This window comes from Rana temporaria, chromosome 8, assembly GCF_905171775.1.
Source record: "Rana temporaria chromosome 8, aRanTem1.1, whole genome shotgun sequence".
Classification (NCBI taxonomy): domain Eukaryota; kingdom Metazoa; phylum Chordata; class Amphibia; order Anura; family Ranidae; genus Rana; species Rana temporaria.
This window is the reverse complement of record NC_053496.1, coordinates 125,743,656-125,811,746: the sequence shown is the minus strand read 5'-3', so window position 1 is coordinate 125,811,746 and position 68,091 is coordinate 125,743,656. Positions and strand designations below refer to the sequence as shown.

The 68,091-nt window shown below is 42.4% G+C and overlaps 1 protein-coding gene across 2 annotated transcripts; it reads right to left on the bottom strand.

The window, feature by feature from the left end:
* Positions 1 to 12,092: 12,092 nt before the first annotated feature.
* BMS1 (BMS1 ribosome biogenesis factor) lies at positions 12,093 to 59,945 on the bottom strand. 2 transcript variants are annotated; one of them, XM_040320674.1, is made up of 23 exons: positions 59,793 to 59,945; positions 57,863 to 58,064; positions 54,375 to 54,565; positions 53,988 to 54,067; positions 51,176 to 51,364; positions 49,009 to 49,151; positions 46,299 to 46,420; positions 45,801 to 45,997; positions 44,322 to 44,461; positions 42,065 to 42,750; positions 38,751 to 38,852; positions 37,729 to 37,880; positions 37,188 to 37,269; positions 36,609 to 36,685; positions 34,171 to 34,362; positions 32,740 to 32,928; positions 31,479 to 31,659; positions 29,723 to 29,781; positions 26,294 to 26,416; positions 25,165 to 25,312; positions 16,256 to 16,431; positions 16,007 to 16,168; positions 12,093 to 13,037 (listed from the first exon to the last, which is right to left on the bottom strand). In XM_040320674.1, the coding sequence occupies exons 2-23, from the start codon at positions 58,036 to 58,038 to the stop codon at positions 12,810 to 12,812; spliced, it is 3,795 nt and encodes a 1,264-aa protein (XP_040176608.1). In that variant the 5' UTR covers positions 58,039 to 58,064; positions 59,793 to 59,945; the 3' UTR covers positions 12,093 to 12,809. The 2 variants fall into 2 exon arrangements, with proteins under 2 accessions (XP_040176608.1, XP_040176606.1); XM_040320672.1 differs by having other exon boundaries at positions 59,829 to 59,945.
* Positions 59,946 to 68,091: the final 8,146 nt, after the last annotated feature.

The following is a 68,091-nucleotide window of genomic DNA, read 5'->3' as shown; positions in this document are numbered from 1 at the left end:
TACCTAAAATATGTAGAAGATTACGTATCGGCCTAAACTGAGGGAAAAAAAAAGTTTTTTTTTTTATATATTTTTTGGGGATATTTATTATAGCAAAAAGTAAAAAATATTGCATTTTTTTCAAAATTGTCGCTCTATTTTTGTTTATAGTGCAAAAATAAAAACCGCAGAGGTGATCAAATATCACCAAAAGAAAGCTCTATTTGTGGGGAAAAATAGGACGCCAATTTTGTTTGGGAGCCACGTCGCACGACCGCGCAATTGTCAGTTAAAGCAACGCAGTGCCGAATCGCAAAAAGGGGCCTGGTCCTTTACCTGCATAATGGTCTGGGGCTTAGGTGTTAAAGTGCACTGGAATAGAATATTAATAATAATAATAATAGTTGACAGTGTATAGAAAATTACAAACTCTCAAGTGTACAGGAAACTTGCACATAGATTTTGTATCTGTAGCAGATGCTAATGACTAAGTAAGCATGCTACTTACCAGCTTGCCCCCACTCAATGACAGAAATTATCAGGTCACACACCCTTCTCCATGTAACAGCTCACCCATGTGAAGAGAGGTTCCTCTTCCTCAAAACCAATGGTACAAACATAGTGGGCACTAAGTTGGTGCAAACCTCCCAACAAACTTCAGCTGCTTCTATTGCCCGTTAAAAAATCTCATTGAAACTGAGACAACACAAACAAAGTGTTTTATAGATGGTATTATACCCTGGCCAGATTGGCGAGTTTTATACCATCCTATTCCCCTTTGTGCTTCCGTGGATGCTCTCAGGAGGGTACAATGGCACATGTCTGGTGGACCTGCCCCAGGATATGTAGATTGTGGGTTAGAGTTTATGCGTTGCTCCGCAACCTCTTCAATACCAATTTAAAGAGGGACCCTTTTGTGGAAACCGATCACGGAGCTTCTCCGCCCTGAACGCCAGCTGGCGGCACGTTTTTACTGCAACTAAACTGACCATAGTAAGGGCCTGAAAGACCCCGGTCCTCAGCTTTGCAGCAGTTAAAAACTGCATTAATGATATTATGGTTAATGAGAAACTTACTGCCGTGTTATTGGACACTAGGGTTGTCCCGATACCACTTTTGAGACCGAGTACCGATACTTTTTTTCAAGTACTCGCCGATACCGAATACAATACTTTTTTTTTTAATGTCATGTGACAGTGGCAGTATATTTATTACACAATTGTTTTTTTTTTCTTTTTTTTTTTTTAAGGGGGGGAGGGGGTAGTGTATTGTCAGTGTTTTTTTTTATTATTATTTACATTTTATTTATTGCAATTTTTTTTTAATCAGCCCTGTTGGGGGGGGGCTTTGGTGAGATATCAGGGGTCTTAACAGACCTCTGACATCTCCCCTTTAAGACAGAGAAAGGGTCAAAGGACACAGATTCCCCAGTCCCTTTCTCTGCAGCATCAGCTAAAATGAATCGAGAGAAGCTTCTCTCCATTCATAAACACAGTTTACGATGCTCAGTTATGTGAATGGACAGAGTCAGTGATCACTGACTGTCCATTCGGAAAAGGTAGGAGCCGGGGTTTAGCGTCTCCTACCTCCGCTCTCCATTCTGACCAATGGGGGGGGGGGAGAAGACAGCACGGGGGGGGAGGAGGAGAAGACAGCACCGGGGGGGGGTAGACAGCATACAGGGCGAGACAGCACGGGGAGGGGGGAGAAGACAGCACGGGGAGGGGGGAGAAGACAGCACAGGGAGGGGGAGAAGACAGCACAGGGAGGGGGGAGAAGACAGCACGGAGAAGACTTGTATTTCCCCCCACCACCCAATACCTGACTGCCCAGGTATCAGGTAAAGCATCTCCCCCCGAGTACAAGTACTCAGGAAATGCTCGGTACCGATACTAGTATCGGTATCAGGACATCCCTATTGGACACCCACGATAAATTCCTCCGGGTATGGCAACCATAGGTGGCTCACAATCACCCTTCACGTTTTGATCCAATGCTACTTTCTCTTTAATGAGCCCGTGTTCCCCCCCACCCTGTGGACCCTTTCTTCTATCCCATTATTTCTTATTTATTTTTTTATCTCATTTTTATTTTTTCTCTCTTTCTCTTCAATATCATTTGTTCATGCTACTCTTCTAGCTGGTTCTCTTTCTTCTCATCCTCCCTTTCCTTTGTTCTTTGTGGCTCGGGCCCACAGGCTTGGTCCGGTTGGTCTTGGACACATGATGCGCTGTTTAATTTTACAATTTGGTTAATGTTATCCTCTGTTATGTGCCTTTTTAATTTTATTTTCCTTTTTATAATGTTGCACATTGAATAGCCATTTCGCTTTTAAGTTCTACATATACTCCGGTGTGTTAGCCGGTATGTTATCTAAACCAGCATAAGGTCGATTTAGCAGGATCCTTGAGATTGGGACATCCTATTGCTGGTCTTCTATGATGGCCCTTGGATTCCTAGGAGCTGGATCAATCTCAGGACTATGGACTAACTTTTGACGCCTCCAGTTCTATACATGATAGCTCATGGTGTGTCCACCACTGCTTTTTTTTTTTGTATTCTTTTTCTGTTGATGTGTTCTCAATAAAACTCTTGGTACAAGAAACTGAGACAACACTTCGCAGAATGAGTTTATAATTTGTGCATTTTCCTACAATATACTCAAGTAAATGCCTGAGCAGCCCAAGAACAAAAAATCTAAACCCAAGAATAAACATTTAACATTCCACATATTATCAGTCCTTAGAGGTGGTGGCTGCATTCATTTTCTTTACTTCAGGCTTCTTCCTTCATTTTAAGCTGGTGATCCTGCTAGTGGCAATAGTTCCTGTCCCACACACTCTTAAGCCCTGTACACACGATTGGTTTGTTTGATGAAACCAGACCGGTGGACAGTTTCATCAGACAAACCGATCGTGTGTGGGCCCCCATCGGCGAAGCATTGAAATTCATTTTTCTTAGCACGTCGCAGTGTTAAACGTCACCGCGTTTTGGCACGGTCCGATTTTTGACTGATGGTGTGTAGGGCAAGACTGATGAAAGTCAGCTTCATCGGATATCCGTCGAAAAAATCCATCGGATTAGATTCCATCAGATATCCGATCGTGTGTACAGGGCTTTACTGTACTGTAGTGCTTTAAAGGGAATCTACATCGTCAACTTGGGACAGGACTACAGAACACATCCTCCTCTCCATTACCTGGGGAAGGTTCTCTAGTTCACAGTGGCAACCTCTGAGGTTAAACACAACCAATAAGTCATCAGTGTGTGACATAGAACATTGCTGGATTTCTGGGAGACAAGGTATTTTTTGAACAGATATAACAGTGCAAAAAGTTCATTGTTTACATACAACACTTATGTCTATGCAGGTTGTTCAGATACTCAAGCTGCATTAAGCTAGGTTTTTCCTGTTTTGCAGGAACAGTGCAAGTTACAATGAAGCCATATAAATAAATGTCGGCACATTAGGGCTGCAACTAACGATTATTTTCATAATCGATTCGTTGGCCGATTATTGTTTCGATTAATCGACTAATCGGATAATAGCCTAAAAAAAAAAAAACTTGCATTTTAAAATTTTTGGGGGCCAATTTGTTGTTGGGCAGATTACAAAACACAAATTGCCACAAAAACACATTACATGCTTTTCTGCAGCTTCTCGAATGAAGTATATTGAACCAAAAAAAACAAAATAGCACCGTTTTGCGTTAAAAAGTCCTAGTGTCATCCTCCTCATATGTGTAGCGATCTACGTGGTGGCCCAGAGACATAAGCCTGAGCGGCGATTTGAAGCGGTTATTAGGTCCGGGAGCAGATCTTTAACCTAGAGACCCGCCGCCATTTTGGGGCCCAGTAAACATTATACCCCTCGATCTAAAGTACTGTGACAGCGGGCTAAACGAACACAGCTTCCGATCGTTATGTGGATTGAAAGCTAAAATTGTTGCTCGTTCATCACTGTGAACCGAGGCCTCCTCTCTATGCTGTGGCGTCATCGCCATTTTTGAGGCCTACGAGGCCTAAGACACCACTGAGCTCGAGTACGGATCATAGTATCCACTACACGGAGTCCAGTACGGGCGTCCGCTCGGGGATTACATGCAGTATTTACTCCTTTTGTCGGAGTCCCGCCGGCGGTTATAACTACAGGCTCGGGAGTTACACAAGTGGCTAGCTAGCCAGCGGAGGGACTATTAATAAAAATATATATATATATATATACACACCGAATATACAGGTGAGAGACGTCCATTATATTAATCCCTGGGCCCTCTGAAAGCTATGATAACTTTCCTCATACGCAGCTGTTTTTTTTTTCTCATTGCTTTGATATGAGATTAGAAGGCACAATCAAAAGCACTTCTGTGATGGAGGCTTAGAGGGGAAAGGCTCACCTCACCACTGGCCACTGTACTTTATCATCTCTAGTATGAAGGGAGATTGACCTGATGAACAAAAGTGACTGTCTTCTGAATGTTGTGGCTCTGTTTAAGATCCATTGTGATACAGGCACATGTCTGGTAAATATTGTAAGAAAAAGGGAAAACAAAATTATAAACCTGCAGTTTTGACACAGAAACTTTCTAAAATGTCAGCAGTCCCTCAATCGTATGCACACGTTGCAGCAGAAGCGCCTATGTTAGACAAACAATCTAAATCCCCTGACATGCAACAGGCTTCACCTCAGGAATCACTAGCTAATGCTTGCCCTGCTTCTTCTTCCCACTCACTGATGGAAAGGATAAAACCTGTGGAAATTAACCATATGTCACCTGTACTGGTTTCCTTATGTGATGCACTTCATAAAGCACCAAATAGCGAACAGGCTCTTGATGTTACATTTAATGTTTCTGAACTTTTTGCTAGAATATCTGAAATGCTGGACAGAGGCTTGGCACAAAATGCGGAAAGGATTACTGGAGAAATTAGAGCTGACTTTCAAAATCTGGGTAAAAGGATTGAGACTATTGAACGCAATTTGGATGTTAATATTTCTAGAACGGATCAAAACGCTGATCACTTACAATACATGCAGGAACAGATTGACATAGCACAGGATAGGATCGATGAACTTGAGAACAGATCTAGAAGGGCTAATTTCAGGATAAGAGGTCTGCCAGAATCTATCCTTGATATAAACTCTGCCGTGCAGGACATTATCAAAATTCTTTTGCCATCTGTCTCAGCACATAAGTTGGAATTGGACCGTGCACATAGGTCCCTAGGACCGATAAGAAAAGACGGCTTACCAAGAGATGTAATAGTAAAACCACATTATTACTCTACAAAGGAGGAAATAATAAAAAGCTCTCGCCAACTTGAACAACTACAATATCAAGGTATCACTGTTCAAATCTTTTCCGACATTTCCCCTCACACAATACAAAAGAGAAGAGCAATGAAGCCTTTATTGTCGGCCCTCATGGGGAAAGATATAAGATATAAATGGGCATTTCCTTTTGCGCTTAAATTTTCTTACAAAGACAACCACTACGCGGTTCGTAATTTTCAAGAAGGAGAACGATTACTGACGAGTCTGAACATAATATCTATGGAACCTGATATGGACACCACTCCTGCCCAACAGGGCTCTACCAAAAGACAAACTCCTATAAGCCCGACTTCTTCTGCTTGGAACAGGGTCAAACACAGGAAGGTTAAAGATAATATTACCTGAATGGATATTGTATTTCTTTATGAATGAGAAGCAATTTTTACAAATTTTTTTTTTTTTTATTATTATTATTATTTTTTTTTTATCTCTTATCTGGGGAGAGTTGAATTTTTTCAAAACCAATACTCAAATGTATTTCCATTGGTATAAGGAATGGAATACCCCCTTTTTTTTATCTCCTCTTTTTGACACTTAGTGGTGTCTCTGTACATATCCATATCTATACATCCGAATATGTGATATATGCATATGTATTTTTGGAGGACGGGGAACAAAAAAATGTAAAAAAAAATTTCCCCCCTATAATTTTTTTTTTTTTATATTTTATTTCTCTTCTCACACATATTGCGAAAAGAGCACTTACTATCATTCCGTTTGATGTTTGAAGTATTCCTGAGCTGAACCTTATATAATTGATTGTATTACCTTATGTTAATTTTTTGACAATGATAGTGGGTCAGTGGTGGGTCAATAGGCCTTAACTCACTCCTTAGATTGACGTTTGGTCGTCCTGGGATGTGAGTTCATAGCCCTCTCCATGGGCTATTCTAAAGTTGTTTTTTCGAATGAGGGAAGGAGGACTTCACCTTTCCCTCATTCAGAGCCTTTTTTTGGCTCTCTTTTATTTGTTTCTGATGAGTTTGTATTTCTCTTCTTTTTCTATGATTTTCTCTATCTTATCTGCTTTTCTTACCTTTTTAGCCTACCTGCCAAGATATGAATATATTGAGATGAGTTCACTACTGCAGTTATACGACCCATTCGCTGTAAGTTTTTCTTGTAACATTGAATTTAGAACCTCCAGTCTCAAGAAGGGCATATTGCTTAGATTCATTAATTTCATGAATCATGGCTGGAATAGCTAGTTCTCCCTCTCCCCTTCGTGTTATTTCTCATAACGCGCAGGGGTTGAATTCTCCGATCAAAAGGAGAAAAGCATTTCATTACTATAAGTCCATTCGTGTAGATGTAGTGTTACTACAGGAGACTCATTTTCCAAAGCGGTACACCCCCTCGTTTTTACATGAAAATTTTCCAAAGTTTTACTTATCCAAAGCTGAAAATAAAACAAAGGGAGTAGCTATTTTGTTCTCCAAACACTGCAATTTTGACCTGTCTAAGGAGTATGTTGATCCTGACGGCAGGTTTGTTTTGGTCAAGGGCACCTTGGAAGGGATGACATATACTTTTATTTCCTATTATGCCCCTAACAGGGGAAAGAAGTCATTTTTTTTACCATATGATTGAGACTCTCCACCCTCTCATGGAGGGGATCATAATTATGGGTGGTGACACCAATTTGGTCTTTGATTCTGGACTGGATAAGTCCAAACCATTAAAGGCTAAATCGATCGGACCAACTAAGGCCAGTACACAAGTTGCACGTCTGATTCACCAATCTGGATTGTCGGATATCTGGAGGGAATTGAATCCGACAGCAAAGGATTATACACACTACTCTAGTCCTCATCAATCATTTTCACTATTGATCATATATTACTATCTATTTATCATATCCCTAATGCTCTAAACTCGTCTATTGTAGATGTTCCATGGTCGGATCATTCCATAGTTATGTTGGCATTACAGAGACTGAACTCTTCTCAGAAGGTTTCTCATTGGACCCTTAACCAATCACTTTTAAATGACCCCAATATAGTTATGGAAGTTGAACAGGCCATTAAAGATTATTTTATTGATAATGATACAGACGGGATCTCTTCAGAAACCTTATGGGCTGCTCATAAGGCAACGATAAGAGGTAAACTAATACAGATAGCAGCCAGGCAAAAGAGAATAAAAAAAATGGATAGGAAGACTTGAAAAGGAATTTACTGATTTGAGTTTGCAGCATAAAACTGACCCTATTGGGTTTCCTAAATCCAATTTGGATGCTGCTAGAACTGCCCTGAACCTAGCGCTGACAGTTAAAGCGGATGAAGCTATTAAATGGTCAGGGACAAAATTTTATCGAATGAGGGATAGAATTGGTCCGATGCTAGCTAATAATCTTTCACTCAGATTTAGATCAAGGATCATTCCCAAGATTAAACTAGGTGATGGTTCTATTACTCTAAATCCCCAACGGGTAATGGAAGCTTTTCAAAAATGTTATTCAAAGCTTTATCATTATGACAGCTGTGGTTCTAATAGTGTCAGAATTCCTTGAAAGCTTAGATTTACCAAGACTGTCGGATTTACATAAAACAGAAATGGAGGCTCCCATTCTAGTTGAGGAGATTATAGAGGTTATTAAGGGATTGAAGACTAATAAGGCCCCCGGCCCTGACGGCTTTTCATCTCCATACTACAAGAAGTTTTCGGTCCTTTTGGCACCCTTTCTCGCAAGGTTTTTTTAATGGTTTGTCGGGAGGTAATTCAATAGGCAATGAACTTAATATGGCCTACATATCTGTGATCCCTAAGCCTGACAAAGATCCCAGCCTAGTTGAAAATTATAGACCGATATCTTTAATTAACAATGACCTAAAAATTTTGACTAAAATAATGGCTAATAGACTTTCGTCCTTCATAGGCCAATATATACATAATGATCAGGTAGGTTTTATTCCCAATAGACAAGCTCCAGACCAGATCAGGAGGGCAGTGGACTTAATTTCAATATTACAATCTGGTTGGATAGGAAACAATAGACAGGAAGGCATGCTATTATCAATAGACCTCCAGAAGGACTTTGATTCAGTGTCCTGGCCATTTATGTTTACAGTCTTAAGGCGATGGGGATTTGGTCCTAGAATTTTAGGTCTTTTGACTGCTCTTTACTCTTCGCCTGAGGCCAAGATCCGTCTACAGGGAATATATTCAGAGACTATTAAAATTAAAAGGGGTACTCGCCAGGGATGCCCTCTGTCTCCCCTGTTGTTCTCTGTCGTTATAGAGTCCTTAGCAATAGCAATCAGGAACGACCCGAATATCAGGGGGGTTGAATGTACCCAGAAGGAACACAAATGCGCATTATTTGCGGATGATCTTTTATTATTCATTACCTCCCCAATTTCTTCTTTACCTGCTATATATTCTCTGTTGGATGAATTCTCTATAGCAGGGATATGCAATTAGCGGACCTCCAGCTGTTGCAGAACTACAAGTCCCATGAGGCATAGCAAGACTCTGACAGCCACAAGCATGACACCCAGAGGCAGAGGCATGATGGGAATTGTAGTTTTGCAAGATCTGGAGGTCCGCTAATTGCATATCCCTGCTCTATAGTCTCAGGCCTTAGAGTCAATATTACTAAATCCAGGGCCCTTAATGTGTCACTCCCTGAATCTATTGTTTCCCTCATTCAAAAAAATTATACTTTTTGCTGGAATACATCCGTCCATTAAATATTTAGGTATTTTCCTGACCTCAAAATTCGAGGATCTTTATCAGGCCAATTACCCTCCCATGTATAAAAAACTTGAATCTGATCTAAATGAGTGGAGCTCACATAACATAGGCTGGATGGGAAGGATAAATTCCATTAAAATGACTCTTTTACCTACGATTTTATACCCATTCCGTTCGCTCCCAATACCAATAAAGTCAAACCACTTGAAAACCTTTCAGAGTAAGCTTACCAAATTTGTTTGGAATAAGAAGCACCCACGTATTTCTTCACGCTCTCTTTTTAATCTACCTGAACAGGGTGGTTTTGGTCTTCCGAATTTATTGTGGTATTTCAAGGCTGCTAGATTGGCTCAACTTTTGGACGTTTACATCCAGTGATCGTCCTGGTTGGATAAGTTTGGAAGAGCAGGCTACTCCCTCTTACTCGTTGGAAGATTTATTATGGATTACTCCCAAAAGTAGACCTCCTATTATGTCACCGACTGTCTCAAGCCATGGTACTGTGGGATTCACTTTGAAAAAAATCTTTCTTTGGTCTCCAAAGGTCACCCATTGGCTAATATATTCAGAGACCCTACTTTTGCCTCGGAAGTAAAAGGGGAATCCTTTCAATGGTGGCGCGACAAGGGGGTGTACCGCATTGGACGTTTCTTCTCACATTCAGGTCCTCTTTCCGAAAAATATTTTACGGATAATCTGGACCTCCCATCCTCTGAAAAACTGAGATTTTCTCGAATCTTTAGTTTTACTAAGAAGCTTTGGTTAGATAAGACCGTGTCGGGCTATATGACGGATTATGAGGTTAAATGTGACCAAGCCTTGGGAAGGAGGGGAGGAATTTCTATAATATATAAATCGCTTGCTGCGAATGAACAAAAATTACCTCATATGATTGCTTGGGAAAGGGATCTTCAGGTTGAATGGGATTTGAAAGAATGGTACTCTAATTTTGATAGATCCGTGAAAGGGATTACCAATGTTTCACTTATAGAAGCTAATCTGAAGGTCTTTACTAGATGGTACTTGGTACCCTTGAAGCTAGCCACTATTTACCCCTCTCTGTCGCCTCTGTTTTAGAGGATGTCAGGGAGTTGGTTCTATGATTCATATATGGTGGGAATGCCCAAAAATACGCAGATACTGGAATAGGGTATTTCATATTATAAGACGTATAACTGGTTGTAATATACACCAATCTCAAGCGATTGCTTTGCTGAATGGACTAGTACCGCATGCTCATAAGTCTACAAGAAGATTGATATTATTTATCATAGTAGGAGCAAGGATTTCGATAGCTGCTGCTTGGAAAAAAACGACGGTTTCGATATCATATATGAAAAGGAAAGTGACTTGGATAATGGAGAATGAAAAACTGTTGGGCTTGTTGTTAGATTCAGGTAACCAGTTTCATGAGATTTGGGAACCGTGGATGAAGTACTTGGGTATATTAAATTCAACGTGAATGTAATATGGTGATTCACCGTATTCTGTTGTATACACTTGGCAGGTAGGCGATCTACTCTTCTTCCTCTCTGATCTTTAGTCCTCATCTATTCATCCTTTCTTTCTTCCTGTTCACCTCTTGGTTCGATTTCTTTAAATTCTCTTTTAGATAACATATGGTACTATCTATATGTGAATATGTTGTTAATGACTTGGTACTCTTCTTTATCATATACATTTTTTTTTTATCCATTTGGATGCACTCTATGATCAATTTGGATAAACTGGAATTTCTGGATATAATATCTTTTGACTCATGGATCCTGTGGAGAGTATATTGGAGGTGGATTCAGTTCCTCAGACAATTTCTAGATATGGTTGTTTGACGATATTTTCTGGTGTAAAAATATTTTTTTAAATAATCCGGAAATATCAGTTTGACAAAGTTTATGGTTGTTTATTCAATCTTTATCTTTTCATGTTATCCCTTCCAATTCTCAATATGAAAATATTTTGGCAATGGGGGATGAAATGAATTAATGGGAAACTATACATTGGTTGAAACGACTCGACTCTAATGTGTTTGAAGGATTAGGGGTGGGAGGTATATAATTTAATTATTCTTAAGAGGTCAAATGGTATTACTTATGATTTGACAAATACTATAGACTGCCATGACTTTGAATTATATTGGATGATAGTTTGGAGTATATAGTATAAGTATAATTATTAGACCTCCGATGGATAGATTTACAAAAACAGGGGTTTGTTCCTTTAATTTTGTTTTTTTACCTCTGACTATAGAGTAATCCCTTCATTGGAACCTAAGTATTGTTAGAATGTAATGTACTATTAATATATGAATTTCTATATCACAATGTATTGATATTTATCTAATGTATAACATCTGATGTACCATCTACTTTTCATAATAAAATTAAACTTGATTGAAAAAAAAAGTCCTTGCCCTTTTCAAAATACGCAGCAGCTGAAAAAAAATCATAGTAGTGTGTTTCTGCAAAAAGCACCAAAAAACAGAGGTGTGAACGCGGCCTGAGATGTTTAGTAACATAATGGGGTTAAAAAAAAACAAAAATAAGTACAAAAAGAGCAAACAATCCCTACTGTAAGGGGTTAATTTTTTTACTGTGGGACAGCGAAAGTAATATTTACAGCAGCGATTTGCTTTTTTGTTCTATAAATGGCTAATTTTAGTTTTTTTTAACCCCATTATGTTACTGGCCGATTAATCGATTATGAAAATTGTAATCGATTCATTTCATAATCGATTAGTTGTCGATTAATCGATTAGTTGTTTCGGCCCTACGGCACATTATAGGGCTTTTCATGGAACTTTAACAAAAATTACTTTTTTTACCTTTGTAGTATTTGAAGATTTTCTTTACAGAAGGCCAGAGAAAACAAGATATACATGTAGAGCCAAAATGTAAACACATTACAGACACCTTACCGAATGCTTATTGCTAGTGAACGGGCCTGAGAATTGCATTTCCTGTGATGGATGAACAAAAAAATATTGGCTCATGTGTTCTTTATAAATTAGGGCATGCATTTTAAAATATGTACACTGGCAAAAAAAGGCAATTTTCCCTGAAGGAGTGATGATTCAACAAGTAAATCTGGTTTGGGGTATTGTATTTTATATTGATTTACCAAGGCAAAAAGACAGCAAATTCTACAGTCCATATATATGTGTGTACATGACATTCAGTAATTCAAAATAAAATTATTCACAAGTCTTTAAAATCGCCTTAAAAAAGGCTTCAAGAAAAAACAGCTCTAAAAAGCTGCAACTGTCACCAACAAAACCAATATCTGTACAGAGTCTGAACTGTAATTGTTCTTCTATATGAAAACCTCAATGCACATCCGAAACACAAAGATAAAAATGTATTATATTACAGCTTACTGGATGTGGTGTCATCAGTGTCATTGAATTTCTGACAAGAACAACATGTATTTTCTGTCCACCCCATCAATGGACTAGTAAGCTGCAATATTACATTTTTGTTTTTGAGTTTAGATATGCTTTAGCATTGTGTTATATACATGCTTTTACTCTCATCAGAGTATTAAAAATATCTGCAGTAAAAAGTTCATATATTAACAGGCTTATTAGGGGGCAAGAAAATCCTTTAAGAGCAGTACTAAAGAACCCCATGGGGCTAGAGTAAATTGAAATCTGATTGGTTGTTACTGGTTACTCCCATGTTGCACTTCAGCACTGCTCTATTGAATAAATAAACCCATTAGACTTTTTAACAGTAAAAAACAAAACCCCAGGAGTGGGCAGACATATTTAAAGGAGTCTGTACATCTGACAAGATCAGGATTATCAGCTGACATCTTGACTGCCTTTGAGACTTGACTTCTGTTTTTTCTTCTCTCGCTGTCCAATTGTACGGAAAAGCTTTTTCCGGGCTTCCTTCTGCCTCTTCACTTTGTCTTCCTCCTCCTTTTGCTTGCTGCGCATAAACTCCTTCCTCTGTACTCTGTGCTTTGTCTTGGCCTTCTGTTTCCTGTAGTTCTTTACAGTGCCCAAAGCAGCAAGGAGAGCACTTATCTATAAAGGACAAAATTCAAGCAGGTTAATAAAGTATTTTACTGTTCAAGAAATTGAAAGTGTAATTGCCAAGCAGCCACAATCTAAAGATTAATGTACCAAAAAGGTGCAAACACAAGTCTATCAGATCACACTGTATATGGCAGCTCTCGTCTAAACTAACAATCTAGAACCAAATCTACATGGCAAACCAATCATGTCGATCACATGCAGCCTAAAAAAGGAGAGCAGATAAAAGCCTTACATCCTAAGGCCTTATGTACACTGCTGCTGGTAAATGGACATTTAGGATCAGTTGGGCATTTTTTTTAGCTGCCCTTGAACTCTCCTCTATGTTATCTTATCTGTCCATTTAAAAAGGGGACGTTTTTATTCTTTTCTAGGCAGTGGAGTTTAGAGGCTTTTTTTCATTTACACGCGGTTCATTTACAGGCATTTTTGGCCATTTAAAAAAAAATTATATTTTATATTTATTTTAGAAACGCTTCTAAATGCAAATGCGGCAAAGCAGACGTTTTAAATGCGGGTTACTATCCGTCAGGTTAAATAGTTCAGGAAAGGTTGTAAAAACGTTTCGTGTACATTAAGCCTTAAAAATGATTTAGATAGCGAAATAAGAGTGGTTTGTCAAGCTTACTGACTCAATTCGGTGTGGGCATCAATGCATCATGATCCTCTGGTTATGAAAGGCCTGAGTACTTGTACTATAATATGGAAGCAGCACCTTTTCTCGATTACTGATTTTTTTTAAAAAGGGTACATTGATTTGATCTGCAGTGTCACCTACTGGTGAAATCTGATAATGCACCATGATTATTCAGAAATTATAGTGGCCTGAAGCCAAAGTGCTTACATGACTAAACCCTAGAGCTGCCCAATTCTGGATAAAATGAGAATCATGATTTTTTTCTTTGCTTAGATTTAGGCCCCTTTCACATGTGCGGACCCCGTATGTCCGCATTTTCATCCATCCGTTGCAGATGAAAACGGGACATACATTGGTCCCTATGTGATTGCGGGTGTCAGCGGATGGGCATCCGCTGACATCCGTAATCACCCGCCTCCGCAAAGATCCGTTTTTTTGGACGGAAGAAAATCCTATTTTTCTTCTGTCTGGCGGATCGGATGAACACAGACACACGGTCTGTGTTCATCTGATCCCCCCATAGGGGACTGCCCTGTCAGCCGACGGCTCAGCGGGGATTTTACGGAGGATCCCCGCTGAGCTTTATGGACACACGGAGGCGGATCATTACTGATCCGCCCCATGTGAAAGGGCCCTAAAGATCTCGATTCTCGTGACGTAACATCTTTCACATTATACCAAAAAATTGGGCCAACTTTATGGTATATTGTACATTTTATTTTTATTCACTGAAGTGTACTATTCCCCAAAAAATTGCATTTGAAAGACACCTGCGCAAATACTGTGTGACATAAAACATTGCAACGACTGCCATTTTATTCTCTAGGGTCTCTGCTATAAAATATATATATTATATATACACATACACACACACACACACACACACACACACACACACACTTTGTGGCGGAAGGGACATGTGCCCTGGGTGGTACAATATGGTGGAGTAAGGGTGGCTTAGGTGACGTGCCGGTGTCCTACCGAGAATTGTCCCCAACGGATTTTGCCCGCTGTCCTGCCTAGTGGACCTACGAAAATTGCCGAACCTCAACACACCTCAATCGCCTGGACACGGCACATGCGCATTGAGCACAATATTGTGCCGCACTCTGCCGATGCTCGCTCCACTCTGCAAGGGGGGCGGGTGTATTACAATTATATCGTGTAAGGGGCGGATGCCAAAGTCGCCCATTAACAGTGCAAAAAACTTGCCCTTCTTTTCATACACCCGCCCCCCTTGCAGAAGATATAATAGTAATACACACGCCACCCCCCCCCCCCACCCCCCGTGGCCTGTGTATTATATCGTTTGATGGGGGGGTGGGTGTATGAAGAGTAGGGCGAGTTTTGCACTGTGTATTCGCCCCTTACACAATATAATTATAATACACCCGCCCCCCTTGCAGAGTGGAGTGAGCATCAGCAGCGTGCGGCAATGACTGTCACTATGCTCTGTTCATTGCGCAGGCACAGTCTACAGCTCTTCATGCTCGGTAATTTTTGGAGCTAGAGCCCTGCGCCTGTGCAGTCCAGGGCATGCATAATCCGCCAGGGGGACACATCTCGGCAGAACACCGGCAGTGTGCTCGACAGTGATGTGTCACTATACACACCAGCCGGCGCCGATTTACCTGGAAAATTGTCTAAGGTGTGCAGAGTGCGTTTCTGCACCCAGCACAAGCCCTTCACCTCCCTTCTCTGTCAGCGCCAGTGGCATATCATTCATGTGTGCAGGGTGTTTACTGCACATGGGCCCTACTGTGACCCACACTGCACACACCGAAGACTGTCCCTTGACAGTCAGGGATGTTTGGTCCTGCAGGGGGACAGTATAGCTTTTCAGCCGACAGCCGCTCCACCTACTCTCTCTCTCCCACAGCTGTCAGCTAAAATGCCATACAGGGAGATCGGTGCTTGCAACTGTCTCCGGATACACGGATCATCCCCCCCCCAATGTCAGCCGTGTCCTCCTCCAGCCTCCGTTTTTTCTGGACCCATGTTCTCCTCCAACTTGCTCTGTTCTTCTCCGACGCTGACACCACCCCACACCATACTGACACAATCCACAGTCCCAACCCCCTCCCCCCCAAAAAGCATTGTGGGGGGGAATTAAAACAAAAAACATACAAATTACACCACCCACTGCTCTGACACTGTTCACTGCCCTAGAATTCCCCTCCCACCCCCACGATTAATTGTGCAGCTCTACTAAACCCTAGTCCACTAAGTAAACAGACTCCAGCAGAGAGCACGGCTATATTTTTTTTCCACATAGCACTACACATGTATCAGAATTCATTATGAAAAGTTATGGTGCTCCTACCTTCCGTTCATGAGGTTCTCGAATTACAGCTGGCCGCAGTTTGTCTCTCGTTGTCTTGCCCTTCTTCTCCATCATTTTGGGCTTATTTTTAAATGGCAGAGCTTTCTGCAGAGCTTTGGGAATGTGGAGGGGATTAAAGTGTCTTTCTTGTCTCACTATAGGCTGAAACAGAAGAAGGAACATTTTTTTTCATATACCAATGTTTGATGGTATTATGTCTACTTTCCTTTAAATTAAGTTTGTACATACCTTGTACAGAGAATCTTTCCGTTTCTTTTGTTTGATGCCAAGCTCATACCTCATCTGTCCAACGGTTTTCATTCCTGTCCAGGTCTCTTTCTGCCCCACAGGCTTCAGCAAAGAGGTGACCGGATTATAAAAGGTGGGCACAGTGACTGGGTACCAGGTGCGGAGAAATACAATATCTAACAGGAGAGGGAGAGCAAGAAAAGAATGGGTGAAAAGAAATTCACATACTGTATACTAGTAGGCACTGTACACATCCAAAGGCGGCCAACTTGTTATTTATAATGCCCATCTGGGTTCCCAATGTTTCCTATAAGAAAGCCGATATGGAAGCTACCACTGCCGATCTCAACTTTTGAAAATGCCAACTGCCTGTTATGCAACTACAGTGGCTTACAGAATCACGGTCACTTTGGCCAGGCAGCCTTGACCTGGACTCCCATAGCAAACATGCTGCCTTAAATATATAATGTACCTTTTAATACTGGGATGTGGATTTGATTTAAATCATGGAACTTTCTGATGTTAAATCTACCTTATCGCAGATTGCACAAGCACTTGAAATTTGCTGGGACTGTCAAGCTCGCACTAGAAAAGGGATACAGACTGATTAAATCTGTTAAGCACCCTTTTTACAAGACAAACAGGTCAGACACAGCATGATATGATCTGTTTTTAGATGATTCAGGAACATTACTAAACAGTCATATATATGAATTTCTAGGCTCAACTGGAGGGTATTTGTTCTTACCTCCTGCTCTTAGCACAGACATCCCTGATCGGACCTCCTGGAGGGGTTTAGGGATTATTTGGAACCATAATCATTAAGGGGTGAGAATGTGTCCACCAGATGACCTATATTTGTTGTTTATTATGTTGTGAATAGGGACTCCTCTCAGGGTCCCCATATTTAAATGTGTTTATTAATTGTAAAAAAGAGATTTTTAATACAGCTTACCTGTAAAATCTTTTTCTTGGAGTACATCACGGGACACAGAGCGGCATTCATTACTATATGGGTTATATGGAGTACCTTCAGGTGATGGACACTGGCAATCTCAAACAGGAAATGCCCCTCCCTATATAACCCCCTCCCATAGGAGGAGTACCTCAGTTTTGTAGCAAGCAGTATGCCTCCCAAAATGGTCCCCAAAAGAGGGGTGGGAGCTCTGTGTCCCGTGATGTACTCCAAGAAAAAGATTTTACAGGTAAGCTGTATTAAAAATCTCTTTTTCTTTATCGTTACATCACGGGACACAGAGCGGCATTCATTACTATATGGGATGTCCCAAAGCAATGCTTACAATGAGGGGAGGGAGAACATCTCCAAGACAAAAGGATTTAATTTAGAGATATACTCAAATCATAATAAATCCAACTTAGTTGAGAAAAATAATCTTAAATTTTAAATTTAACTCAAAAAAAGAGGAGCCCCCGGAATCCGAGGGTCTCAAACTGCAGCCTGCAGCACTGCCTGCCCAAAGGCTGTATCAGTATTCCTTCTTACGTCCAACTGGTAGAATTTTGTAAACGTGTGGACAGAAGACCAGGTTGCCGCCTTGCAAACTTGAGCCATAGAGATCTGGTGGTGCGCTGCCCAGGAGGCGCCCATGGCCCTAGTAGAATGAGCCTTTAATGATACTGGAGGAGGCAACCCTTTCAAGCCGTAGGCCTGAGTGATTAATTGCTTAATCCACCTAGAGATGGTGGACTTTGCAGCTGCCTGCCCCTTCTTGGGCCCATCCGGTAAAATGAACAGCACATCCGTTTTCCGGATCTTCTTTGTAGCTTTAAGATAGGCCTTCATGGCCCTGACAATATCCAAGGTATGCAGCAACCCTTCCTTTCTGGAAGTAGGTTTAGGGAAGAAGGATGGTAATACCAAATCCTGGTTTAGATGAAAACTGGATATAACCTTCGGTAGGAAGGAAGGATGAGGGCGGAGAACGACCTTGTCCTTATGAAAAATAAGATATGGTTCCTTACAGGATAAGGCCGCCAGTTCCGAAACTCTTCTTGCGGAAACTATGGCGACCAAAAATACTAACTTCCTTGTCAGTAAAACCAAAAGGAATTTCAGCCAACGGCTCAAACGGTTGTTTCTGTAAACTTAACAGAACAAGATTTAAATCCCACGGGCAAAGCGGGGATCTAACTGGAGGTTTAATACGTAAGACCCCTTGAAGGAAGGTCGTGGCCAGCGGCCGCTGAAACCACACTGACAGAGCAGAAATCTGTCCTTTGATTGTGCTTAATGCCAATCCTTTATCCACTCCTAGCTGGAGAAAACTTAAAACTCTATCGATGGTGAACTTGCGAGGAAGCCATAGCTTGGACTCACACCAGCCTACATAGGCCTTCCAGACCCTGTGATAAATCACCCTAGAGACCGGTTTCCTGGCTCTGATTAGGGTAGAGATTACTTTCTGAGACAGACCTCTACCCCTGAGAATCAGGGATTCAGCTTCCAGGCCGTCAAATTTAGATGCCGTAAGGCAGGGTGGAGGATCGGACCTTGCGATAGCAGGTCTGGCCGTAGAGGAAGAGTCCAAGGGTCTCCCACTACCATCCTTAAAATTAGTGAGTACCATGCCCTTCTGGGCCATGCTGGAGCTACCAGGATAACTGGTATGTGCTCCACCCTGATCCTGCGCAGCAGGCGGGGTAGTAACTGGAGCGGGGGAAACGCATAAAGAAGTTTGAACTGATGCCAAGGGCAAACCAGCGCATCGGTTCCGCAGGCCATCGGATCCCTTGAGCGGGACATGAACCTGTCTAGCTTCTTGTTGAGTCTCGATGCCATGATATCCACGTCCGGCACTCCCCATCTTTGGCAGAGTGCTTGAAAGATTTGTGGATGCAGAGACCATTCCCCCGGCCATAGAGTCTGGCGGCTTAAGAAGTCCGCCTGAAAGTTGTCCACTCCTGGAATGAATATTGCCGATATGCAGGGCACATGAGCCTCTGCCCATAGGAGAATCAAGCTCACCTCTCTCTGAGCGGCTTGACTCCTGGTTCCCCCTTGGTGATTTATGTATGCCACGGCCGTGGCATTGTCCGATTGAATTCTCACCGGGAACCCCTGCAATTTTGACGTCCAAGCCCTGAGGGCTAGTCGAGCATCTCTGAGCTCCAAGATGTTGATGGGCAACTGCTTCTCTGGCTTTGCCCAAGTACCTTGGCGAGTGCAACCATCCAAAATTGCTCCCCAGCCCGTCAGGCTGGCGTCTGTGGTCACTATCTTCCAAGCCACTGGGCTGAAAGACTTCCCCTTCAGTAGATTCTGAGGGTCTAACCACCAACACAGACTTTGTCGGACTCTTGATGAGAGCGGCAACGGGATATCCAAGGCCTGTGGCCTTCTGCTCCATGCTGACAGGATGGCTGCCTGCAGGATGCGAGTGTGGCTCTGGGCGTATGGTACCGCCTCGAATGTGGCCACCATCTTGCCTAGTAACCTCATACATAGGCGAATAGTCGGTTCCTTCTTGTTTAGAACCAGTAGGATTAATTCCTTGATGGCTTTGACCTTCCTCAGAGGTAGAAACACTCTGTTGTTCTGTGTCTAATCTCATGCCGAGATATTCCAACTGCCTTGTGGGCAGGAAAGCTGACTTTTCTCGATTTAGGACCCAGCCGAACTTCGAGGTATTGGACCGTGAGGGCCACTGCTCGCTCCAAGCCGGGAGACGAGTGATCTATGACTAGGAGGTCGTCCAGGTATGCTAGGATCGTGACCCCTTGGATCCTTAGCTTGGCTAGGATTGGAGCTAGGACCTTCGTGAACACCCGGGGGGCCGTAGCCAACCCGAAGGGAAGCGCCACGAATTGGAAATGACGCAAAGCCACCATGAAGCGTAGATATCTTTGATGTGGCTGATAAATTGGAACATGAAGGTAGGCATCCTTTATGTCTATGGACGCCATGAAGTCGTCCTTTTGGAGTGTGGCAGCTGCTGACCGCACGGATTCCATCCGAAATGAGCGGACTTTTAGGTATGCATTTACCATCTTTAGGTCCAAAATTGGCCTGACATCTCCATTGGACTTTGGGATGATGAATAGGTTGGAGTAGAAACCCAGCCCCTGTTCCAGGACTGGTACCTCTACTATTACTTCCTGGGAAAGTAGATGATTTAATGCCGACATTAATGCGGCTCCCTTCTCCGGATCGTTTGGAATCCTCGACTCCTGGAAATGAGGAGGAGGAAACTTTAGGAAATCTAATTTGTAGCCCGTGGCCACGGAAGACCGTACCCACTCGTCGGGAATGCTGGCTTCCCAAACCTCTGAAAAGAGTCGCAGCCTTCCCCCCACCTTCGTGGGTGGGGGCGCCCCTTCATAAGGTCGGCTTGGGGGCTGGTTTGCGAAACCACTGCTTTCTGCCTCTAGCAGCCTGTCCTTGCGACTTGCTGTTGAAGCCGAAGTTTGCTTTCGCAGGAGGCCGTCGATACTGTTTGGCATTAGAGGGCCCCTGCCCAGGGGAGTACTGTCGTTTAAACGCAGGCCCCTGAAACTTCTTTTTAGTTGGCAAGAGAGTACTTTTGCCGTTTGAAATGGTCTGAATGTATTTATCTAGGTCTTCTCCGAAGAGTCGACCTCCATGGAAGGGGAACCCTACCAGGAGCTTCTTGCATGGGGGCTCGGCCTCCCAGCTCTTTAACCATAAGAGTCTTCTCATATGGATAAGGGATAACGATAAACGTGACGCTTGCTGGATAGAATCCCTAATTGCGTCTACCGTAAAACATATGGCCCTAGGGACATCCGAAAATTCTTCGGCCTGCTGGGCAGGAATAAGTTTAAGCATCTGCTTAATTTGATCCGATAATGCTTGAGCAACCCCAATCGCAGCCACAGCTGGCTGTACTACTGCCCCTGCAGTAGTGAAGGAGTTCTTAAGTAGTGCTTCCAAGCGTTTATCAACTGGATCCTTGAACACCTGTATGTTTTCTACAGGGCATGTTAACGATTTGTTAACACATGAAATGGCTGCGTCCACCGCAGGAGTAGCCCATCTCTTGGAAAATTTATCCTCCATAGGATATAGGGCAGAGAATCTTTTAGGTGGTAAGAAGATCTTATCTGGCTTGTTCCAATCTTGGAACAAAACTCCCTCTAGTAGAGGATGGATCGGAAACACTGCATTGCTTTGAGGCGCCCTCAGTGAGCCCAAAGCTGAAACCGTCGATACCTGGAGATCTGGTACTGGCAAGTTGAATGCACTATGGACCAAGTCCGTTAAGGCTTGAATCCACCAGCTCTCCCCTTGGGAGACTGCTCCAGATTCCTCTGTATCCGGATCTTCGATCCCTGAACCCACTTGGTCCTTGTCCAAGAGGTCGTCCAATTCCCCTGAGGAAAGGACCTCCTCTTCTGAGGGTCCGCGCTCGGGCGACGGAGATCTAATCCGTTTACTGCCCCGCATAGCTGTGGCTATCATTTTTCCCATTCTTTTCTCCATCTCTTTTAAAGAGGTGAGTAATACCTCATCCGTGACTATCTTAGGGTTGGACTGACCCGCGCCAGCTCCAGCCCCAGATCCCGATGGCCCCAAGGCTCCTTCTGGGGAAAGCAGCGGCATAACTTTGTCCGAGACCTCAGACTCTCTGGGGGAATCCCCACCTCTTGTACCCTCTGACCCGGATGCCATGGTACAATACCGAGGTACACCTGCTAGCTTATTGGTACTTGGAACTATAAATAGTTAATTGCCCAAACACCTGTTTGGGGGATAAAAAATGCTTCCTCTCCCCTAGATGACTTTTTTTTTTTTTTTTTTTCAATCTTCTTTTTTTTTTTTTTTCGTTTTTTGTTTCAAATCCAGGAAAGAAAAAGCATTCTGTCCCCCTGAGTAGTATTGCAAAGAAAAACTATGAGATGGAAAAGAAACAGCCTATTTCTAGGCTTGAAAACAGTCTTCTGAAGACTGCAATATCCTTTCTGGCCACTGTGTGTCCTCGGCGCCCCGTGCTGCCGCTCTGGTCTTTTCCTCCTCAGTTCCAATGTTAGAATGAGCTGTTGGAACGAAAAAGGAAGGGCCGCCCCTTCCTTAAAGGGTCACTAAAGGAAAAATTTTTTTTAGCTGAAATGACTGTTTACAGGGCATAGAGACATAATAGTTAACTGATTCCTTTTAAAAATGATTAAAAATAGATAAAAAAACAATCATATAATGTGCCTGCAGTGTAGTTTCGTTTTTGCTGTTGTTTGCTGGTTCTCTGATGTACAGAGAGCCACTAGAGGGCAGTCAGCCAATAGAGAGCAGTGATACTTTGTCTAAAACTCCTCAGCACCAATCCAGTTTCGTTTTACACACACCTCCTTGATTAGTGACCACCGTGAGAAATCTCCCAGTACTGTGGTTATCAGGAAAAAGGCAACCAGGGAGTGTCCAGAACAGAGAGGATTTACAGCAACATCAAAGCAAAAACGAACAATGAGCACATGAAACCAGGACTGCAGTAAGGTAAAGGAAGCTATTTAGCTAAAAAAAAAAATTCCTTTAGTGACCCTTTAAGCCACTGACCCGCCCTTCCCCCCCTCAGCTAAACGGCGCGAATTGCGCCTATAACACGGGGACGCGCGCGCCGACAGGGGGGGGGGGGGTTGGGGGGAAGGGAGCCTCTCTGCTCCTCCTGGAACCACGAGGAGGTCAGCGTTTTGCCTGCTTTGCAGGCTCTGAGGAGGAAGACTGATGGAGCATCGCCTGGAGGCTTGCAGGTAAGCACAGCTCTCTGACACACACATACACATTATATCACACAGGCCCCACTCAATGCTTTTCCAACACTACAAGGGAGGTCACTTCTTATGGGGAATAATACACATAGAGCCATCCTATCATTAAGATATGTGACTAGTTTGCCAGATGCAGCGCATAACTTTAGGCATGTCCCCTGTGACCCCCCAGAAAAAACCTGCTAAGAACCAAGTTCCGCAAGTTTTCCCCTCACTTACCTGCTCCATGCCGCAGGACTTTGCCAAGCAAGAGGCCCAATCTTCCCCCATCTCCGTGGGGATGTCTAGACCTTCAGGCCCTGGGTTCCTATGAAGGATCCACTGTCCTGGGCCCATATAGCACCCTGGCAACAGAAACATTAGGCCCCCAAAGGTTTCTAAGTTCTGGGCCCAGGGTCCAGCTCTCTAAAAAGAAAAGCATTATGGGCTATACCCCAAGGGTTTGGGGCCCGGTTACTGACCACTTTAGCGCTGAGGCCTTTGGACAGAACCGGTTAGCTCACCTAATCCCAAGGATGCGGAGGCAAGCTAAACCATGACCAACACCTAAGACACTGGCGTAAAAACTGAGGTACTCCTCCTATGGGAGGGGGTTATATAGGGAGGGGCATTTCCTGTTTGAGATTGCCAGTGTCCATCACCTGAAGGTACTTCATATAACCCATATAGTAATGAATGCCGCTCTGTGTCCCGTGATGTAACGATAAAGAAACGTATGTTTTTTGAATTTTTGATTTTAGTGATATTGTATGTAAACGTACTACAGAAGCTCCAGATGAAGCCATGATTGTGGTGAAATCTGTAGAGGCAACCATTCTTCTGTATTGTAAACACTGGGCTGTTCTTGCCCGAATATTTTATAGTCATTTTATATTGTCTATACAATAAAAACAATTTTTTTGATAAAAAAAATTCTGTACCTCAAAACTCCATCTTTCTGCCCTCTGTGTATTGTTTGTTCTATATAATTAGGAGGTGGTGCATTTAGAATATCACCAAGCTCCAATTTTAACATATAATGCTGCCTCAGTATCAATGGTTTTCCCAGAATACACTTAACAGGCTCTTCCTTTTGAGTGCCAAATCCACCTGTCTTCAGTTAGGCTCTTCCACACTGACATTTCTCTGCTGGAACTAGCTATCCTCACGTCTTTACCACATAACTTACACACAGTGGTCAGACATTCTTTTACAGCCCTGTATGGGCCATCAGTAGGGGAAACTGCAGGTGATTTTAAATACAAACTTGTGGGACCAACAGATAATAAAAGTTATACAGTGAAATGTATTTGTTAAAGCGGAGGTCCACCCTAAAAATAAACTTCTTTTCAATGGTTTCCTTGTAATCTTAAATAAAACTTTTTCTTTATATATTTTTTTCTTGCCTGTAATATGGTGTTACTACACAGATTTGCTAATCTGCCTAGTTCGTGGACCGCGGTGGGTCTTCTGCCCTTCCTAAATCGAGTTGCCTCCTGGAAAATTAGTGTCATAATTTACCAGGATTCTGTGCGCTAAACTCAGCCGAAAAGTCTACAAGCGTCGTTCTACTGCGCATGCGCGAGATCAAGAGGTGCATACTGGTTACCCAGCATGCACTTCTCTGTGAAAAAAAGAGGAAGACACAGGAACTGGGCTTCACATGCCTACAGATATGATGGAAACGGCCACAGGATCGCCGAGAGGATATCGGGTAAGTATTAGCACTACTTTCAATAACGATTGGGGATTTAGTGCAATCAATTTTATATTGCAAAAAAAATAAATTATGTCCGGAACCCCCGCTTTAAAGGTTTGCTAAACCTTTTTACTTCACCGGAGACCACACATAGTATCACTGAGAAGCATACAAAAATCACCAAGGAACATAAAATATGCAACAGAGAAACCCAATGAAGAACTACAGTCAATATCAGGTACTTTAACCAATGCCTGGATGCATGAATCACTGCAGAGTATTTGACACACCTTATTTATTAGGACCTTTACAGCAACATATTGCATCGGTCGCCTCACATTTCAAATCACTTTTCTTCAGAGAAATAAAACCAGTCATCAGCAAATCAAAAGATACACCATAATACAGAAATGAGAATGTCAGACTCTCCTCAGGCCAGCCTGTAAGGATGACATGCAGAAATTTGCACCTCTCGGAAGCACCAATCACTCACCACTCATTAACAGCTTGTCCTCAAACGTTGCTCTAAAAGCCCCCTCAGGGGTCCGCAAGGCTTTTTTGATCTGCCCTCGAATACCACTCACCGTGCGGACTGACGCACCTTCAAATTTAGCAACTTCAAGAACAGAAGAGAACATCCCCTAAGATAAAAAATAGGAGTAAAATATTGGGAAAAATTACAGCAAACAAAAAAAGGACATTCAAAATGTGTTTTTCTATAAACTGAACATTAGGGCACATCAGTCAAATACAAATAAGGGAGACCATAAAGATCCCCTTTATGCTGCTCATACATGTTGCATTCGAATTGTACAATCTCCTTCAGATCGACCAACAACTATATTGTGTAAGGGGCTACTTGAATGGATAGAACTTAAAGCGGAGGTTCACCCGCGCATGACACTTTTTACCCCTTAGCTTCATGCTCGTTTTGTCTAGGGGAATCGGCTAGTTGTTTTAAAATATGACCCGTACTTACCGTTTACGAGATGCATCTTCTCCGCCGCTTCCGGGTATGGGCTGCGGGACTGGGCGTTCCTATTTTGATTGACAGTCTTCCGAGAGGCTTCCGACGGTCGCATCCATCGCGTCACGATTTTCCGAAAGAAGCCGAACGTCGGCGCGCAGGCGCAGTATAGAGCCGCACCGACGTTTCGGCTTCTTTCGGCTACTTGTGACGTGATGGATGCGACCGTCGGAAGCCTCTCGGAAGACTGTCAATCAAGAAGGAACGGCCGCTCCCGAAGACCCATACCCGGAAGCGACGGAGAAGATGCATCTCGAAAACGGTAAGTACGGATCATATTTTAAAACAAATAGCCGATTCCCCTAGACCGAACGAGCAGGAATCTAAGGGGATTGTTTGAAAAAACAGTTTTATGGGTGAACTCCCGCTTTAAATGAATTGTCCAGGCAGGGACTTGCACTACACAGATTGTGACAATTCTCAACAAGGTTGTTTAATCAGATTGTAACGTGTGGCCAGCAACAGGATACTTATGTGCACGCTTACAATCCAAGGTCCCCAACTCACAATCATACATGCACATACTAAACAGGAGCCAATTAACCTACTAACATGTTTTAGAGAGAGCAAGAAAGTATTAGAGTTGAGTTGGTACCTTAATAAAAGAAGTATTTTTATAGATCTTGCAGGGATATCCTATCAACTTGAGTTTCTTCACCACCGTGATAGATTTGTCCAGATCTAGGACAACACCTGTAGCAGCTATACGGAATTCTGCCTAGAAGAAAAGAAACAATCCTATTAGAAATGTACATTACGGACCAACAGAGTATTACTTAATGTCCCCATCTGATGTTTTGGTGAGGTCTGCTCTAACATTTGAGAGAGGTAACTGGGGAAGGTTTAGAAAGCAGCATGCAAATATGCAACCTGTCACAATCAGATGCCCTGAATGATTTGTTTTCTGTGCCACCGAGCTTTAAGAACAAAGTCAGTCAGCAAGAAGAGTGTGGTGTCAAAGACTGTGCTATGAACACTGTAGCTGCTACACACATGTTCTACATTTTTAAACAGCTCCATGTGTACAACTGTTGGAGACATGGGACACAACAAACACTTCTGAGGGGGATTGTTCTTTATTTAAATGTGGTCAGCTTAATATGGGGGAAAAATGTTTTGGAGATTTTAGCACGCAAATCTTAAAATGTGAGCAGTAAATGACAGCGTTATTACTTGTCCATTACCAGGACAGATATTCCAAACATTCCACATACAGTGCTCAGCATAAATGAGTACACCCCAACAGATCGGTCAGAAAACTTTTACTTTCCTTTCAGAATTTACATTTTCTATTGGTCACTATACTACGAACTACTCCCACAAATGCGGGCCATTGATTGCTACCAAGATTTGTTAATTTGCACACACAGAAAAGTTTTTTTTTTTTTTAACAAATTCATTTAAGACCATGTTGCAAAAATGAATACACCCCTTTCACACTCGGGCGGGGTCGGCGGTTAAGAGCCGATATTTTTAGTGGCACTTTACGGTCAATTTCGCAGCACTATTCGGCCGCTAGCGGGGGCAGTTTTAACCCCCACTAGCGGCCAAGAAAGGGTTAAAAACCACCGCAAAGCACCTCTGCAGAGGCGGTGTAGCCACGGTGCCCCATTCATTTCAATGGGCAGGAGCGGTGGAGAAGCAGTATACACACACACCACTCCAAAGATGCGGCTAGCAGAACTTTTTTTTACCGTCCTGCTAGCGCACCGCTCCAGTGTGAAAGCCCTCGGGAGAGATAGCAGCGGCTGTTTCAAGTCGCTTTTCAGGTACCATTTTTTGCGTTATAGCGCCTGCAAAGTAACCCTGCGTGAAAGGGGTCTTAGAAAAAAAGCGAAATTTTAGACAACAAAATCCTAATTAACAAAAATTCAACTACAGGCAAGTCTAAATATTCATTAAACAGGTGTCCAGCAGGCAGTGGACTATAAAAGGGTGTTACTTAAAAAAAAAAAAACCTCCCATTTCATGGTGTCAGCAATGGCACCACATGGAAGAGAAATATCACAAGGCCTGAAAAAGAAAAGACTTTTACACGAGAAAGGTGAAGGCTACAAGAAGATCAGCAATGCTTTACTCATTTGTCAGAATACTGTAGCAAAAGTGATACAAAAATTTAAGAAAGATGGAACTGCAGCCATCTCACAAACGTCCAGGCCGTCCACAGAGGTTAACACCTCGACAGGAGTATCTTCTGATAAGGGTTGAAAAAAATCTCCATGCAAGTTGACTAAAGGATTAGAAAGCCAAAGTGGGGCGATTGTTTCCCACGACACAATACTGCAGAGCAATGACATGGGTGTTGTCCACAAAGGAAGCCTCTCCTAAAGCCCGTGCACAAAAAAAGCCAGGCTAGAATTTGCCGGGGCCCATGCTGAAAAAGAAGAAGACTACTGGGACTCTGTACTCTGGAATGATGAGACCAAGATAAAAAAAGTTTTGTGGCACTGATGGCTTCAAAACTGAACGGTGTCGCAAAGGTGAGGCGCATAAAGAAAAATTCACAGTGCCTACAGTCAAACATGGTGGTGGCAGTGCCCTTCTGTGGAGCTGCATGAGTGCTTCTGGTGTTGGGGAGCTGATTTCATTGATGGTATTATGAATTCACAGATGTGCTGCTCTATATGGAAAGGAGAAGATGCTACCATCACTCCATACCATTGGTCGTCATGCACTCTTCCAACATGACAATGATCCAAAACACACATCTAAAGCCCCTGTTACATTTTTGATGAAGAACATGAAGAAAAGTGATTCAGTGGCCAAATAGGTCTGCTGATCTAAACCCAACCAAACACCTATGGGGAATTCTGAAGAGACAAGTTGAGCATCACTCTCCATCCAGGCTCTAAGAGAGGCTGTTCTTTAAGAATGTAAAAACCTATGTCGCCAACTTGTTCATTCCATGCCTAGAAGACTTGGTGCGGTCCTTACAAATCATACAAAACACTAGATGGAGTCGTTTTTGTTGTAGGGTGTATTCATTTTTACATCAACTAATTTGGAGTAAAACTGACGATTTTGTAATCCAAGTGGTATTATTAACCTTCGGCCCTACTTTCATGTAATGAGCTAAAAAAAATGTTCTATAAAACTCAGTTTTGACAACATTTTGGAAATTGTTCTTGTGTTCATTGAGATATTGATTAAAATCGTACTTTTCAAGGGGGTGTACTCATTTTGCATTAAAAAGATAAAAGAAAAAAGAACCCTAATGCCACATACACACTGTCGGAATTTCCTCCAAGAAAAGTTCGATGTGAACTTGTAGCTTGCGAGTGTAGGCTCCAGACTACATCTGACTTTTTCTGTCAGAATTTGACAGAAAAAATTTGAGAGCTGGTTCTTAATTTTTGCGTCAAGAAAAGTTATTGTCGGAAATTCTGATCGTCTGTATGCAATTCTGACGCACAAAATTCCACGCATTCCCCGGAATCAAGCAGAAGAGCCGCACTGCCTATTGATTTTCACTCGAACGTGTTGTACGTCACCGCGGTCTTGACAGTCGGAATTTTGTGTGACTGTGTGTATGCAACACAAGTATGAGCCAATATTCTGTCGGAAAAAAATCCACAGGTTTCTTGTCGGAATTTCCGATCGTGTGTACGCAGCATTAGAACCACTTTAAGGCTGCATTCACAACTGAAAGTTTCAAAATTTGCGCGATCTAAACCATGCTTTTGTTGTGGTCACAAATGTAAAAGGCAGAAAAACGTCTGTAATCTGCCCCAAAAGAAGCTCATGTTCTTTTTTGAGCTTCAGGCGTTTTGCTTCAGGTGACAAAACGCTCAGATGTGAACAGGTGCCATTGAAAAGAATGGGGTTTTGCTTGTTGGGCGTTTTATGAGCTAAAACACTTAGGTGTGAATGCAGCCTTAAAGCGGGAAAATGAAAATTGAAATTAACCAGTAAGCTGCAATACTACCATTTTTATTTTTCTTGAGCTTATATACGCTGTAATAAAAAAAAAAAAAAAAAAAAAAAAAAAAAACACAAAATGTTTGTGTGTAGGGTATATACTCACTGTTGTGGTACTAACAGACTGAACAGCCAGAAAGCCGGTTCCCTGGGGGGTGATGGGCCCTGAACACAAACAGTAATACAAATTAGTTGTGTGGATCTTATGGATACAAATATTAACAACATATTATTGCAAATTTAACATTTGAAGTTTGAGTCCATGCATATATAAAACCTGTCAAGTAAAGCAGTTATTTAAAAAATATAAAACATTTCAACACAGCTTGTGTAAGAACCTGAATTCATCTCAATATCAGCCTCCAGTCATCTGCTGTACATCACTGGGAGGGACAGTACTATAATCCAATCAGACTTTGCTAAATGCACATACAGACAGGAAAATGGAGAGCTGCCAATTTACAGTTCAATCATTAGGTTGGGGTATTTTGACCTAGAGTTACTGACGCAGCCATCATAAAAGTGGCTAAACAGGAATCCAAAAAGAGAACACCCGTCTCATATTTGTATTTCAATTCTGTATTTAGCAGTAAAATATGTCTGTATGTGCAGTAAAAGCATGCTTTTTAGGGGGTTAATCCTCCACATTGTGAAAAAAAGCGGTTTGATCCCATCTTCAATTCCATCTCCTGATAAGACAGAGCCTTTTGAGTCACTCTGCACATGCTCAGTTTGGTGTGTATTGCTTGAGAGTTTTTATTTTTGGGAGGGTGCATATGATCAGCACAGGGCCAATCAGCACTCTCTAGACAGAAAGTCAGGCGTCATGGAGCCTCAAAGGACAATCAGAGAATGAAAACTCATCCTTCAAGCTTTAACCAGTGCTCGGCTGTACACTGATAGAAGTCACAAGACTGCTATATACTGCTGTTAACAAAAGGTATTTATCAGTTTATATTTACTAAAATAATTGCATTTCCATGTTCTGTGTACTGTGTGAGTCCAGATATAGTGAATACAGGGTCCTGGATTTAGTAACACTTTAGGCTTTAAAGTAGTTGTAAACCCTTGTGGTCTATCACCTTAATGCATTCCATGCATTAAAGGTGAAAAACCTACTGTGCTGCAACAGCCCCCCTTTTGTTAACTGAACCCGATCGTCCAGCGATGGGGACGAACACAGCATCTCCAGCCGCTGTATCGGGTCCTTATTGGCTAGACAGATAGCAGAAGGAGCTATTGGCTCCTGCTGCTGTCGATCAAAGGTGTCAATGGACACAGCAGGACGCCCAGATGAGTTTTCCCATGGAATGCAGCTCTTTGTGGGGGCATTCGAGAAGCGAAGGAGCCCAGAGGCACCCCAGAAAAGGAGGATTGGGGCCGCTCTTGCAAAACCCTTGTGATCAGAATTCACCAAGCGTTGGATTGTTCACCCACTAATAGGGAACGTGAGCTGGGTTTAGACCGTCGTGAGACAGGTTAGTTTTACCCTACTGATGATGTGTTGTCGCAATAGTAATCCTGCGATTTGTGACTTCAACAAAAAAAAAACACCCTTCACTGACTTTAAGCGCAATGGGAGAGCAGATTACAACTACACACACGTCTCACTCACAGCACTGTGTGCTTTTCGTGTCTCTACTCACTCGCATCCAGCTAAAGAGGGGATGTGCGTGTCTGCTATTGAGGACACTTTTAGCACAACAGGGGCACAAAGATCCTTCGTAGAGTGCATACTAATCCACCTGCTGGCTGGTAAGAATATGTAATATTACGTGATAAAAAAATAAAATAAAAAAAAAGAAGATTCATACATCTTTAAATCTTCACTTTTACCCGATATGACTGAATCGAGTACTTACCCCATATAGTGGCGCCACAGTGCATGTGTTCTGGCGAGTACTTGAGAAGCCGGTGGCGTCCATTGTGATCTTCAATGTAATAAAGGGGGACAGTTTGAAATCGCCTCCAGCCCAGGGAAAAGATGAGGGGATCTTTCGTCTTTAGAATTCTTTTGTGCCATCGGTGCTTCTTCAGCCTCATCTACAGAAAATGAATAGCAGCAGCACTGTAAATGTATTCATCTTACAGACAAGCTTTATATTCACTATTCTGACTTTCACACTTGCAGATTCCTATCACTATGCAGAGACATGGAGGTAGGATAATTTTTTTTTTATAAATCTCTTTATTAATTTTCTGAATTTTTTCCAAACAAAAATAAAATCATACATATACATTACATTCATATTCCAATTACATTCTATTCATATTCCAATTACATTCCTCTGCTCTCTTCAGAGCATCCATACAATACATTCCTCTCTCTCTCTTCCCCAATGGTGCGATTACCTCCCAGTATACCCCCTTTATCCTGACGCTGTCAGAGTTCTCTATCCAGTTTCCCCATACTCTCTTATTTCTCCCCCTGTCCTCTATTCCAGTATGTCTCTCTATACAAATGTCAGATTGCTGTTTACTAGGTTTTTCCACTGTGCTACTGAGGGAGCCTCTGGCTTTTTCCAGTTTAACACTATTGTTTTCCTCGCATAAAATAATAACAAACCGACCTGTGTTCTCCTTTCCCTCGAGACAATATTCCCCCCCACCAGTCCTAGCAAACAGACCTACGCCTCTTGTTCCAAAGTTATTGTCACTGTAGTAATCATTCTCAGAACCTCTCTCCAGAATACCACTAGGAGGTAGGATAATTGACTCCTGTCTAAATTGGACCTAGTATGTATGTATATGTATGCATGCGAGTTAGGGACCTTAGATTGTAAGCTCCTTGAGAGCCTGGCCTAATGTGAATATACAATATGTAAAGTGCGGTGTACAAATAATGACACTTTCAAAATATCTGTAAGAAAATAAGAATAAAATAACAGAGAAAGTATGTATGCGAGTGCCTCTAGAACAGGTTTATGGTTTGAAGGGTTCAAGTTATTGGGGGGGGGGGGGGGGGGGGGAGACCTTTTTTTCAACCTAACTCGATTGTGAAATTTTGTGCAAATATTTACACACACACACACACACACACACACACACACACACACACACACACACACACACACACACACACACACACACACACGGAGTAACAGTGAACCGAAATAACTTTACCTGGATATATCCAACATTTCCTTCACTGTTTCCCAGTCCCCCTAAAATCATTGGATAATGAGGATCAAAGTTCACCACAAATTCACAGGGCATATTTTCCACTTCTATGCGGAGGTACATGCCAGGCCGAAAACCTTCATACTGCACGCGGATGTCATCATCCTGGTCTTCAAACTCTGCGCGGTTAAGCTGGGGAGTGCATATAGAAGCATGAGAGGAAAGAAGCAGAAGGCAAATTGTAGAAGCAGCAGTCAAACATACAACGAACGTTTAGGAAGAAAAAAATTAGTACTACCAAAATGAATGAAGAAACCGATGTCTCATCTCCTCAATTACATTAAAACATACAGCAAAACCTTGGTTTGCGAGCATAAATGTGTTCCAGAAACATGCTTGTAATCCAAAGCACTTGTATATCAAAGCATTTTTTTTACAAGGTATAAAAGAAAAAAAAAAAAGAAGAGAGGCATTTCTAAGTGTAGCAATAAGTTGCTAAATGTTGTACCTTCATTAAATGTAATCATACTGCTACACTTAGAGGCTCCTCTCCTTTTTTTATATACTCAATTGTGAAATGACGCTACTCTTATAGCAAGACATCGCTTGTATATCAAGGCAAAATGTATCAAAACATTTTGCTTGTCTCGCAAAACGCTCTCAAACCAAGGTTTTACTGTAATGCAAAAATACACATCGTAATCCCTTCTTGACAGGGAAAAACACAATCTTAAATGCCTGCACATATCATCGCAACTACCCAGATAATTTATACTTTGTTTTCTTTTCAGGACAAATTGTGTTTTCATTTGCTGGTAAATGGTAATGGATCTCTTTTTTTTTTATTATAAAAAAAAAAACTGACACAAAATAGTAAAAAATGTAAATTAAAATTTAGCCGTCATATACTTTCCATTATTATAACTTACCGCTAAACAAACCAAAATAAAATTTCCTTCTCCCGACGATCGCAGCGATACCACATATGTGTATGTTATTTGACGTCTGTACACGTAGTAGGGCCCAGAAACCATAGCGTGCATTTTGACTTTTTTCCTTCCTACGTAAAGCACCAACACTGATAGTATATTAAAAATGCTTTAATATACTATACTCTAAGCCCAATACTGACCTAGATCAAACCTATTCAGGAGGAGAAAACACAGGGGTGGCCTGTACAGTGACTGATCAGAGGCGATCAGGTGATCGGGAACTGGGCCTCCCAGTTCGATCGTTAGTAAGAGACTTCTCTACTGGTTGCTTGCCGTGCAGCGCTTTTTTTAGCAAAAACACATACATGCAACTCCACAGATAAAGACCCACTTCCCTGAGGCCAAATATATGCAAACAATGTTGAAAAGGACACAAAATGAAAAATTAAATAAAATATATAAAGGAGGTGATTTAAATGGAACTGTGTATAATTCTGCTGACCTCTGCCTGCTTCTGCATCTCGCCCTTCAGGTCATCAAAGTATGTAGCTTCAGCATCCCCATCATCATACTCCATATCAAAGCGCTCCTTTAGCTTACGTTTCTTCACCAGACGCTTATTCTTCTGATCCTCCTCTACAGGAGCAGCCTTGTCCCCTGCTTCTTCATCACCCTCTTCAGCCTCACCTTCACTCTGCGTAATACACAAATACAGAAAATGTATAGACAGCACTAAAGCAGGGAGATGAATTGGTGCGTCTGCAGTGAATACAGCTCTCCTTCTTGCCTTTGACCATTTTAACCACTTCATTACTGGGCACTTAAACCCCCTTCGTGCCCAGACCAATTTTCAGCGCCGACGCATTTTGAATGACAATTGCGCGGTCATACAACACTGTACCCAAATTATATTTTTATCATTTTTTTCCCCACAAAGAGCTTTCTTTTGGTGGTATTTGATCATCTCTGCGATTTTTTTTTTGCGCTATAAACATAAAAAGAGAACATTTTGAAAAAAAAAAAAAAAAAAAAACACAATATTTGTAACTTTGTTATAATAATATCCCAATTTAAAAAAAAAAAAAAATTCCCTCGGTTTAGGCCGATACATATTCTACATATTTTTGTTTAAAAAAAAATAAAAAATAAAAATCGCAATAAGCGTATATTGATTGGTTTGCGCAAAAGTTATAGTGCCTACAAAATAGGGCATAGATTTATGATTTTTTTTTTTTTTGACTAGTAATTGCGGCGATCTGCGTTTTTTTTTTGTCAGGCCTGCGATATTGCGGACGTATCGGACACTTTTGACACAATTTTGGGACCATTCACATTTATACAGCGATCAGTGCTACAAAAATGCACTAATTACTGTATAAATGTGACTGGCAGCGAAGGGGTTAACACTAGGGGGTGAGGAAGGGGTTAAATGTGTATCCTGGGTGTGTTCTAACTGTGTGGGGGGAGGGGAATGACTGGGGGAGGTGACCGATGCTGTGTCCCTATGTACAAGGGACACAGATCGGTCTCCTCTCTCCCTGACAGGACGTGGAGCTCTGTGTTTACACACAGAGCTCCACGTCTCTGCTGTCACAGACGATCGCGTGTACCCGGCGGACATCGCGGCCGCCAGGGACAAGCATCGGCTCCCGAGCGATGCGACGGGCACGTTGCTTCCCCGCTGCGCGCCCCCAGTGGCGCACATGGGGAATGACAACAACAGGACGTCCACCCGGAACTTGAGAGCCGCGTTGTGGACGTCTTTCGTCCATAGCGCGGATCCCAAGTGGTTAAAACAATTGTGTGCTTTGCCCTTGCAAGGCAAAACAATAGGTTTGCTTTAAAATCTCCACTTCCCAGCAGCATGTTTTCCTTTATTATGCCCTCTTGTTGAAGACTTCAGCAGAAAATACATGGTACTTCTGGTTATAAAAAAAAAATAGTATCACTAATTTTCCTTCCTCAAGTGGCACCTCTGGTGAATAATAATCAAACTACTTCAGGTGTATCTCAGCTCACATGCTCATCTACTATGGTTGGGTGAAGATCCAGTTCATCCTGCTGGCAGATAAATCCCAGGAATACAAAGGATTCTCCGTAGGCTTGGACCATGGAAAACTTTCTTGGCTTAATAAAAAGGGCTCTACAAGTGCTTTCTTAGGCATGTCTAAAATGTGTTCGTGTGTTAAATGGCACAGATAATGGATCTAACAAAAACGTTTTCCATAGGTGTCGGCAAATTCTTGATATCCTGGAAAGGACTAGTGCTTGGTGACTATCGCAGCAATGTCACACGGGGGCCTGTGTAAGTTTCTATTAGAGTGACTTGCCGTTTACACAGAAATGTCTTTTCCTAGCAACTGAACATAACAGTAAGGAAGCAAACTAAAAGTACGTATATGCTATTCAGGAGGGGGCATTAAAAGAAACGTTTACCTTTGGGAACATGTTACACTCGTTTTTAGGGTGGACCATATTCCTGAAGCCCCTCCCCAATCCCCCCTTGTAATGGTGACAGCAAGGTGGGGGATCTTCTCCTCGCAACCACGGACAATTAAAAAAAAAAAAAAAAAAAAAAAAAAAAAAAGAACACGCCTGTGCGGGGCTCCACTCACACCGTCGCGTCATTCAAAGAGTTCTGTGAATGAATGAACTATAAGTATCAACAGTCTTTTGCGGCTGATGGCTTGCAGTTCTCGCAGCGGAGCTGGATGCCTCTAAAAAGAGGGTATCAGGACTCATTCCAACGGTCTGTAAATTTTAGGTTGAGCTATTGACCTCTCTATCTTTCCATTTACCTAGCTAGCTAGCTAACACACACACACACACACACTACATTCTCTTCTAAACATTTTGCTTGGTATTATAAATGTGTATTGATATTAGGAGTATTAAAATTGGATATGTTGTAGGAGAGAGACATTATATTCCATTTCTTACATCTTCATCCTGAGGCTCTGGTTTGCCCTTCTGTACCTTCCCCGTCTCCAAATCTTCAAAATCACCATAGAGTTCTTCTGTGAACAGAAAACAGATACCGTATATATTATTACACCAAAAACCCTCTATTCTTTTTTTGAAGACATTACTACTACTACTGACTTACTTAGCAAATAAAGGCAAGTGTGTTGCCTTCTCAGATGTCAGATTATATGGGAGTCCATTTGGTACGGTCAAAAACACACTACGGATGTGCGAATAACTTTGGCCAATGAGACACAGTAGCAAGCCAAAATTACTGTCTTGCTGAGCATATGATATCGATCATCCTGGTCTTTCAGCAGTGACCATGGCTATGATGATGTTGTCATATTCCTGGAAAGTATTGGGGATTTTTTTGTTCTACTTTATTGCAATGCTGGCAACTGGCACCAACAAAACAAACGGGCTCAAAATCTTTTGGAGAAGATCTCTCTGCAGTAAGAGCAGCACTGATCAGAAAAAACTAGAAGCCTTAAAATTAATTACCCTTGCTTCCATTTTATGTAATAATGTATAGTATATGTGGGCAGCACTTACCATCTTCCTCCAGCAATTTTTCTGCATCTTTATCCGCCTCCCATTTGCCAGTTACAAAACAGTCCCGGATGCAGTCCATGACCTAAAAGGACACAGGAAAATAAATTCTGAACAACAAGAACTATCAATTTCTATTGTGCTTCAAGTAAACCTGTTACATCGTAAATATGCCTAATTATTATTATATAGAACTATGCCAGTGTAACATTCAGATAAAAAAAAAATGTTGCACTCAGAAGGATCCTGGGGACCAATAGTAGACAGGAACTTTTCTTTTACCCTAGCTTTTACCCTCCCCCCACATGACCCCATCTTTGGGTTGTGGGGGTTATCCAAATTAGTTAAAGATTCCTTAGCCCATTTGTACCAGTTTGGTGTTTCAAGGTTACGACCCCATATTTCCTGCTATCTTTGATGCCAGAGGATACAAGGGCCAATGCAAATACGGTAGGGAAGAGGACAGGGAGGGTGGGCCATCTTACAGTTTTAAAAACTCTAATGCAGTGGGGAAAAAAAAAAAAAAAAAAAAAAAAAAGCATACCTCTTCAGCATCCCAGTCCTGAGGGCTCTCAACCACAAATTTGGAGCAGTCCAGGGCATTCGCTGCTCTTCTAGATTCCTTCTCTGGACGACTGACGTGGAACAGGCCACCTAGTTCTTCTGCCTTATCAGCCTCATCTTCCTCATCAGCCACTAAATGCAACAGAAACCAAATGAAAAACACTAAACACTCACATAAAACTTTTTTTTATAATTATATTAAATAAAAAAAATGTATATTATTTTACACGCACAAACAAAATCTATTTAATCCCTTTCCGTTGTACGCTTCCCAGCCCTTTAAGGGTTTGAAGGGCCACAGGCGGAGGCAGCCATTCAGGTCATTTGACTGCTCCGAGTGGCTGTCAAGGCGGTCACATGATCGGAAAGCTCCCAATCGCTAGTATGCATCTGGAACTTTTCCGGTAACTGACACCTACCATGCTGGGAGTGCGCTACCAGTGCGGTAAGTGGTTTTAACAGGGCCACACATATGCGTTCGGCCTACGTGAAGAGGTTAAACAGAACACCAGCCACCTGAGGATCAAGTAGGGAAGACATATAAGCTCAGTAAGGTTTTCAATTGCCATCATATGCCCAATGGGGGATTGTCCTTCATTTCTTCAGGAAAAAGTGAGGAGATTCTCCCCAACAGGGACACAGACAGTAATAAATATTTTGGCTAGAATTCCATTGAAAAGATCGTTTTTTTTTTATTATGTTACTTATTGGTTTAATCAAAATACCAGCCCCAAGGCCCATTCACACCTGCGCAATGTACTTATGCATGTTTTTCTTTTTGTTGTTTGCGTTTGTCATGAATGGGTTGCCCTACTTGAGAAAAGTAGATCATTTTCAGGAATGTGCAGGTGTGAATGGGGCCTTGGATCTAAAAACGTATATAGATAGAAAAACAGACTTGTTTTGTTTGATTTTTAAAGACGAAGCCCAGTCTAGCCTGCATATTCTCACAGTGTAGGTAGATGTGATTTCACAACAACATTGGCCTGCAACGTAATGTACCTGTTCCATATACAAGTTTTCGGAGATTAGGAACAGATTGTTGATGACGAAGGAAAACTTCAGCAGCCTTTTTCTTCAAGTCTTCTTTCCACTTTAACGCACCTGCAAACAGTTTTAAATTAATCAACCATAAAATATAAAAGGTCAATGCGTTTTGGACTTATAGACTAAGCTAGGAAGATAAAACACTTAACGTTGAACTCCATGCATATATGCAAGAGACACAAATTAATGCAGCTCTGTATGCATTAGGAAATTACATGCATCCTTTTAAAAGCAAGCAAAGTATCGGCACAGCAAAGCTCGGACTGCAAGAAAGGGAAGCAGCACAAAAAGCTAGCCAGTTGTGCTGCAGTACTCATGTGCTAACAAGGGAGAGATATATAGATATATCAGCCCTCATCAGTTTTAAGCTTCTCATTTCCATTGCCGGGGCAGGGGAGAAAAGAAAAAAAAAAGTAGGTTTCCTGCCGTGCCAGAAATGCAATGCAAAACTTGGCAGGGAAAACAGCCCAGTATGCATTTCATCAAGCAGTTTGCTTGGAGTTCAGATTTAAAAAAATTTCCTTTTCTGGGGACTCAATTGCACATGTGCTCCTCCTAAGGCTTCCACACCTGCATTGGCCATTACAGGTGGTTCGACTATTTGTTTTTTAATGAGATATACATATAAAAAGAAAAACCAGGAGACATGGGACACCAAGAACTCCAACGCAGGTGAAAAATCCAGGAAATGTGGGCAAAGAGATCTTGCCTGCAGGAGTAGAGATAAGAAAGCCAAAAAAAAATGTGGAATATGTTCTTTCACAATGATAAATATTATATCAATGACATGGTATTCAATCTATATGACATGAAGACCTTAATGAAAGATTTCTAAGACTTGCAAAGTCTTACATTTTTTTCTCAGCGGAAGAAAAATCCTGGAACATAGTTAAATTGGATTAAAAAAATAAATAAAGAAATAAAGAAAAACCACACTAACACACTAGTTCATCCGGCCGATTAGATCACATCACATTGATTACACCCACCAACATTTTAAAAAGAAAAAAAAAAAAAAAAAAAAAATCTGTAATCTGCCCAACAACAAATTGGCCCCAAATTTTTTTTTAAATACCTTTTTTTTTTTAAGGCCATTATCCGATTAATCGAAACAATAATTGGCCAACTAATTGATTATGAAAATAATAGTTAGTTGCAGCCCTAGTTTATAGCGCAAAAAAAAAAAAAAAAAAAAACGCAGGAGGTGATCAAATACTACCAAAAGAAGGCTTTATTTGTGAAAAAAAAAAAAAGAAGAAGGACATCAATTTTATTTGGGTACAATGTCGCACGACAGTGCAATTGTCAGTTAAAGTGACGCAAGTGCCATATCGCAAAAAATGACCTGTCATTAAGGGGGTCAAACCTTCCGGGGCTGAAGTGGTTAAGCCTCATTACACTCTCCATCAATTAGATACAGTTCAAGTAACAATGTACCATACTTCTCAATGCGGTTCTCAAAAAGACATATGCATTTCAGCCACGAGGGGGCACTGCAATGGAAAGGCTCCATCTTGTACCTTCTACAGTAGGGTGGGTGTTGGAATACAGTAGATAGTTCCTGTCCTCTCAGGCCTTATCCGACAGTAAAATTTGTCTGGACAAATGAGTTGATATTTAACCGATTCCTAATAAATGTTCTCCATCATCAATGCATAATGTTCACCTATAGTTTGGCCAGTAAATCGTTTGTTTTTTTCCGTTTCGCAGTAAAATGGTGAGAACAACATCTAGAGTTTGAAAATTTCAGCTTTGCTCTGTGGAAATGTTTCCAAATATTTCAAGAAGAAATATTAGTTTTCAAATTCTACAAGGATGACAAAACACATCCTGGCATGCCAGAGGTGCTCCTAAAGATATTAACAAATACTTTATGTAATGAAATGATGAGGATCATAATAAAGTGCAAGTAGCTTTTGCCTCCAGAGTTCTCATTTCAGAAACACTCTTTCTACTGCCTTTGGATCATCACAAAGTGTTTCTTCACCAGTAGCATCGCCAAGAAGGGAAGGGTTACAAACCACTGCCTCCCAAAACATTCATTTATACATAAAATGACAACTCAAAATCAGGAGAAAATTGATCAAGCTCTTCATAGGAGCAAAATATGCTTCTGGATCAGCATTGACAATAATTGAAAATACATATTAGCAGGAAGATTTTAAAGCGGAGGTCTGGCGTAAAAAATACCGTATTTTCCGGCGTATAAGACGACTGGGCGTATAAGACCCCCTTATTTTTCCAGGAAAAATGTTGGTTTGGGGATATATGTTCCGCCTATCACGGACGTCCGCTTGTCCGAGGATGAGAAGGCATCCGTGATAGGAGGAACACAGAACAGAGGCGCTGCTGGGAAAATTTGTGTTCCGCCTATCACGGAACAGCCTGAGGAAGAGGCGCAGCTTTTAAATCATGGACGCTCGCAGCAGCCGGAGACTGTCCTCAGCGTATAAGACGACCCCCGACTTTGGATGCATTTTTTTGCATCCATAAAGTCGTCTTATACGCCAGAAAATACGGTAAATAAAAAAAAAATAAAAGTCAGCAGATACAAACACTGTAGCTGCCGACTTTTAATAAGGACACTTACCTGTCCTGGTTGCCCGCGATGTCGGCCGCCCAAGGCCAATCAGTCCCTTGGACCGGGTCCCGGCACCACCACCCTCACTAAGGGAAAAAGGCAGTGGATTCTTGCGGCTTCACTGCCTGTTTCCTACTGCACATGCGCAAGTCGCGCTGCGCTCTGAATGGGCGGCTGACTTCTGGGAGACACACAGTTCCCAAAAGTCAGCACGCCCCATTCCCCAGAAGACAACGAGACCAAAGGAGCACTGCGGACAAGAAAGGGGCAGAATAGGAAGATCTGCCTAGTAACAACCATTTCTGGCAAGACTTTTTGGCTTTTTTTTTTTTTTTTTTTTTTTTTAAGGGTGGACCTCCACTTTAAATTATTATGAAGGAAAGGGGGTGTACTTTTACTACAAGTATAATACTTCTATATACACTGCAATTCATATTCCCAGTGTAACAAATGTAGTTTAATTTGTAAAGCTACACGGATTTTTAGTAAATTTTTTCAAAATTTTATTTTCTGAAAAATAAAACAGGGGGAAAAAAAAAGTTTTCCCCTATGGCTTCAAAATGTCTCTACTGCAGAGACCTCAAAAGATCTAAAAAGCCAGGCGGTAACTTATCCCCAAGTTCTACATATAAGAATCAGTTGTAGATGAAAGAAATAAAAACTGGATATTATACACTGAGTAACTCACCAACTGTGTCTTCAGAAGCACTGTGATCTTCAGTAAAGGAATCATCATCTTTTAGTAGGTCCTCTTCTTCTTCATCATCCTCCTCCTCCGAAGTCCTCTGTAACTCTTCTCCCTCAGACTCCAGGTCTTCTGGTGTATCAGAGGACATACCATCCTCCCCAGTGCAGTTTCCACTGTCCAATACAGGCGTTTTCTTTTTACCATTTCCTGGGTGTGTTTGTTTTTTTAAACTGATCTTTTTCTTCACATGTACTTCCTCATCACTATCAGATTCTTCATCATCCTCCTCATCTTCTACCATGCCACTTTTTTCATCATCATTGTGCTCTAGGTCATCATCACTGTCAGCAAAGGCAGGCATCTCAAATGAGGAAGATTCCTTTTTATCATCCAGTTTCATGCGTTTAACAGCCCTTGGAGCAAGCTGCTGCACAGCAAACTTCTTATCATCTTCATCCTCCTCCTCTTCCGACGTTTCATCTTCTTCACCATCATCATCCTCCTCCTCCTCCTCATCATCATCTTCCTCCTCCCCAACATCCTCTTCATCAGATTCTTCATCATCATCATCATCATCATCATCATCATCTCCAGTTTCCCCATTCTGGTCATCCTGAAATACTGCTTTGCGACGAATACGCCCCGTTTTAGCATCCGCCACTTGTTCCTCAGTGGGCATCACAAAGCTGAAAGACAGCAGTTATTGAATAGAGATTAGAATGAAATTAGATAAAACAGTGACAGAAAGACACCCACATTCCTTTACAATATAAAACTGGCAAAGGGAGGAAAACAGTTACAACTAACCAATCACTTTATACACTGACTGTAGTTTTAGTATGCAGTATCTTTGAACATATACATTTTTCTTAGTTCTGCAACAAAAATCTACCATATTTAATCGGCGTATAACACACACTTTTTCCCCCCTAAAAAACAGATGACAAACAGTGCCTGCGTGTTATACGCCAATACTATGTTTTACCAACAGGGGGCGATCCAATGGGGGGGGTGTCAGGCCAGCCGTCCCACCCTTTTCTGGTCCTGGGACAGCGCTGCCTGCATAGTCTAAAATTGATAAAAAAATACAAATAAAAAAAAAAAAAAAATCACTTGCCAGCCCCCCTTCTCCGCTCCTCCTGCGTCAGTGTCATTGTAAAAATTAAGCTTGTATTTATCTCAATAGCTGCTCTCCTGCTGCTCCTCCTCGTTTAGCTTTAGATTGGAGGAGGAGAGCAGTCACATGACCATCTGTGTAACGTCAGAGGAGAGCAGTCATGTGACCAGGTCAGTGAAAAAAAAAAAAACACTGAGCTATTGAAGTATATGGAAGCTTCATTTTACAATAGGTGTGACACAAAAGGAGCAGTGTGGAATGGGCTGGCAGTGATTTTTTCTTAGATGTAGAGAATGCTGATGGTGCTGTCCCAGGAGACTGCCGGTCTCCTGGGAGTGCGGGGGGAGGCTGTATTACGATTTTTTCTTAAACTTCCCTCCTAAAATTGGGGTGCGTGTTATACGCCTATAAATACCGTATTTAAAAGAATAGTTATTTACCTACAGATAACATACCTAAGCTCAGTTCACATAGCTTACACAATAGGATAAGGATTCTCATTTAAAAAATAAAAATTAAATAGAGATTGCATGCTTGCGGTGTACAAATCTTTGTAATTTAGACCTACAGTGTATAAAATTGGCAGAAACATTTTATTAAAGTTTAGAGCCGATATAGAAAATAATCACCAAATACATCATATCATCATGTAAAAGGAAGATGACAAACCACAAGGTACATCAACAAATGAGAGCCTACCATAAGGTAGAAACCGCATATAAACACATTGTACAATCGGTACTATTATTGACCCATAACAATGAGTGTCTATACCAAGATACCCCATCAATGACTATCCTATGTAGAAGAGGAGATATATAGGGTTGTGAAAATAGTAGATAGCCATCTCAGGGCATTCCTATATCATCCATCCACAACCACCATAGCCAAACTATAGGGCAGAAAAAGGAAGGAGAAGGACTAGAAAAATAGAAGGGAGGAGGCAGATAAAGGATAGGAGATGGAGAATTGGTGGGACCACCAACTGCCCTCTCCACCTATTGCCAAGGATTACGCTTTGTTGTAACACCTCCGAAGTAGGGAGCAGAGTTGAATAGCTTCAGTCTACAGTGTATAAAATTATATTTACATATGTGCAAGCACTCAGAAAAAAAAAAAAAAATATGCAAAAGAACTTACTCCTTTTTTCCAAGATCCTCCATGCCCAGTGGTTTGGAGTCTGTGAATAAGGACACTTTGCTGGTGGACATCTTGGAGTCGATAGTGACATTGGTAGAAATCAGGCTCTGAACCAGTTCATGTGAGGGCTTTGCCGCTCGCTGAAATTATAGATGACAAAATGATTGGTTCCTTTCTATTCAAGAACATTTTGTTTGCTTTGCATTATATATAAATTGCATTTAAACAAAAAAACTTGGCTAATGATAAATTAGTCATATCTGACAAGGAAAAGGCAAGGAATTTAGATAAAAAAAAAAAAAATTCTCTTACATTTAAAAACAACACTATTTTCAATTGGTCTAGCTACATATCGCTTAAAGGGGTGGTTCTCCTAAAAATAAACTTTTGACATTGCATTTGCTACATTAATTACAATTAGAATCGGTTGGTTTTATTGAAAAAATACCTCCGTACGTAGCGTTTGCTATATTCGTTCCCACCGCCACTTCCGGGTACGATGCTGGCGGTGGGCGTTCCTAATTGATGGACAGGCATCCGACCGACGCATCCATCGCGTCACGAGATGCCGAAAGAAGCCGAACGTCGCTGCGCATGCGCCGTATAGAGCCGCACCGACGTTTGGCTTCTTTCGGCATCTCGTGACGCGATGGATGCGTCGGTCGGATGCCTGTCCATCAATTAGGAACGCCCACCGCCAGCATCGTACCCGGAAGTGTCGTAGGTTGCCGCGGTGCACTTACATGGTACCTATTTGACACTTATTCGCCCCCCCCTGAAAGGTGCCAAATGTGGCACCGGAGGGGGTGGAGGAAGCACATAAGCGGAGATTCCACATCTGGATGGAACTCCGCTTTCATAGCCCTTTCACATGGCGCTGCACAGAGCATCGGCTGTAAAATAGTAGTAAAATGCCGCTATTTTACTGTCAGATTTGCAGCGCATTTCGGCCCCTAGCGGGGCGCTTTTAACCCTCGCTAGTGGCCGAGAAAGGGTTAAAACTGCCCACAATGCGTCGCTGCCCATTGATTTCAAAAGAAGCTGCTGGCAGGACTTTTTCTGACGCCTTGCCAGCGCTCCGCTCCAGTGTGAATAGAGCAGCTGTTTGAGGGCAGGTTGCAGGCGCTATTTTTAACGCTATATCGCTTGCAAAATGCCCTCAGTGTGAAAGGGGTCTAACTGCACACAAGCAAAGTAAAATCACCAACTTAGCTATGGTGCCTGGTCAGAGTACCTGGAACAGAAGACTGGGTGAACAGTATTACAAACCGTCACAAGTAGGACAGTTGACAAATTGAAAAAAAAATAATAATATAATATATATATATATATAAAATTTCAATCTCGTATTTAACAGTTTGTGACATTCAGCATTGATTTTGAACTGCATCTGAACTGAAGGTGAAGGAAGTAGATTAAAAAATAAAATAAGTATAATGTGTGTAAAGGTTCTCTCTTTAAGAGTGGGGACATTTATACCTGCTGCTCCTGTTGAATATGATTTGGTCCTAGGTCTATGTAAACAGCATCTTTATCATATACCACACCACCGACGCCTGAGAGAGGAGCATAGATTGTTTTCTCCTTTTCATTTAGCGAACGCTTCTTCAGTTTATCTGGGAGTGGACATGGATCAGGCAAAAAGCTCACATCTGAAAGGGCAAAATCCCCAACACCTAAAACAGACATAATGGTATAAGAATCAAAACACAATATAAATGGAAAGACATGCTCTCTAAACAGCACTGACACGTCACATTTCCACAGGTGTCTGCATAGGAACATGCTAAAAAAATACAGATTACAACTGACCAGTGGCGTTTGAGAGCTCTCCTGGGGCAGTGACAGGGATAAAGCCACAATACTTTGAGAACCATAATTGTTCCCAAGTCTTAAAAAAAAAAAAAAAAACACACACACACACACACACACACACACACACACACACACACACACACACACACACGAATGTATAACCTGGTAAGTGAACTTGGCTCTTATTCTTTAAATATGCCCCACGCAGATATCCATACAGAGAAACTTTGCGGTCACACTTAGGATTAACTCTGATATCTTCTGGATTAGTTAAATCTTCCATCCTGAGGAGTAAAAAATAAAGATTACTTTTATATGGGGAATCAAGAGATGAAATCTACCTAAGAATAAGAAAAGCAAAGGAAATGGCAGAGAAAACATTGACATGAATGTCCAGTTCTATTTTTCATTTTCTTTCGAAAACACAAAGCTTTTTTTTTTCCCCCTGCACACGATTGGGTAATGAAAGAACACGTCTCCTGGTTCCATTTTTTGGGGACAAATCTACACTAAGAAATCCATTTCTCCAACTAGACTAATGTCAGAACGTGCACTGCTGTCTACATGTACTGGTTCAGTCACCACAGCAAAGTATTCTTTTACACATTTGTTCCTATGCACAGCTAGAGCCATTATCTCAGGGTTTTGGAACAATATTTTAATTCAACTCACCAATGATTGGGTACAGGAAAGTCACATAACGGAAATGGAAAATGAGTTGCCCAATATCATGACATGTATGAATAGAAATTCAGATTCCTGGATTGTATTCATGGGCTCACAAGAATTTATTAATCACAGCTTTAGGGTTAAAGTGGAGTTCCACCCATAAATATAACATTACATCAGTAGTTTTAAAAAAAATTTTTTAGATGCCTTCAAAGTGTTGTTGCTAGGCAGAAAAGTTAATCTTCCCTCTTCCTGCACCTAGGTGCTTAACCTACACCGCACAGACTCCTGGGAATGTAGTGGGTGTAACTTTCCAGGAGTCTGTGCACTCCCCAGTCTTGAAGAATCATGTGACTTGGACAGTACAGGTGCTGAAACCTGATCTGAAACCTATTACACACTGCTTGTGCAGCACTGAGCATGTGCGAGGTCTGCAAGGCTGAAATCCAGGAAGTCATACAGTCTGGCTTCATGATGCCCACACATAAGATGGCCCCAGTCAATTTCTATTTTATAAAGTGTCTAAATGCTGTAACAACCTAACAAAACGGACCTTAGTTTACAGACTAACTTTACTAGAATACATTAAGCTTGTGTATTACAGGGGTATTTATATTTACAAAGTGAAATTGTGGCCGGAACTCCACTTTAAGGTATGAGGAAGTGCTTCCCTCCTCCCCTTCCTTCTAATCCTGTCTCTTTTCTTTTATAAATAATAATAAAAAAAAAAAGTGTCCATGGTCAAACTAGTATATTCATTTCCATAATGAATTTATTTATTTTTTCTAGTCCATTCCTATTAAATCTGCGCAATCTTGACGTTTCCAAACTTTGTTCGGATCCCATACATTTACTTCTTTGAATTCGGTAACAAGTTTTTACCAATCCCTGCAAGGATGCACTGCTGTGTTATACGTTTCACAGAGCCTGCCTTCTGAACTACAGAGTCAGTAGAGGAATCAAGGCTTGCAGGCAGCAAGGTAACGTGGGATATGCAGTCCTTTCAAAAGTAAACAGCAGAGGAGAAGCTGCAAGACATGCAGGGAATCCAGGAAGTTGTGGAAAGAGATGGTCAGCAGACAGACACATTTCACACTATGAAAGAAGATTTTTGAAGTAAGCGTACTTTGAATTGTCAATAACTATTGCTTGTAGTGCTTTTACAATGCTGAGGTTATAAAATAAAATAGTCTGTGCTGTGACCTTAGCTCCACTTTCAAATGTGACCCCTTTTACTTCCACTGCTGTAAGGCTTACAGTAGTGGCAGCATATGCTGGAAGTGTGTGTACGCTCCACCAGTCGGCTGTCAGATTTCTAATGAAAGTAATCCAGAGACTAACCCTGGAGTGCGACAACCCCCAAGTCATGCTTTCTGGGCCCCCAGGGAGTGTGTTCCCTTTCCCTAGCTGCAATGGAGAACCTGTTGGGACCAGAGGAAGCACTGGAGCAAGGAGAGTGCTGCTTTGAGATTTTATTTTTATAAGTTAGTGGAGCTCAGCTTTAAAAATAGAAAGAAAAAGAAAAGAAAGAAAGAACCTTTAGCACTTTCACCACCTTTCTGCCCAGGGCCATCACATGTTACATGACAATTGAGTGGTCATGCAAAACTGTACCCATATGAGTTTAGCATTAGACAGGTCTTTTTGTGTTTTGGCTAAAAAATAAAAAAATATATCTTAATTAGCTGAAAAAGTTTGCAAATAAGAATTTTATATTCTTCATTGATATGCAGTACTAATAATCAGGGTAAATATGTGCTTGTCAGAATTGTCGGTTATCAGATTTAGTTTTCTCAGGCTAACAAAATGAGGAAAGTACTGCTGATAACCTTCAAGTCTGTTAACAATTTGATCAACTGTGATTGGGCACAGCTGATCACATGGTAAAAGGCCATTGTGATTGGCCATTAACCTCGCTCTGCGCTCAATGTGCTCCCCGGGGGCGTGTAGAAGGGGTGGGGTTTCTAGGAGGACGTCAGAAGACAAGGCACTCCATGTCTGGGTAGTAGGAATTGCTCATACCTGGAAATGGGCTGCCAAAAGCAGGGATTTGTCGAGCCCTATTTGACAAGATTAGCCCTTAGATTGTTTTCCAAAAAAAAAAATTATTTACCACAATATCATAGCACAGTCATGTATTACAAATAACAAAAAGCACTTTGCTTGTTTACAGTGGCTCCAAAAAAAAAGACTACCATCTCACCTGTCTGCTAGAACATAAGGATGAGATGTCTGCCAGGTCAGTGGGCGAAATTTCATGACAGAGATAAATCGTCCCAGATTACGTATTTCTTGTTTCTGGTACTCTGCATACACCATCCCAGAGAGATAGAAAAGCTTGGCACCCTATAAAGAAAAATCATCCTCATGTTACATTACTTAGCATGAAGTATTACCTTAATAATAGATGACAGACAAAGTTTTATCATAAATCAATAGAGGGTTCTATCCTTGGTGCACCATTATTTATTAGCAGATGTCCTGCTCTGCTAGGCAAGCCAGACATTTTCCTAGGGCACCAGAAGATATGGCAGCCTACGTATTTCCATCATGACAGAAAGTAAAGAAAAACGTTGCCCCATCCATCTAAAATTTAAAAAGTTTGGGCTATATGAAATTGTAGTGTTTGCCTTTCCCCATCTTGAAATGTGTGATATACTGTAGTCTGTCATTAGCAATTAGCACAGAGTTTTTTGTTTTTCCGAGTTTCCCTGTTCTATAGCCTTGTTACCCAATGATCTTGCTCCAGATATGTTATTCTCTTAACCACTTGCCAACCGAAAACATCATACGACGTCCTCGAGTTTGTGCGGTGATATCTGAATGATGCCTGCAGCTACAGGCATCATTCAGGTATCATCGTCTTCTGCCAGCGATGCTGTGCACGATAACGATCATCGTGGCAGTTTTACCACTTGATCGTTCTTATAGGCAACGGGAGGGGACACCCCCCCCCCCCCGCGCCGCTTCTCCCGTGCCATCGGGGGCCCGGAGAACGAATCGGCCGGCGCACAACGATAGAGATGACTGGTGACCAGATGGTCACCAGTCATCTCTATGACCGTCGAAGGTCCAGGCGCGATGTTGTGACGTCACACCCGGGTACCCCGCAAGTAAACAAAGCCGCAATCACGGCTGTTGGCATGAGATCTGTGAATTTTCTTTTTTCCACAATCTCATACTTTCAAGCCCAGAGGAGAGATGTGGGGTCTTATTGACCTGTCACAGTGAATCCTATTACAAAAGAGGTTTACATTCCTTGTAATAGGAATAAAAGTGATAATAAAAAAAAAGCAGCGAACATGCATGCAAGTCCCCCCACATATGTAAACGCCGTTCAAACCGCACATGTGAGGTATCGTCGCATGCGTTAGAGCATGTGCAACAATTCTAGCACTAGACCTCCTCTAACTCGAAAATAGTAACATGTAAAAGTTTTTAAAGCATCGCCTATGAAGATTTTTAAGTACCAAAGTTTGGCGCCATTCCATGAGTGTGCGCAATTTTAAAGCGTGACATGTTAGGTATTCTATTTACTCGGCGTAACATCTTTCACGTTATACAAAAAAAAAAAAAAATTCCCCCAAAAAAAGGTGTTTGAAAAATTATTGCGCAAATACTGTGCGAGAAAAGTTGCAATGACCGCCATTTTATTCCCTAGGGTTTCTGCTAAAATATATATATATATATATATATATATATATATATATATATATATATATATATATATATATATATATATATATATATATATATATATATATATTTGGGGGTTCTGATTAATTTTCTAGCATTGTGATTTTTACATGAAGGAGAGAAGTGTCAGAATAGGCCCGGTGGACAAGTGGTTAAACAGGGTGACATTGACGTTTGTTCTTCAGTGAATTTGCGCAGTGACAAAGTCATACCATGGACACTCTTATTTTAAAGTCCAAATCCAGCTAACACTTTTTAGAACAGACGCCATCTTTTTTTTCCCCTTTTGGAAAAAAAAGTTTGAAGCACAAAACACTAACAATTATGAACAGGGAGCATTATATGGTATGTCACAACAGCTGTAGTTGTCTCTTTTCCTAGATGGTTTTCTCTGCGCTCGAATGTGAGCAAAAAGGACAAATCAAAAGCCTGGGAAATAAAGGAATATACAGTATAGGATACTATAAATTACAGGTATGAACTACATCCTGTTAAATGAATACAATACTTCTCTACAGTGATCCTTTAGTATTGGATTATATACTTATTATAAACTGCAGCTGTACTATATGCAGCCATTATTTTGGATAAAAATTAAGCATACATTGTTTTAATCAATAGGTTAAAAAGCATCCGTCATCCATAGTATTAGTTTAGTAAATCTTATAGGATACCTGATAAACTTCAGTCCAGAACCTATGCTTCAGCCTTTTTTTGATCTTGCGCAATTGCTTGTTGTTCTTAAAAGAGTCCAGGTGGGTTAGAACCCCCATTATTTTTGGAAAACCATGGACCTGGCAGATGTTCAGGAACTCGAAAGTCTCCATCTCAAATCCAAAGCTTGCATCTATGAGCATTAAGACCTGTTTGAAATAAGGGAGAAAAAAAATATTTAAATTTTAAAATCTATAGGCTTCATATTATCCCATACCTCTAAACAGCATGTAGCCACATCTTGTGATACAGCAAGGCCAAGACATTGGGTAGGTAACATTTCCCATGATGGTCGCACCTTATGCACAACTATTATTTTAGGAGTATTTTTTTAATAAAGGAACCATATACAGTTTGCATAAGAGGACTTAACTATTGACACCAAGGAATTATATAGTTACATGGTCGGTAAGGCTGAAAAAAAGACAATAGTCCACCCAGTTCAACCTGTGTAGGTGTGTGTATCAGTGTCTATAATGATTTCCCATATCCCTGTATGTTGTCTCCTTTAAGATGCATTACTGAAAGCCTGAAGAGCAGGCACCATTGGAAAATTGTGTATACAATCACCGATAGACAATTTCAGTACCACACACACACACAGTTTCGTAAACATTATGAAAGCCCTGACATAAGAAATGGGGCTTGCCTCTACAATCATAATAAAGAGAAAAAAAAATAAAAAAAAAATAAAAAAAAGAAGAGGAATTTTCCAATTCAGCTCAGCCAGGCAGCCAATTTTGATTATGTGCACCAAAGTAAAGGCTCACTAAGGCGCAGGGCTGTGGAGTCGGTAGATAAATGTTCCGACTCCCCGACTCCGACTCCTCTGTATTAATATGCGAATGTATTTTATACATTCCTTGAGGGAAAGAAACGCAACCAACCACAGGACTACTGGCTGGGAAGCCAACAGTCTACTGTATTGCACAGTTTAAGCAAAAGACAAACACAATGAAAACAATCAAGTGACTGGATAGTAGCAGCAGGCATAAACATCAGGAACAGGATCTTTACCAGTTCAAAAATACAAACCACATTATTTGGTTGTTTTAAAACAAAAACAAAGCTTATCTATAATGAACCAAAAACAAAATCTGTAAAACCTAGAAATGGTTTATATTAATCTTGAAATGTAGTTATAGGCTTAGCAAATGCAAATCAATTCAATGTAGAGTTCTAAGGAAGAGAATTGCCTCTGCCAGATCCTCTTTCATAGAGGCTCTTAAGTCAGACTTTATTATTTTTAAGGCTGAAAATAATCTTTCGACACTGACTTGGGTGGGTGGCATTTCAGTAACTATTCTGGCCACATCACCAACGATCTCTGGATAAACAAGGATGGCTTCTTCAACAGTAAGTTTTGATGAGCGATCATACTTTTCAACTTCTTTTAGTGCTTTATAAAACTCCTGTTGGAATTTTTTTATTTGGACACTTACTGGTTCTCTAACATGCGTTCCCTGTAAAAGCAGAACACAACACTATGGAAAGTATAAGTATTGCCGCTCCTAATTGTGCGTTGCGTGCCATATAGTGAAGCACATGAAAAGCATGCTTCTTCACGGTCACTTAACGTGTTCGTTTTGCGGTTACGTGAGGCACTGCATGCATTGGTCTTTATTCTTACAGTAGAGAAGTCATTAATTATAACTTTTTGTGAATTGGGACATTTAAACTTGCTTTTTTTTTTTTTTTTTTTATTCCAATCTAAATTTAGTAGGAGTCGGTGCATTGTTTGCCGACTCCGACTCCAGGTACCCAAAATTTCCCCCTACTCCGACTCCACAGCCCTGCTAAGGCAAATAGCCATTTATCGTCCAATTACAAAGATTTCAAATAACACAAAAAAGTAGACACTTCGATGTGCAACTTAAAATTAAAGTCAACGTATCTCAATGAAGAGGGTCAATCTAATATACACACACACACACACACACACACACACACACACACACACACACACAATACATGGAGGAATTTTAAAATAACTGTAGAACTCATAACAGATGTGTACAAAAAGAAATCGGACAGAAAATGAGATAGAAGAGGAAATGCTAAAGCAAAAAATCCTCAATTAATTTGCATATTTATTAAAGTGAAAAAAATAGACTTTCATAAATACTTTATTTTAACCTCTTCCCTACCAAATGACAGCTACAGTGCGGTCGCATTATTTCCAGGAGGGCATCTATTGACATCCTCTCGTGATCACTGTGCCCTTCGGACACAGATGATCACAGATCACAGTAAAGAGCCACAGTGGCTCTTTACCATGTGATTAGCTTAACACAGTGTAAAAAGAATTTGTCGGTTAGCGGCAGTCCTCTTCTCACAATGACAGCGTGTGAAGAGAGCTAAAAACCAGCAAATCCACACAGAAGACATCAACACTGGTAATCAGTGCAGCCCCAACAGTGCCCATGAGGGATGCCTATCAGTGGCTAATCAGCACACATCAGTGAAGGAGAACAAAAATTACTTATTTACCAAATTTTATTAAAAAAAACACACACCGAAAGAAAGCTCCATTTGTCTCAAAACAATAAAAAAAAAATGTTGCAAGACCGCACAATTGTCATTCACTGAAAGCTGAAAATTGGCCTGGGTGTGTAAAAAAAATCTGCCATCAATTCTTCCTTTTGAGTGGCAATACAAAACACTGCCTATTGTTATATGTGTAAAGCTGGTAGTTGGATGTCATTTTATTGACCTGACATAGAATAGAGAGAAAATAGAGACAATACATTCATTACAAACAAGTTTTCTTACCAGATCTGCTACTTTTGCCAGGTCTATCATGGAATTTATGTCACAGCCACATTCTATGATGGTAAGGCGACGCTTTTTCCCTACACAAAAATAAAATATGTCACCAACAGTAAAACGAAAATGCTTGAACATCCATTATGACTGCTAATCCGCCAATGTGAGAGAAGAGCAGTAAGAAAGTATCTAATATAAATACAATTGACATTCTTTCCTTCACAGAAAAAAAAAAAAACACACATAGCCAAACTAACTAAAATGCCAGAGTTTTCATGAAATCTACAATCTCTTGAGAATAACAGTGACTGTGTTAGAATTAACAGACATATAAAAACATACTGATCTATAAAGTAGATTTACAATGTTAATCCACAAAGCTATCAATCTTACCAGAAACAATGGTCACAGGTCCACGAATTTCACTCAGCTTCTGCTTGGTAAAGTTTTTAATTAGACAGCGGATCAAGGTGCTTTTTCCAACTTTTGGGGGTCCAACAACTACCACAACCACAGGAGGAGGCTCCAAGGGGGTTCGGTCCACAACTGGAATGTGATGCTTCTTAGTCTTGAGATCCTGTGTCCTATAGTAGAATGGCAGACAGATTTTTTTTTTTTATTTTTACACAACAGTTTGGTTGTAGTAAAAGCTTTTAGTATCACTTGTGGACTCCGGTGGGGAGACCCCTGTGCTCATGGTCTAAGTCTGTATACTTGTTGGAGTCATTATGAAAGAGATCTTGCCTAAATTCTTACGAATATGGACCCTGTGGATACAATATGCTCATCCGTCATTGTCCATGAAGAGCTATAACTTATTATAGCAGTCCAGAATTGGGGTGTTAGCTTTGGGCATCACCGATGCTTACTCCCCTTTCCCTTATTCTACCTCTCCTGCCATCCACCTACTCTGGACATCCTTCCCTTATTTCTTATTTCCATGTTACAGATTTTGTTGTTGCTTTAGACTTGAACCTGCTTATTGTTTCGCAGCCTGAAGAGCTATTACCTGGCTCATCGACACCTACTCTAACTTATAGGCTAGAAGTCTTGTTTATTAATAAAGGGGTTGTAAAGGTAAAAGTTTTTTCACCTTAATGCATTAAGGTGAAAAAACTTCCGACAATACCAAGTTTCTTCATCAGTTTGGGCCAATATGCATTCCGCTACATATTTTTGGGAAAAAAATCCCAATAAGCGTATATTGATTGGTTTTCAAAAGGTTATAGCATCTACAAACTATGGGATATTTTTATGGAATTTTTTTTTTGATTTTTTTTTTTTACTAGTAATGGAGGTGATCAGCGACTTATAGCGGGACTGCGACATTGCAGCGTACAAACCAAGACACTAAGTGACACTATTTGGGGACAAGTAACACCAATACAGTGATCAGTGCTTAAAAAAAAAAAAAAAAAAAATATGCACTGTACTGACACTGGCAGGGAAGGGTTAACATAAGGGGTGATCAAAGGGTTAAATTTACCCACTGTGTTGGAGGCGCTTGAACTGTGGGAAGACAGAGATCCGTTTTCCTGCTTAACATAAACACAAGGGCCCGGATTCACATACATTGGCGCATATTTATGTCGGTGTAGCGGATCTAATATACGCTACGCCGACGTAGCGCAGAGAGGCAAGCACCGAATTCACAAAGCACTTGCCTCCCAAACTTCGCTGGGTTCCCTCGGCGTAAGCCGTCGTAGGTGGAAGTGGGCATGAGCCATGCAAATGATGGGCCGAGTGCCATACAAGTACTTAAAACTAAGGGCGCATGCGCCGTCCCGTGGCCGCATCCCTGTGCGCATGCTCAGAATCACGTCGGAACTACTCCCTAAGATACGACGGATCACTGCCTACGACAAGAACGTAACCTACGCCCAGCCCTATTCACATACTACGTAAACTACATAAAATACGACGGCTGTGTTCCCTGGTCCATACCTTAGCATGAGTTGCGCCTCATATATGGGGAATAACTTTACGCCGGACTTACGCAAACCGCGTATATTATGCGCCGTGCGCATGTACGTTCGTGAATCGGTGTATCTCCCTCATTTGCATATGTGCATAGAAAATCAATGGGAGCGGCAAATGCGCCCAGCGTAAATATGCGCCCACGATACGACGGCGTAGGCAAGTTACGTCGGTCGGATGAAGCCTATTTTTAGGCGTATCTCAGTTTGTGGGCACGGCGCATGGATACGACGCGCATATTTACACTTACGCGGCGTAAGTGCTTTGTGAATCCGGGCCAAGATCTCTGTCTTCCCTTGTCAGAAAACAGCAATCTGCATTGTTTACATAAGCAGACCACTGCTCTGCCGGGAATGACCGATGGGTCCGTCGGACCCGCTGATTGGCTCCCATTGTGTCCAATCACAGCGGGAGTGGGTCGCCGTTGGTGCACGCCACAGACCCAGAAGTGCAGAATTATTTCCCTTTAAGTGATTCTGCTTGTAGGAGCTACTGCCCCCCAGTATATGTATGTGGGGCGGTCGGCAAGCAGTTAAAGCGGGAGGTCCGCCCACCGCTGCTAAAATTAAAAAGTCAGCAGCAGCACATACTGCAGCTATTGACTTTTAATAATCAGACACTTACCTGTCTTGGTGTCCAGCGATGTCAGCACCGCAGCTCATGTTTCCATCAGCTGTCAGGTGCATGCTGCCTCCATTGGGAGTAAGGGAACCTGGCAGTTTGGCTTCACGCTGGGAAACCTACTGTGCATGCGTTGGGCTCTGTTCTTCTCTCCTACTGGCCCGGCGATAGGGGGAGGAGTAAAACCCAGACGTAACGTCAATACCCACAGCTGAGGCTCCTATAAGTGGGGAAAGCATACCTGTGAAAGACAGGTATGCTGTTCCCACTTCTCCCTGAAAGGTGCCAAATGTGGCATCGGAAGGGGGGGAGGGACGAGACCGTTGCTCCTCTTTAACCGCCCTGCGCACATATACTGAGTCAGGCAGCTGCTCTGAGCCAGGTCATGTACCTAGTTTATGATCTGACACTTCCAGGTCTGGGGCTCGTGCCACCTGTGACCCGCTTCTGTTGTGATTGGACAAAGCAGGAGCCAATTAGCGGCAATTACGGATGTAAACAAGGCAGATCACCTTTCTGTCAGAAGGGAAGGTAGTGATCCTGTGTTTTTTCTAAGCAGGAACACAGATCTCTGCCTTCCCACAGTACAAGCACACCCCCCACTGTTAGCAAGCACTCCCTAGGAACACATTTAACCCTTTGATTGCCCCAGATATTAACCCCTTCCCTGCCAGTGTCATTAGTACAGTGACATTGCATATTTTTAGCACTGATCACTGTATTAGTGTCACGAGTGCCCAAAATTGTCTGCCGCAATATCGCAGTCCCGCTATAAGTCGCTGATCGCCGCCATTACTAGTACAAAAAATAAATAAATAAATCCCATAGTTCGTAGACAATATCACTTATGCGCAAACCAATCAATATACGCTTACTGGGATTTTTTTTTTTTACCAAAAACCTGTAGCAGAATACATATTGGCCTAAATTGATGAAGAAATTTGATTTTTTTTTTTTTTTAATTGGATTTGTTTTATAGCAGAAAGTAAAAAATATTGTCTTTTGTTTTCAAAATGGACGGCTTTTTTTTTTGTTTGTTTAAAGCGCAAAAAAAATAAAAACCGAAGAGGTGATCAGATAAAGAAAACTATTTGTGGGGGAAAAAAAGGGGACAAATAATTTAATTTGGTTACAGTGTTGCATGACCGCGCAATTGCCAGTTAAATTAAGGCAGTGCCTTATCGCATAAATAATGGCATGAACACGAAAAGGGGTAAACATTCCAGAGCTGAAGTGGTTAACGTATATTTAGAGGCCACGAATATTGTGTAATATTAGCTCACCTGTGGAAGTTCCTTGCCATGCGCACAGCAGATTGGACTGCAAAGGCTTTCGGGTTCCTTTTTCTGGCATCTTCTTCTGCACCGACTCCCGCTTCTGCCTGCTGACGATTCTTCTTCTTGTTTGCTTTTGTGCCGCTGTTTTTCTTGCGGTGTTTCTTTTGGTCTTTTTCCTCCATGTTCAGAAGTGTTTAGAAGTCTATGCCTAAAGAACAAAATGAAGATTCATAACCAACTTTAGTGTATGCTGCTCCAAAATATTTTCAGGACGTGGCACTGCACTATTCTAGACACCCACAGTCCATCCTGTGGTTGGTGATCTAACAATTCTAACTTTAGTGTATGGACACGGCAACATTCCAGGGTGGACAAATGGAGGTAGATTTCACAGCTGATAACTTCAATACACTTTCTCCTACGTGAAACGTTCCATTTACAACAAATGCCAATACCTAGGGCTCATGCACATGGCCACTCACTGTCCAGATCAGCACATTTCTTTGACCGCTATACCCAGGTGTTTCCGATCAGCCATACACAGGAAGCCTGAACATATCAATGACCGGCTGTGGCTGTCTGCATGTAATAGAAGATGGACCTGTGGTCAGGGAGGGCTGTGTGCCCCTGGACCCAAACCGTTTGTCAGCTGTGTGCATAAACCCTTAGTGCTCATTCATATGAGCTTTGATCTCTAAAGAGCGATCCACATTTGAATTACTCTTCAGACAGCATTTGACAGGTAGTGAGGAGGTATTGTATCGCTTTCTCACACCTGCTTTAACCCCTTGTTCCCAGCATATAGATTACATGCAGCTGCAGGGCGCTTGCAGAGTGGCCCCTTTCACTTAAATGAGTCACGTTTGGTGAGTGCTATGCCCGATGACAGCAGGAGGGGGGGTATAATTTAAGGTGACCAGATTTTTAAAATGAAATCCGGGGACATATTTTTTCTTTACTAGTAATAGCAACAATCAGCGACTCTCTGCCCGTCGCCGCCCGACTCACAGCCTCTCAAGTCTTACTCTTCGGGCCCCGGCTACTACTGGATGGGGAGCAGAGGAAGATCACTTCGCCAGGGAAGGCAAGGAGATAGGCAGGTGGCTGGCCAGGATTTGAGCCAAGGCAGAAGAACATGCGAGTGAAGCTGAATGGGCATGCGCCCAAAACTGAAGAAATATTCCCTCCACTCCGACCAGCACATGATCATCAGAAAGGGGCACAGATAATGGGGAAAATACAACCCCCCTATGCTAGTAGGCACGGCGGAGCGGGGGTGTGTAATTCTATTTTTTTTATTTTAATTCTGCACTGTCTTTGAAATTGCCCCTGCCCCCTATTAAATCCAATCTGGGGACAAAACCAGGGACAGACTTGGTCTGGGGACAGTGTCCTCAATCAGGGGACTGTCCCCTGAAACTGGGGATGTCTGGTCACCCTAGTATAATTCTTCTGTGGGCTTGAAGAAAAGCCATGCAGCAGGGGAAAGTGCACACCCCCCACCGCTGCCTCTACAGCTAAAGAAGGTAGCAGTTGGGGGGGGGGGGGGTGGTAAAAAATAAAAGTGTGACATCCGCTAGTGTGACGGAGATCATAGACAGCGGTCACTGTAACAGGTGACTGAAATGGAAGAGTCTCCTCTAGTGATCATTGGACCTTTCCTCTGACTCTCAGTCCAGGTAATAGGGATCACCAGTCCATAGGGGGGGGGGACTCTAGAGAACACACTGCAATGACAACTTGTCTGGCCATGATAGATGTGGATTTACAGCGACATGCTGTACAATGCAGAGATCTAATGGCACAGCCAGTCTCCAGAGATCAGTCCTGTCCCTGAACATGCCTGCTCCCAGCTCTGTGACAATGGTGGCAGCTGACTCGACCACCTCATATATCATGGAGATGTGCACCCAGTACCGCTCCCCACAGTTATCACCTGATAATATTACCGCACGGAATATCCCTCACTCACCAGACCCAGCCGCTATACTTCGCACCAGATTACAGCAACCACATGGGTGCCACTTCCGCCGGAAGTGTCCGCTGATAATGTGCTCCGTGGCAGAACAACTGTGGGTGGGAACCAATTGACAGAGAATTGTTTCCTAGGTGTAGAAGTTATGTTGTAGCAGCAAGATCGGAATCCCATGAAAGAAGGTAGCCTTTGCTGCTAATGCGCATGCGCCGGTTTACTTCAAAAACACACCGCACGCAAAGCAAAGCACTGCCGAGTCGGTAAATTTTGTTAGGAAGCCACGTGCAGGCGGAAGGAGTTGGTGTATTGGATAGGTAGCCACGTGCAGCAGAAAGACGTTCTTATGACCGCGCTCGACTACCACAGAGGCGCCATCTGGATGACAGCGGAGACACAGGCTGATTGTGAGGAGGGGACAGCAACAAGCTGTATCGGCTACACACGGGTTAGCTGGATGTCACAGGGGGTCACACGATGGTAGGCACAGGGGGGCACACAGTGGGTGTCACAGGAGCAGGGGCGGACTGACAGCTCATGGGGCCCCCGGGCAAAAGGAGATCATGGGGCCCCCTGTGTCTCTGCCCATGTGTCCCTGCTCACGTTCAAGCTGCATCCACACAAATCCTACCTACATATTGCACTGCCCATATTGCATGCATTCAAAGAATTTCTGGATGCTATGTTCCAAATAAATGTTTATTATAGGAATTAAATAAAAATAAAATGTACATTAAAGTGCAACAATGGTACATTTTCGAAATTAAGGTTTTCATAAATTAGCACAATATTCCCGCATAGCTTTCCAATCGGCTCTTCATTGGTTAGATTGATAGCAGCGCAGCCATTGGCTCTCACTGCTGTCAATCAAATTAATGTTGTTGCACGCCAGGGGGTGGGGCTGAGTCATACACTTATCGGGTATGGCCGCCAAGTGTATCACACAGGAGTGCGCCTGCAAGGTAACCCACTCGGGAGAGAGCTTCCCAGAGGGGGTTAGCTCTTGCGGGGAGGAACCGTGAGAGCCTCCGTGGGACCCCAGAAAATGACGATCGGGGCCACTTTGTGCAAAACAAACTGCACAGTGGAGGTAAGTATGACATGTTTGTTATTAAAAAAAAAAAAAAACTGAACCCATACAACCCCTTTAACTATGAATTATGGCCCTAGAATTGCTCTCACTCTGATGTTCTGGTGGATACTATACATGTATCCATTATTGTTTACATACATATGCTCATCCTACATAACCCTTTTTATATAGAGTGTGTGAAGGGATTATGGGTGTGTTTTACATTTTTTTTAAATAATTGTATTTACTTTAAATCATTTTCACTGACTACCAATGTAAAGAACATTCTTCCCACTGATCACCAATGTAAGGAACATTCTTCCCACTGATCACCAATGTAAGGGACATTCTTCTCACTGATCACCAATGTAAGGAGCATTCTTCTCACTGATCACCAATGTAAGGGACATTCTTCCCACTGATCACCAATGTAAGGAACATTCTTCCCACTCATCACCAATGTAAGGGACATTCTTCCCACTGATCACCAATGTAAAGAACATTCTTCCCACTGATCACCAATGTAAGGAACATTCTTCCCACTGATCACCAATGTAAGGGACATTCTTCCCACTGATCACCAATGTAAGGGACATTCTTCCCACTGATCACCAATGTAAGGAACATTCTTCCCACTCATCACCAATGTAAGGGACATTCTTCCCACTGATCACCAATGTAAGGAACATTCTTCTCACTGATCACCAATGTAAGGAACATTCTTCCCACTGATCACCAATGTAAAGAACATTCTTCCCACTGATCACCAATGTAAAGAACATTCTTCCCACTGATCACCAATGTAAGGAACATTCTTCCCACTGATCACCAATGTAAGGAGCATTCTTCTCACTGATCACCAATGTAAGGAACATTCTTCTCACTGATCACCAATGTAAGGGACATTCTTCTCACTGATCACCAACGTAAGGAACATTCTTCCCACTGATCACCAATGTAAGGAACATTCTTCCCACTGATCACCAATGTAAGGGACATTCTTCTCACTGATCACCAACATAAGGGACATTCTTCCCACTGATCACCAATGTAAGGGACATTCTTCTCACTGATCACCAATGTAAGGGACATTCTTCCCACTGATCACCAATGTAAGGAACATTCTTCTCACTGATCACCAATGTAAGGAACATTCTTCCCACTCATCACCAATGTAAGGGACATTCTTCTCACTGATCACCAATGTAAGGAATATATATAGGGAATAACACTCACTTAGGCTGGATTCACACCTACAGTATGCATTTTTAGTGCTTTTTGCATTTTGCACTACAGAACGTGTTCCATAGGAAACCATGTTAAATGGACTGTTGTGCAAATCTACAGAATGCAAAAAGCACAAAAAATGCCATAGATGTGAATCAGGCCTTAGTCCAGGTTCACACTGACAGCGGGAATGAAATTGTGTGAGACAGTTCAGCTAAACTCGCACGATTTCATACCCGCATGTCAGTGTGAATTTGGCGGGTGATTTCAGAGACGTCTGTGCGGATTCCATACACAGATGTCTATGGAAATTGCACCAAGAAGTCGCCAAAGGTTATACAGAAACTACTTTTGGGAATCGGTGCTGCGCCAGAAATGGGGCATCGCACCGATTCGGGTAGTGCTATTACCATGCGATTTGACATGTCAAATCGCATGGTATATTGCTTCAATGTAAATCAGGTCTAAGTGCTATTCCCTATATATAACACTGATATCTATACACTGAGTGGCATTCAGTGTACCAGATATCAGTGTGCAGGGGCGGACTGACCATTCGGTCAGTTGGGCACTGCCTGAGGGCCCCGTGGTGGGAGGGCCCGGGCCGGCTCAGTCCGTAACCTGGAGGTGCCCGGAGCAGTGGCAGCTTATCATACACAATAAAAAAAAAAAACGAGTCTGTACCCCCGAGAAAGCAGTGTCTTGAACCATTAAATCCTGCTAGCTAGGATGATGTGGCTGTTGTATGAGAGGCTCGGGAGGGATGAGCTGGCCAGGATGGATGGCTCATCATGTGCACTAGTGAATAGCACCTGACCTGCTACCTGGTAAATAAGCACAGACACAGCACAGGGAAAGAAGGTAAAGTAACAATCAGCATGGCTCTTATACCACAGATGAGACACAGACAGTGCTTTCATTATGACACTGACCTGCTTCTGCACAGGCAGGTCTGTGTGGATGCCATGCCTGTGCAATTCACATTTCACTCTGCCTCCGAGTCCAACAGCTCCTTTACAGACAGTCCTCCGCGGCAGTGACTTACGGCCCCGCCCCCTCAGCTGAATTCCACAGGGGGGAGAGGTGGCCGGAGCGCCTGTCACTGTAAATCCCCGCACGGCTCCATCCATCTCCAACTCACACCTCACGAGCCTCTCATACAACAGCGCAGCCACATCAACCTAGCTAGAGGGATCCAAGGCACTGCTTTCTCTGGGTTTTTTTCATTGTGTAGAAGCTGACGCTGCTGCAGGCACCTCCATGGGCGGACTGAGCCAGCCCGGGCCCCCCCCACCACGGGCCCTCGGGCAGTGCCCGACGGACCGAATGGTCAGTCCGCCCCTGCACAGGAGCAATATGATGCTGGGCACACGATGGATGTCACAGGAGCAATATGATGCTGGGCACACGATGGATGTCACAGGAGCAATATGATGCTGGGCACAGGCTGGCTGCATGGCACAGGGGGGCACGTGATTGATGTCAAAAGGAGCAAGGTGATGCTGGACATAGGCTATCTGCATGGCACAGGTAGCGTTGCCACCTTTTCTTTAAGCCAAACTCAAACACTTTAGCGACGAGCAACATTTTATTTATTTTTTTTGTAGTATAAACTATACATTAAAGCGGGGGTCCCCCCCCCCCCAAAAAAATTTTTTTTAACATTACATTCAGCCGAGTTGTCCTAATGACAATCGGCAGGTTTTTTTTTTTCGTATTTTCACCGCCGCTTCCGGGTATGTCTTCTCCGGGACTGGGCGTTCCTATCTGATTGACAGGCTTCCGACCATCGCATACAGCGCATCGCGAGTTGCCGAACATCGGTGCGGCTCTATACGGCGCCTGCGCACCGACGTTCGGCAACTCGTGGTGCGTAGTATGCGACGGTCGGAATGCCCAGTCCCGCAAAAGACATACCCGGAAGCGGCGGTGAAATACGGTATGTATGGGGGGAAAAAAACAGCCGATTGTCATTAGGACAATTCGGCTGAATGTAATGTTAAAAATAGATTTTTTGGGTGAACCTCCACTTTAAAGCGGGGGTTCACCCTAAAACTACTTTCTAGTATTACAATGTCCTGACACATTACAATACAATTCTGCCTATTTTTTTTTTTTTTATGCTGTACATACCTCGGTACAGCTAGTTCACCCGCGGCTTCCGGGCTGCGAATCCCACGGGAGTGGGCGTTCCTAACTTGCTGGTGATTGACGTGATGACCAAAAACAAGCTCCCCCGTTGCATAAGCTGCGTCACGATTGCCGAAAGGAGCCGAACGGCGAGTCGGCGCTATACTGCGCCTGCGCACCGCCGTTCGTCTCCTTTCGGCAATCGTGACGCAGCTTGCGCGATGGGGGGAGCTCGTTTTTGGTCATCACGTCAATCACCAGCAAGTTAGGAACGCCCACTCCCGCGGGATTCGGAAGCCGCCGGTGAACTAGCTGTACCGAGGTATGTACAGCATAAAAAATAAAAAAAATGGGCATGATTGTATTGTAATCTGTCGGGACATTGTAATACTAGAAAGTAGTTTTAGGGTGAACCCCCGCTTTAAGGTGACCAGATTTTTAAAATGAAATCTGGTCACCTTATGGGACATATTTTTTCTTTACCAGTAATGGCAACAATCAGCGACTCTTTGCCCATCGCCGCCCGCCTCACAGCCTCTCAAGTCTTACTCTTCAGGCCCTGGCTACTACTGGATGGGGAGCGGAGGAAGATCACTCCGCCAGGGAAGGCAAGGAGATAGGCAGGTGGCTGGCCAGGATTTGAGCCAAGGCAGAAGAACATGCGAGCAGAGCTGAATGGGCATGCGCCCCGAAACTGAAGAAATATTCCCTCCGCTTCGACCAGCACATGATCATCAGAAAGAGGCACAGATAATGGGAAAAATACAACCCCCTATGCTAGTAGGCACGGTGGAGCGGGGGGGTGTAATTCTAATTTTTTATTTTAATTCTGCACTGATTGTCTTTGAAATTGCCCCTGCCCCCTATTAAATCCAATCTGGGGACAAAACCGGGGACAGTGTCCTCAATCAGGGGACTGTCCCCTGAAACTGGGGATGTCTGGTCACCCTACTATACATATATTTTTTGATGAAATAAACACTATTTGTGCATTGAAAGACTACCTGAGGACCTCCAAACTACCCACATTTGTAGAGGAGACTCTCGGCTACATGTCTACCAAAGGTGGGGTCACTGGCACCTAAGGCTGGCCGGTACCTTGCCTCCAAAGATGGACCGTTTAACATGGGAGTCTATGGGGAAACAGGGTTAGCTTGAGACGTGATATCTCCACGGCTATTGGACCCTTGGACCCCAAACTTGGCTTGGTCTGTTCAGGACATATGGGGCTACAATGTGGCGAAGAAAGTAAGTCGCTATCAGTTATGGTTCGGGAGAACTGGCCATCCAAAATTTGGTGTTTTGGGACTTCTGCCTGAAATTGGTGTAAATTGGTTTTTGGGCTATAACTTTTGAACGGAAGGTGCTAGAGCCTTCAAACTTGGGGAGCATCTTCCTGAATAGCAACCGGAGCATATAATTTTTTTATGTTTTTTGGACTTTTTACCAGGAATTTACCGATTTACCGGTCACACTAGGTACCCTCTGGCCTTTGGTGCTAGGACCTCCAAACTACCCACATTTGTAGAGGAGACTCTCGGCTACATGTCTACCAAAGGTGGGGTCACTGGCACCTAAGGCTGGCCGGTACCTTGCCTCCAAAGATGGACCGTTTAACATGGGAGTCTATGGGGAAACAGGGTTAGCTTGAGACGCGATATCTCCACGGCTATTGGACCCTTGGACCCCAAACTTGGCTTGGTCTGTTCAGGACATATGGGGCTACAATGTGGCGAAGAAAGTAAGTCGCTATCAGTTATGGTTCGGGAGAACTGGCCATCCAAAATTTGGTGTTTTGGGACTTCTGCCTGAAATTGGTGTAAATTGGTTTTTGGGCTATAACTTTTGAACGGAAGGTGCTAGAGCCTTCAAACTTGGGGAGCATCTTCCTGAATAGCAACCGGAGCATATAATTTTTTTATGTTTTTTGGACTTTTTACCAGGAATTTACCGATTTACCGGTCACACTAGGTACCCTCTGGCCTTTGGTGCTAGGACCTCCAAACTACCCACATTTGTAGAGGAGACTCTCGGCTACATGTCTACCAAAGGTGGGGTCACTGGCACCTAAGGCTGGCCGGTACCTTGCCTCCAAAGATGGACCGTTTAACATGGGAGTCTATGGGGAAACAGGGTTAGCTTGAGACGCGATATCTCCACGGCTATTGGACCCTTGGACCCCAAACTTGGCTTGGTCTGTTCAGGACATATGGGGCTACAATGTGGCGAAGAAAGTAAGTCGCTATCAGTTATGGTTCGGGAGAACTGGCCATCCAAAATTTGGTGTTTTGGGACTTCTGCCTGAAATTGGTGTAAATTGGTTTTTGGGCTATAACTTTTGAACGGAAGGTGCTAGAGCCTTCAAACTTGGGGAGCATCTTCCTGAATAGCAACCGGAGCATATAATTTTTTTATGTTTTTTGGACTTTTTACCAGGAATTTACCGATTTACCGGTCACACTAGGTACCCTCTGGCCTTTGGTGCTAGGACCTCCAAACTACCCACATTTGTAGAGGAGACTCTCGGCTACATGTCTACCAAAGGTGGGGTCACTGGCACCTAAGGCTGGCCGGTACCTTGCCTCCAAAGATGGACCGTTTAACATGGGAGTCTATGGGGAAACAGGGTTAGCTTGAGACGCGATATCTCCACGGCTATTGGACCCTTGGACCCCAAACTTGGCTTGGTCTGTTCAGGACATATGGGGCTACAATGTGGCGAAGAAAGTAAGTCGCTATCAGTTATGGTTCGGGAGAACTGGCCATCCAAAATTTGGTGTTTTGGGACTTCTGCCTGAAATTGGTGTAAATTGGTTTTTGGGCTATAACTTTTGAACGAAAGGTGCTAGAGCCTTCAAACTTGGGGAGCATCTTCCTGAATAGCAACCGGAGCATATAATTTTTTTATGTTTTTTGGACTTTTTACCAGGAATTTACCGATTTACCGGTCACACTAGGTACCCTCTGGCCTTTGGTGCTAGGACCTCCAAACTACCCACATTTGTAGAGGAGACTCTCGGCTACATGTCTACCAAAGGTGGGGTCACTGGCACCTAAGGCTGGCCGGTACCTTGCCTCCAAAGATGGACCGTTTAACATGGGAGTCTATGGGGAAACAGGGTTAGCTTGAGACGCGATATCTCCACGGCTATTGGACCCTTGGACCCCAAACTTGGCTTGGTCTGTTCAGGACATATGGGGCTACAATGTGGCGAAGAAAGTAAGTCGCTATCGGATATGGTTCGGGAGAACTGGCCATCCAAAATTTGGTGTTTTGGGACTTCTGCCTGAAATTGGTGTAAATTGGTTTTTGGGCTATAACTTTTGAACGGAAGGTGCTAGAGCCTTCAAACTTGGGGAGCATCTTCCTGAATAGCAACCGGAGCATATAATTTTTTTATGTTTTTTGGACTTTTTACCAGGAATTTACCGATTTACCGGTCACACTAGGTACCCTCTGGCCTTTGGTGCTAGGACCTCCAAACTACCCACATTTGTAGAGGAGACTCTCGGCTACATGTCTACCAAAGGTGGGGTCACTGGCACCTAAGGCTGGCCGGTACCTTGCCTCCAAAGATGGACCGTTTAACATGGGAGTCTATGGGGAAACAGGGTTAGCTTGAGACGCGATATCTCCACGGCTATTGGACCCTTGGACCCCAAACTTGGCTTGGTCTGTTCAGGACATATGGGGCTACAATGTGGCGAAGAAAGTAAGTCGCTATCAGTTATGGTTCGGGAGAACTGGCCATCCAAAATTTGGTGTTTTGGGACTTCTGCCTGAAATTGGTGTAAATTGGTTTTTGGGCTATAACTTTTGAACGGAAGGTGCTA

Bases quoted from the DNA above. Each gene is read 5' to 3' on its own strand.
- BMS1 (XM_040320674.1), bottom strand. From the start codon at position 58,038: ATGGAGGAAAAAGACCAAAAGAAACACCGCAAGAAAAACAGCGGCACA. The intron at 38,853-42,064 runs GTGAGTTACTCA...AACTGTTTGCAG, and splicing joins TGCTTCTGAAGACACAGTTG to GTGCGTTAAAGTGGAAAGAA. The intron at 32,929-34,170 runs GTCAGCAGAATT...TGCACTCCCCAG, and splicing joins AGATGCAGAAGCAGGCAGAG to CTTAACCGCGCAGAGTTTGA.